This window comes from Scyliorhinus torazame, chromosome 2 (assembly GCF_047496885.1).
Source record: "Scyliorhinus torazame isolate Kashiwa2021f chromosome 2, sScyTor2.1, whole genome shotgun sequence".
NCBI classification, from domain to species: domain Eukaryota; kingdom Metazoa; phylum Chordata; class Chondrichthyes; order Carcharhiniformes; family Scyliorhinidae; genus Scyliorhinus; species Scyliorhinus torazame.
Window position 1 is genome coordinate 382,412,384 of NC_092708.1, and position 70,007 is coordinate 382,482,390.

The 70,007-nt window shown below is 51.8% G+C and overlaps 1 long non-coding RNA gene across 1 annotated transcript; it reads left to right on the forward strand.

Moving 5' to 3' along the window:
• The first annotated feature begins 2,394 nt into the window (after positions 1–2,394).
• LOC140407929 (uncharacterized) lies at positions 2,395–41,134 on the forward strand. Its single transcript, XR_011939900.1, has 3 exons — positions 2,395–2,520; positions 11,906–12,064; positions 40,220–41,134. It is a non-coding gene; the product is annotated as an uncharacterized lncRNA (long non-coding RNA).
• Positions 41,135–70,007: the final 28,873 nt, after the last annotated feature.

Below are 70,007 nucleotides of genomic sequence, written 5' to 3' on the forward strand. Positions count from 1 at the left end.
AAATGGTAGCCTTGGTGATAACACTCTCAACACCAAAATGAGAAGTTCGAGCAACATCACAGGACTACAGCACGTATGCTGGGTTGGCAACTCCCAGTGCTGTGCTGAGAGAGTGCTGTCATCCTCTCGACGACATTTAAACCAGAACTCCATTTCCCTTCTCGGGTGGGTGCAACAGGTTGGGCAGCGCGGTAGCACAGTGGTAAGCACAGTTGCTTCAAAGCTCCATGGTCCCAGGTTCGATTTCCGGCTTGGGTCACTATCTGTGCGGAGTCTGCACGCTCTCCCCGTGTCTGCGTGGGTTTCCTCCGGGGGCTCCGGTTTCCTCCCACAGTCCAAAGATGTGCAGGTTATGTGGATTGGCCGTGCTGAATTGCCCTTAGTGTCCAAAAAAGGTTAGCTGGGGTTACTGGGTTACGGGGATTGGGTGGTGGCGTGGGCTTGAGGAGGTTGCTCTTTCCAAGAGCCCAGGCAGACCCGATGGGCCGAATGGCCTCCTTCTGAACTGTAAATTCTATGATTGTATAATTCCACGCCGCTTTGTAAGAGCAAGAAGGAAATTGTCCCTGTGCCCTGGCCAACATTTATCCATCAATCACAAATACCACCAAAACACATCGATGGCCCATCTGACTGGTGGGACTTTGCTGCACGCAACATAGTCACCACACATCGGTGACTGGGCATCCAAAATTCATCAGCAAATAAGAGCTTTGGGTGTCTTAAGGATGTGAACAACACTACATTGATGCCAATTCTCCCTATACTAGGTGGGAGATGTGTCTTACTGTTGTGTGTATGGTTACACCAGCGAATGGCTTTATTATGGCAGCGCAGAGCGACTCTCCTCTTATGTGGTCTCAAATATGTGGAAACTGCACTGTCAGAGCTGGTGACTGTTACAAATAGACAACAATGACTTGCGTATGTGTATCACCTTTCACATAGCAAAATGTCCCAAGGCAATACATGACACAGACCTAGCAGAAAGGGATATTAAAAGGGGAGATTTGAAGGAATATCTTATGGAAGGTGAGAGTGGTGAAGTGGCGGACGGGTTTAGGGAGGGAATTCCAGAGCTTAGAGCCGAGGCAGTTGAAGGTACAACCACGCCTGGTGTATAGAACTCCCAGAACAACACCACCTGTTGTACAGGCCCAGCAATTACTCTTTCCACATACACAACACACCCAGCTCGTGCAAAGACTTGGATAGGCAGTGGATTGGCAGGTAGCGATTCTGAAAATAAAATTTTTTGAAATAAACGTCGACCTATCCGACTCAATGAACTGAAAGGCCTGGTGAGGTAAACAAACAGTGCCGGTCATACAATACTCAGTACTGGGAGGAAGGGCTGTGACTGTGGAGTACCGCACTTACAGTGGTATTCAGGACTAGGAAGAATGCCAATCCCTGTTCCTTTAGAAACACCCACTCACTGATGGACAGACGGCCAATAAGCATGGGTTTCACCCCGAAGATCAGGACTGATGGTTCGTCAAAAAGTTCCAAGCAACTCACAATTGTGGCGCAAAATTCAGATCGGTAGCATCAGTTGGTTGTCGTTTGAAATGACTTGTGCCAAAAGCCATTTTGGTGAGGGTGCTCGTGTGTGTGTGTGTGTGTGTGTGTGGTAAGCATCTGCCAGAACAGGCAGATCGTGAAGTCAATCAGTGTGTACTGCTGCTTTAACACCAGTGCTGCTGCTTTGGAATTCAGCACTCCAGCTAACACCTTCTCGTAACCTTACACAGATGAACACACATTCAGCAGCGGAAACAATGCCCCGCACCTGCCCTTTCCCACCAGAGGTGTTTAAAGGAATCATCAACTACTTCCAGGTTAGGTCCTGGTTGATTTGTCCTGGCTGTTGCTATGATTTTACAGGTGCCAGGTGCTTTCCGCAGTTACTTCCAAGTTGCAAAGGTCTGCAGGGAATGTTACGGCATGTGCGGAAGGACTGTTTTACTGACTTCAAGACTGGCGCCAGCCAGTTGCTTCCGGCCTTGTGGATTCCGTTTGGGATATCGAAGGCCTACGCAATGAGCAGAGGGCACAAAGAGCAGGATGAGCTGCTGGAAGAGGGAGGAGGAGGAGAGGGAGAGGAGCCCTCAGCAGGAGGGGCCTTAAGTACCCAGAGCATTCAGGGAGCAATTTTCCTCTCTGAACCTCAGTGAGGAAGCAAGGGTGAGATGTCTGCACTTCCATAAGGACCTCATAAGGACAGTAAAAAAATAGCGGCACACCACTTTTGAGAGATAATCAGTGGGCAGCATGAAGCTGCCTACATCATATAGCAGGGGTGGCCAAACCTACTGAACCTGTGAGCTGCGAACAATAATCTTCAGATGTCGCTTGACATTGGTTTTTGCGCCATTTCTTTCTCTGTGCGCAGGTACACAGGGCCTGTCCAGGACTTGAAGAGCGAAAAGTTGCTGAAGCAGGCATATTCCTGATCAGCGGGAAGCCCGAAGACTTGGGGGTGACTTGAAGTTCCCGACCTCTATCCCTCACCAGCAGGTAAGCTTGGATTTTATTAAATTGAGATGTGTTATTTTACCATGCGCTGCATTCATGTTTTAGAGAGCCACATTTGGTCACGTCCATCATATTTAATTGATCAATGATCATGATGCATTGCAACCCCTCTGCCTGCTTTTGGAGGTGACTTAGCTGAATCCCCTTAGGTCTCCATGCAAGATTGCCACTCTGGATGAACTTACCCTCGTTGGAATTCCAAAGCCCCTGGGGGTGATTCTCCGAGCCCTGTGCCGGGCCGGAGAATCACCGCAACGGCGCCACGACGCTGGCGTGCGATTCCCCGAGGTGCGGCGAATTGGCGGCATTTGCGCCGGCGTGTTTGGCACTGCGTCGGCCGCTGGAATCGGCGGGGCCGCCTATTCTCTGGCCCAGATGGGCCGAGCGGCCGCGCGGATCCGACAGAGTCCCGCCGGTGCCATTCACCCATGGTCGCTGCCGGCGGGAACTCTGCTCGAACGGTCGGGGGGGGGGCGGCCTGTGGGGGGCGGCGGCCTGTGAGAAGGGGGAGGGGGGGGCTCCTTCACCGGGGGGGCCTCCGATGGGGTCTGGCCCACGACCGGGGACCACTGATCGACGGGCCGGCCTCTCCCGCCCCGGGCCTACTTTCTGGCGCCGCCGGCTGCTGAACGCCAACATCATGTTGAGTCAGGGCCGGCGCACTAAAGAAGTCCCCCGCGCATGTGCAGGTTGACGCGGCGCCCATTTGGCGTCGGGAAAGGAGGCTGGAGCGGCGTGATCCGCACCAGCGGCGTGCAGGGGCCAGAATCGGTCGTACCCGGGCCCAGTTTACGCCGTCGTGAAACGCGACGGCGTTCATGACGGCACGAACACTTGGGCTTCATATTGGAGAATCGCCCCCCCATGTCTTTCCCAACCTTCTTCACTCTGGCAATGTAAGACAGGAGCAGCCTGTGTGAGGCAGGATCTGGGTGGAGGTGTCCTGTGTGAGGCAGGATCTGGGTGGAGGTGTCCTGTGTGAGGCAGGATCTGGGTGGAGGTGTCCTGTGTGAGGCAGGATCTGGGTGGAGGTGTCCTGTGTGAGGCAGGATCTGGGTGGAGGTGTCCTGTGTGAGGCAGGATCTGGGTGGAGGTGTCCTGTGTGAGGCAGGATCTGGGTGGAGGTGTCCTGTCTGAGGCAGGATCTGGGTGTTTAAATCGTTACTTTGGAGCTAGAAGTGATTTTCTTCCTTCTAACTCTTTCAGAATAACTATCAGGATAAAACTGCCGGAATCATTAGGATAACTCCTAAATGCAATGCTGGGGAACCCAGAAGTTATGGATCATGATTTCCAACAGATTCAATTCCTGATTAAGAATTTGACCGCTGCTGCATTTCTACAAATTGTCCTCCAAGGTTCCGGCTCTTGTGAATTCTTTATTTCCTTCAACCTGGGCAGTCATGTCTTCAGCTCTCCGGGCCCTTCACCTCCTTCAGGTATCATGCCCGAAGAGAGCCTTGGCGACCCTGAACTCCCATTGAATTGGTCGATGATTATGACAAAGGGTGGGTCCCACAACATCCAGCTGGCTGACCCTGCCAGTAACTTTGTTTTAGAAACATTGGGACACCATTTTAAACGCAAGTTCCAGTGCGCAGAAGTTAACTACAGACCCCCTTAAATGAGCATTTGAATATGTTTGGTCCGGTAAAGCCAAATTTTCTCGGCTCTCGGGATTTTGCCGACCCCCCCCTCCCCGCACCCCCCACCGCTGGCGCCACTGAGGTCAGCGGGACCGCTACCAAGTCTCTACCACCAGAGACCAGACGTAATGACTACGGAGGGAACGGGAAGCTCGGACATCATTGAAGTGCCCAGATGGTTAGAGACATGGCCCCCTGGCCCCCAGTACCCTTGACAGTGCCAGGTTGGCACTGCCAGGGGGTGGGGTCTGAAAGGTGGCATGAAGTCTTAAAGACGGTATGAAGGGTGGCATGAAGAGAGGGTAGGGCATCTGGCAACCCCATAGCAGTGTGTCGCTTATCTGGGGGCGGGGTGCTGATAGCAGAAATTGGGGGCCTGATGCCTGCAATAAGTTGGTGGGAGGGGGCTGAAGGGAGACCTGATGTGGGTGCCCTGATGTCACCCATCCTGGGGGGGGGCAGGCGGGGGGGGGGGGGGGGGGGGGTGTGGGGGGTGGAATAGATGGGGTTGATGTCAGCGATGATGGTGGGGGTGGGGGGTGGGCACTGAAGCCCTGGATGCTGGCAATGTTTGGGGGGGAGGCGGGTGCCTTTACTGCCTCGTTTACATCACGCCAGGCTTGTCGGCGTGTTTAGGTCCCGCCCCTTTCGAAGCCGGTGCAAACGTCGCCCTCCTCCAAAAGAATTTCCAAGTGTGGGTGGATTGCAGTCTGAATCACGCCCAACCACCCGGTGAGAATCGCATCTCGTTTCCTCCCGGAGAACACATTTAGAAATATATTGGGAGAATTTCACCCAAACCCACGCAGACACGAAGGCTAGAATTAAATCCGGGTGCTCGGTGCTATGGGGTAGTAGCGCTAACCACTGTGCCACCGTGTCACTCACGGTTTACTCAACAATCCTCACAGCTCTTACATGCTCTGTCCGTGCTTACCAAAGATGCCATCTGTTCCCCAAATGATTGAATTCCCTATAATTACCACATATGCGATTTACATTTAATTTAGTTGTACGCAGCCTTACAATGGGATGGGAATGGCCCCTTTAAACTGTTAGCTCAGTGGGCTAGACAGCTGGTTTGTGATGCAGAACGAGGCCAGCAGCGCGGGTTCAATTCGCGTACCAGCTTACCTGAGCAGGCGCCGGAATGTGGCGACTAAGGGCTTTTCACAGTAACTTCATACTTGTGACAATAAAAGATTATATATTATATTTAGTTAGACTGAGATATAACCATCAGACAAAGATTGAATCAACAAGTTACATCAAAATGTATTGATTATAAGCAAAATAGAAAACAATACATTCATCAATCTAAGACTTATCAATCAGCTGTAAACTATTAAATCAAGTTACTCAATGAACGAAAACTTATCAATTCACTAATAAGGGTAAAGTATACTTATAAACAAAACGACAAATTTCACACTTGAGTACCAGGAATGGAGAGCTAAATGGATGGTGATCAAAAGAAACAAAGAACACATACGCACAGATTAGAAATAAACAGGGAGTCCAAAATATAAGGTAAAAAGGTATCTAAATCAGTCTTTGGCTTGGCTGTGAGGAGAAGTTGGTGAAACGTTGCAGCCGCTAAGTTGGGTGATTCCGGTCGTGCCAACCTTGACAGTTGAGCAGGTATTTTGGAGATTCTATGCTCTGCCGGTAATCTGAAAGGACTTGTCCTGTTTCCATTATGACTGTGGTTTTGTTGACTTGTGTCTTTTGTCCAGCAATCAGAGAGAGAGAGAGGGAGACATTTTACTTGCCAGCGCTAGGATACCTGGTGGATGCTCTTTAGCTGTGACCTTCACAGCACACCCGAGCACAGTAGAATTAGAACACCAGGCTAGCACACAAAGACCAGGGTTGTGTTTGGTTTTTAACCCCTTTTCTTGTGTAGTGCTGCTGGAAAGGGAAAAATGCAGGCGTGTCTTCACCCAGAATTGCTTTCTTTCAACTCACATAATGTCCACAATCTGGGATCCCGTACCAGCCTCCCCGAACAGGCGACGGAATCTGGCGACTAGGGGCTTTTCACAGTAACTTCATTGAAGCCTACTTGTGACAATAAGCGATTATTATTATTGTATCTCTCAGGAGATGGTTTGCGCTGAGGTGGTAATCAGCCATTATTTCTGCAGGAGATGACAATTCAGATTTTGCACTGCATCTCTTCCTATGAATGTCTCTCTCTGAAAAGGTGTGACATTCTGTTCTCTCTGGATTAGTTGGTCAAGTGTAATCTACACAGAAATTTCAGTGAGTGGTTACTTTACAGCCTCAGACAGTTTTTGCTCATATGTCCTAATTTTTTTTTAAAAGTACACATACCTTACTTAAAAGTTCTATACCTCCCTATGCAATTGGGGGGGGGGCATAATATGTTATCATGATACTGGAAATCTTCTTGAAAAGACAATGTTTGAAAAGGCCTTTATATTATTATTATTGGCGCAGAGAGAGATAGAGGGGTGTCAGGGAGGGAGTTCCAGAGAGAATGCTATAGTACCAGTTCACAGCAGGAAATATATCTGCAACAAGCAAACGGTTAAGGCTGTGGGATGCGGTGGCTTGCACAGACGGACTGATGCACGGCTATTGAACAGATGGACAAGGATATTAAATTCAATTATTTTTTTAAAATTTAAAGTACCCAATTCATTTTTTTTCAACTAAGGGGCAATTTAGCATGTTCAATCCACCTACCTTGCACATCTTTGGGTTGTGGGGGCGAAACCCACGCAAACACGGGGAGAATGTGCAAACTCCACACGGACAGTGACCTTTTTTCACGGCCTTTTTTTCCCCGACTTGGACATTTCTCCTCACTGTGCCTTCTTACAAGCTTTTGCAGCATCCGTTGCCCCTGGGACTGGGCGTTAAGACCCGAAAATTCCGTTGCGAACGGGAGCCCTCCAGTGTGCGGCTGCCCCTCCCGCCCGCCGTCACCGGAAGTAGAAGTGCTTGTTTTAATAATAATAATAACCTTTTATTGTCGCAAGTATGAAGTGACCGTGAAAAGCCCCTAGTCGCCACATTCGGGCGCCTGTTTGGGTAAGCTGGTGCAGGAATTGAACCCGTGTTGCGAGCCTTGTTCTGCATCACAAACCAGCTGGCAACAGGAAAATCAGGATCAGGTGGCTGGTGTTCAATATGGATTTTGCGGAAAAGCTTTGCAGAGAATCATGGAGTGAAGAAACATTTCGTGCACGTTTTCAGACCTTGTCATTCATGAATGATTGAATCAGATACTCCAGTTGAACACCGGAATATATATTCTTTAAACTCAGGTTATGGCCGACGTGTCTTTCTCACATAGGTATCGTCTTTCAAAAATGCATTGTCTTCGGGTAATGTGCTTTGCAGGGCACTTTAATCAAATATGTCATGACAATGACGTAATTGGTAACATGATGAATAAAATGTTAGCTGCTGTGAGTAGCACGATTCATCTCTGCATTTGAAGGTTTAGGTTTTGAATTCAAGTCACACTTCAAAGAGTTTTGAACACAAATCTCGGCTGACCCTCGAGTGGAATACTGAAGGAGCGCCGCATTGTCAAAAGTGCTGCTTTGTCGGATGAGGCACGAGGCAGAATTTTAGGGGGAGCGGGCAGGTGGCATGGGTGAAAGTGGAAAGGGGAGTATCATCCACTCCCATAGCCCTGCAGCAATATAGCGTCTTGCCGGTGCTTTGATTGCCCAGTGGTGAGAATGTCGCCCCCTGCTGAATTGAAAGTCCAGCTTCTGAGAGCCAACCAAAGGCCCCTTGAGGTCTTTCGGACCATTGTAGTGGGGGTAGGGGTGGAAGGGTAGATGCCGCCATGGTCATCCATGGCATTTTACAGATCCTCTCACCTACAAAGCTAGCCGGCAGGGGAGTGTAAAACTCTGCTCATGAAAGCAAGGAGCTCCCTCAGCTCGACATAAATGACCCCATGGTACCATTTCAATTTGGAACAGAGGAATTATCCCTCAAAAGAAATCAGAAAAACTGATTATCTGGTCATTAAGATGGGCGGAATCTTATCAAAAATGTACAACTGGCGGGCCCAATGAGAAAAACGGTTTCTTTCCCCCCCCCACCCACCTGAATCACGCCGCGTGCTGCCCTCCTACTGCTTTGCTCGCCCTGGGGAAACTTGCTCACTGAGGAGCTCCAAGTGGCATCATCAGCGAGCCACCTCCCTGGTGGGTACCCCTTGTCCCTGACGAGCCATCCCTCCAGATGCTGCTCTTCCTCAAAGATATCTGCGAGCTGTGAGCGCCCCAAGATGTAACTGTCATGGCGCTCCCTGGAAAATTGGCACATGTCTGCATGATTCACATCGTGTGGCCACAGATGATCTGGACATTGAGGGAGTGGTATCCCTTGCGGTTCATAAATAATGCCTTGGAGACCGCTGGACCATGGGCCTGCACTCTATCACACCCTGCACCCATGCCTGCTAAGTGGGTGAAGCCCATGATCCTGTCAAAATTATGAAGGGAATAGATAGGAGTGATGCGGGCAGATTGTTTCCACTGGCGGGTGAAAGCAGAACAAGGTGCATAGCCTCAAAATAAGAGGAAGTAGATTTAGGACTGAGTTTAGGAGGAACTTCTTCACCCAAAGGGTTGTGAATCTATGGAATTCCTTGCCCAGTGAAGCAGTAGAGGCTCCTTTATTAAATGTTTTTAAGATAAAGATAGATAGCTTTTTGAAGAATAGAGGGATTAAGGGTTATGGTGTTCGGGCCGGAAAGTGGAGCTGAGTCCACAAAAGATCAGCCATGATCTCATTGAATGGTGGAGCAGGCTCGAGGGGACAGACGGCCTACTCCTGCTCCTTATGTTCTTATGTTCTTATTCTGGCTCTCTAGGTCCTGGTCCAAGTTGATATACATGTGGGCCCTCGCATAAAGAGTATCTGTTACCTACCTAATTTGTATGTGGCAGAGCGAGAGATGCAACGCATCACCAGTGCTGCCCTGAAACAAGCCATTCACATAGAGGTTCAGAGCAGCTATCACTTTTTAAAAATAAATTTAGAGTACCCAATTCATTTTTTTCCAATTAAGGGGCAATTTAGTGTGGACAATCCACCTCCCCTGCACATCTTTGAGTTGTGGGGGCGAAACCCACGCAAACACGGGGAGAATGTGCAAACTCCACACGGACAGTGACCCAGAGCCGGGATCGAACCTGGGACCTCGGCGCCGTGAGGCAGCAGGGCTAACCCACTGCGCCACCGTGCTGCCAAGCAGCCATCACTTTAAGGGTCACGGGCAGTGGGTGTCGTACCATTCCATGTGGTGCCAGCTCTTGCAGAAAATGGCAAATGTGGTTCCCCGGGACAGGCACAATCTTCTCCGGCACTGTGGCTCTGGCATCTATAGGTAAGAAGTCCAACGCCGGAAGACTTTTGGCCAGTACTGTCTCAAACGGGGCTGTTCCCTTTGTTGTGTGGCTCCAGGAACAGCTACGGGCCCAATCTCTTCCTCCTCTGCAAGGAATTTGTCCTGGCCACGTGTGCCGGCACGTATCTGTCTCTGCTGCTGCTCTATCATAAGTAGCAGAAACACCAACTCGACACGCTCCATGATTATCCAGAATCATGAACTGAAAAGAGAAGAAAAGCAAAGTGACTGGTGAGGATTCCTGCTAAAGCCCCGCCCCTCTACCCTCCGTTATTCTGGGACCTCCAACCATGCACTTCCCTTAATGGGCAGCACGGTAGCATAGTGGCTAGCACTGTGGCTTCACAGCACCCGGGTCCCCGGCTTGGGTCGCTGTCTGTGTGGAGTCTGCACGTTCTCCCTGTGTCTGCGTGGGTTTCCTCCGAGTGCTCCAATTCCCTCACACAAGTCCCAAAAGACGTGCTTATTAGGTGAATTGGACATTCTGAATTCTCCCTCTGTGTACCCGAACAGGCGCCGGAGTATGGCGACTAGGGGCTTTTCACAGTAACTTCATTGCAGTGTTAATTAAAGCCTACTTGTGACAATAAAGATTATTATTATTAATAATATTAATGAGTGGCTCTCCACTAAACCTCCCCCCCCCCCCCCCCTCTCACACCAGCATATCCACAGAACTCTCCTTCACAGCTCCACCAGGATTACCCGTCTGGGCACTTGAGAGTCTCACTGACACATTTCTCCCCACCTTCCCCCAACACCCACTCCCCCCACCCCCTTATTTCTGTTTGTGGGACATGGTGGGGGGAATTGGCTGCCGGGTTTCATACATTACAACAGTGACGAGAGGGCAGCACGGTGGCGCAGTGGCTAACACTGCAGTCTCCCGGCGCCAGGTCCCAGGTTCGATCCCGGTTCTGGGTCACTGTCCATGAGGAGTTTGCACATTCTCCCCGTGTTTGCGTGGGTTCCGCCCCCAGAACCCAAAGATGTGCAGGGTAGGTGGATTGGCCACGCCAATTCAATTCTACTAAGTCATTCTACCTGCTGAGTCACCAACTAGTTCATACTGATGAGAGACCGTTTCAATGTCCAGACTGTGGGAAGTGCTATAAAAGTTCTGCGGAACTGATGCGCCATCAACCTGTTCACAGAGACTCTCAAGTGTCCAGATGGGAAAAAATTGAATTGGGTACTTTAAATTTATAAAGAAAAAAGTAACAGTGATGACACTTCCTAAAGTACTTGGGACAATAATTGGTGTCTCACAACACATGACTGGGCCAGGATTGCCAGCACGCACTACACCAACAACATTGCTCTGCAATCCTCCCTGTCGAAGCAGCTACTTTCCTCTTTGTTGTGCTGTGTACATTCACCCATTCAATTTCCGTGGTTGCCAATTTTAGCGCTGATTTTGATGTGTTTTGCTGCATCTCTATAGAGTTTTACAGTCATTTTGCAAAGACTGTGTGTGTCTTTTTGGGGGGTTTATTCCTAATTTAGTAATCGTGGTCATAATTGATTCATGTGGTCAGTTCTCCGATTGTTTGGCAGCGGCTCAGGAATTCGCCTTGTTCTTGAGAAAGCCCAGGGTGATCTGTCTTTTAATTTTTCTGTCAGTAATCCTTATTGATAAGTGCTTAATTTCAACCCTCTGCAGACATGAAAGAGAAGCAAATAGTCCACAGCACCAACCAGCCTTTTCAAAATAGTGAATCACTAGCGATAAAAACTGGAGTAAATGCAGACAGTTGACGTGGAAACCAAAATATACCTGAAGGGTGGAAATTGATTGGGGTTGCGCTGTTTTCAGCCGCATAATGGTCCCGATTTTAAAAAAAAATGTTTTATTCGTTCATGGGATGTGGGCGTCGCAGGCTGTGCCAGTATTTATTGCCCTTCCCTAATTGCCCTCGAGGGGGCAATTAAGAGTCAACCACATTGCGGTGGGTCTGGAGTCACATGTAGGCCAGACCAGGTAAGAATGGCAGATTCTCTTCCCTAAAGGACATTAGTGAACCTGATGGGTTTTAACGACTATCGACAATGGTTCCATGGTCATCATCAGACTTTTAGTTCCAGATATTTATTGAATTAAAATTTCACCATCTGCAGTAACAGGATTTGAACCTGGGTCCCCAGAGTATTACTCTGGGCCTCTCGTTTACTGAGACAGTCCCAAAATGTAAATTTGGGGCCCAACACCTGCTAAAATGCCTCTTTGACTAATAAGTCACTGCATGAGAGGGGTTGAGGTCATTTGCCTGCTCTAGCAACTCTCAGGGCAATCAGGTTTTTGTATTTGTTTTTCCAGCCACCTTTCTACACCAGCAGAAGTACCCTTCCGAGATTCATCGACGTTTACAGCACAGGAGGCCATTCGGCCCATCGTGTCAACATCAGTCAACAAAGACCTGACTACACTGATCCCATTTTCATGCGCTTGGCCCGCAGCCCTGGTGGTTACAGCAGCGTAAGTGAATATCTATCGATCCACCACCCTCCGCCCACCCCCACCCTGCCCTTCACTCCTAGTCCCCAACCTCAAAGTCCATCCCAGCGCCACTTCCTGGACTTACCCAGCGGCCATTGTCAGTGCTGGCAATTCACCCCAATGTTGCTGTTAAGGCCCAAGGACAATTTTTTAAAATATAGGTCCTTTGGCTTTTGGTTTCTGGCTTCAGATATGCGGAGCTTACACACACCGAACTTGGCTGCCAACAGCGGGTCCAGCCTCATGACTACTCTAATCCTCAAAGGAGCATATTGTTCGTGTAAGACTGGAGATTGAGGGCCACAGATTGTCCCAAAAGCGAGGTCGGCCTCATCGGTAATTTTATTAGTTTATTAAGTCTGTTCATTAAGAAGGATGAGTTGAAGTAAACTGACAGAAAAAGCATGCAACCCATGATGGGTGACAGTAGATTACCAGTCCCGGGGGATGAAAGGGCCTTAAATTAATGTTCATCTCTGTATCTGGTGTAGACAGCCTTCTGCTCACCAGCTGAGGTGTTGGGAAGCTCTTTCCCTGGTCTTCCTTCCTCTTCCCCGGTTTTCCTTGCTCTTCCCCAGTCTTCCTTGCTCTTCCCCGGTCTTCCCTGCTCTTTCCTGGTCTTCCCTGCTATTCCCACGGTCTTCCTTGGTCTTCCTCGGTCTTCCCTGCTCTTTCCTGGTCTTCCTTGCTCTTCCCACGGTCTTCCTTGCTCTTCACCCAATCTTTCTTGCTCTTTCCCAGTCTGCCTTGCTCTTCCCCAGTCTTTCTTGCTCTTTCCCGGTCTTCCTTGCTCTTCCCCTGGTCTTCCTTGCTCTTCCCAGTTCTTCTTTGCTCTTGCCCGGTCATCCCTGCTCATCCCCGGTCTGCTTTGCTCTTCCCCAGTCTTCCTTGCTCTTCCCCGGCCTTCCCTGCTCTTCCCCAGTCTTCCTTGCTCTTCCCCGGTCTTCCCTGTTCTTTCCTGGTCTTTCTTGCTCTTCCCACGGTCTTCCTTGCTCTTCCACGGTCCTCCCTGCTCTCCCCAGGTCTTCTTTGCTCTTCCCACGGTCTTCCTTGCTCTTTCCCGGTCTTTCTTGCTCTTTCCCGGTCTTCCTTGCTCTTCCCCTGGTCTTCCTTGCTCTTCCCAGTTCTTCTTTGCTCTTGCCCGGTCATCCCTGCTCATCCCCGGTCTGCTTTGCTCTTCCCCAGTCTTCCTTGCTCTTCCCCGGCCTTCCCTGCTCTTCCCCAGTCTTCCTTGCTCTTCCCCGGTCTTCCCTGTTCTTTCCTGGTCTTCCTTGCTCTTCCACGGTCCTCCCTGCTCTTCCCAGGTCTTCTTTGCTCTTCCCACGGTCTTCCTTGCTCTTTCTCGGTCTTTCATCCTCTTTCCCAGTATTCCTTGCTCTTCCGCCAGTCTTCCTTGCTCTTCCCCCCTCTTCCTTGCTCTTCCCCGGTGTTCCTTGTTCGTTCCCGGTCTTCCTTGCTGTTCCCCGGTCTTCCCCCTGTCTTCCTTGATCTTTCCTGGTATTTTTTGCTCTTTCCCGGTCTTCCTTGCTCTTCCCCCGGTCTTACTTGCTCTTCCCAGGTCATCTTTGCTCTTCCCAGTCATCCTTGCTCATCCCCGGTCTGCCTTGTTCTTCCCCAGTCTTCCTTGCTCTTCCCCGACCTTCCCTGCTCTTCCCCAGTCTTCCTTGCTCTTCCCCGGTCTTCCCTGCTCGTTCCTGGTCTTCCTTGCTCTTCCCACGGTCTTCCTTGCTCTTCCACGGTCCTCCCTGCTCTTTCCTGGTCTTCCTTGCTCTTCCCACGGTCTTCCTTGCTCTTCACCCGGGCTTTCTTGCTCATCCCCGGTCTTCCTTGCTCTTTCCCAGTATTCCTTGCACTTCCCCCACTCTTCCTAGCTCTTCCTCCGTCTTCCTTGCTCTTCCCTGGTCTTCCTTGCTCTTCCCCGGTCTTCCTTGCTCTTTCCCGGTCTTTCATGCTCTTCCCCCGATTTAACTTGCCCTTTCTTGGTCTTCCTTGCTCTTCCCCCAATCTTCCTTGCTATTCCCCGGTCTTCCTTGCTCTTCCCCGGTCTTCCTTGCACATCTCCCGGTCTTCCTTGCTCTTCCCCGGTCTTCCTTGCTCTTCCCAGGTCTACTTTGCTCTTGCCTGGTCATCCTTGCTCATCCCCCGGTCTTCCTTGCTCTTTCCCGGTCTTTCATCCTCTTTCCCAGTATTCCTTGCTCTCCCCCCGGTCTTCCTTGCTCTTCCTCGGTCTTCCTTGCTCTTCACCCGGTCTTCCTTTCTCTTCCCCAGTCTTCCTTGCTCTTTCCCGGTCTATCCTTGCTATTCCCCGGTCTTCCCCCTGTCTTCCTTGCTCTTTCCTGGTCTTCCTTGCTCTTTCCCGGTCTTCCTTGCTCTTCCCCCAATCTTCTTTGCAGCTCTCCGGTTTCCTTGCACTTCTCCCGGCCTTCCTTGCTCTCCCCCGGTCTTCCTTGCTCTTTCCTGTTCTTCCTTGCTCTTCTCCCGGTCTTCCTTTCTCTTCTCCGGTCTTCCTTGCTTTTTCCCTGTCTTCCTTGCTCTACCCCCATCTACCTTGCTCTTCCCCAGGTCTTCCTTCCTTTCCCTGGTTTTCCTTGTTCTACTATCCCCCGGTCTTCCTTGCTCTTCCCCACTCTTCTATGCTCTTCCTCCAGTCTGCCTTGTCTTCTCTGGTCTTCCTTGCTCTCCACCCCTGTCTTCCTTGCTCTTCCCCAGTCTTCCATGCTCTTCCTCCAGTCTGCCTTGTCTGCCCTGGTCTTCCTTGCTCTCCCCCCCCCCCCCCCCCGGTCTTCCTTGCTCTTTCCTGGTCTTCCCTGCTCTTCACCAGTCTTCCTTGCTCTTACCTCAATCTTCCTTGCTCTTCCCCGGTCTTCCTTGCTCTTCCCCGGTCTTCCTTGCTCTTCCCCCGGTCTTCCTTGCTCTACCCCCATCTATCTTGCTCTTCCCCCGGTCTTCTTTGTTCTTCCCCTGGTCTTACTTGCTCTTTCCCCGGTCTTCCTTGCTCTTCCCACAATCTTCCTTGCTCTTTCTCGGTCTTCTTTGCTCTTCTCCCGGTCTTCCTTGCTGATCCCCCGGTCTTCCTTGCTCTTCCTCGGTCCTCCTTGATCCTCCCCCGGTCTTCCTTGCTCTTCCCCCAGTCTTCCTCGCTCTTTCATGGTCTTCCTTGCTCTTCTCCCGGTCTTCCTTGCTCTTTCCTTGTCTTCCTTGCTCTTCTCCCTGTCTTTCTTGCTCTTCCCCAGTCTTCCATGCTCTTCCTCCAGTCTGCCTTGCCTGCCCTGGTCTTCCTTGCTCTCCCCCCCCCAACCCGGTCTTCCTTGCTCTCCCCCACCCCCCACCCCGGTCTTCCTTGCTCTTTCCTGGTCTTCCTTGCTCTTCCCCGGTCTTCCTTGCTCTTCCCCCGGTCTTCCTTACTCTACCCCCATCTATCTTTCTCTTCCCCCGGTCTTCCTTGTTCTTCCCCTGGTCTTACTTGCTTTTTCCCTGGTTTTCCTTGCTCTTCCCCAGTCTTCCTTGCTCTTCCCCCAATCTTCCTTGCTCTTCCCCGGTCTTCCTTGCTTTTTCCCTGTCTTCCTTGCTCTTGCCCCGGTCTTCCTTGCTCTTTCCCTGGTCTTCCTTGCTTTCCCTCCGGTCTTCCTTGCTCTTCCCCGGTCTTCCTTGCTCTTCCTCCAGTCTTCCTCATCTTCCCCGGTCTTCCTTGCTCTCCCCCCAGTCTTCCTTGCTGTTCCCCCCCGGTCTTCCTTGCTCTTCCTCGGTCTTCCTTGCTCTTCCTCGGTCTTCCTTGCTCTTCCGCCGGTCTTCCTTGCTCTTCTCCCAGTCTTCCTTGCTCTTTCATGGTCTTCCTTGCTCTGCTCCCTGTCTTCCTTGCTCTTCCCCCGGTCTTCCTTGCTCTATTCTGGTCTTCCTTGCTCTTCTACGGTCTTCCTTGCTCTTCCCCTGGTCTTACTTGCTCTTCCCCCAGTCTTCCTTGCTCTTCCCCAGTCTTCCTTGCTCTTCCACCGGTCTCCCTTGTCTTCCCCGGTCTTCCTTGCTCTCCCCCCACCCCCGGTCTTCCTTGCTCTTCCACTGTCATCCTTGCTCTTCCCCCGGTCTTCCTTGCTCTTCCTCCAGTCTGCCTTGTCTGCCCTGGTCTTTCTTGCTCTCCCCCCCCCCGGTCTTCCTTGCTCTCCCCCCCCCAACCCGGTCTTCCTTGCTCTTTCCTGGTCTTCCTTGCTCTTCCCCCAGTCTTCCTTGCTCTTTCATGGTCTTCCTTGCTCTGCTCCCTGTCTTCCTTGCTCTTCCCCCGGTCTTCCTTGCTCTATTCTGGTCTTCCTTGCTCTTCTACGGTCTTCCTCGCTCTTCCCCTGGTCTTACTTGCTCTTCCCCCGGTCTTCCTTGCTCTTCCCCAGTCTTCCTTGCTCTTCCACCGGTCTCCCTTGTCTTCCCCGGTCTTCCTTGCTCTCCCCCCACCCCCGGTCTTCCTTGCTCTTCCACTGTCATCCTTGCTCTTCCCCCGGTATTCCTTGCTCTTCCTCCAGTCTGCCTTGTCTGCCCTGGTCTTTCTTGCTCTCCCCCCCCCGGTCTTCCTTGCTCTCCCCCCTCCCACCCCCCACCCCGGTCTTCCTTGCTCTTTCCTGGTCTTCCTTGCTCGTCACCAGTCTTCCTTGATCTTCCCCCAATCTTCCTTGCTCTTCCCCGGTCTTCCTTGCTCTTCCCCCGGTCTTCCTTGCTCTACCCCCATCTATCTTGCTCTTCCCCCGGTCTTCCTTGTTCTTCCCCTGGTCTTACTTGCTCTTTCCCCGGTCTTCCTTGCTCTTCCACCATCTTCCTTGCTCTTCCCACAATCTTCCTTGCTCTTCTTCGGTCTTCCTTGCTCTTCTCCCGGTCTTCCTTTCTCTTGCCCCGGTCTTCCTTGCTCTTTCCCTGGTCTTCCTTGCTTTCCCCCCGGTCTTCCTTGCTCTTCCGCGGTCTTCCTTGCTCTTCCTCCAGTCTTCCTTGTCTTCCCCGGTCTTCCTTGCTCTCCCCCCAGTCTTCCTTGCTGTTCCCCCGGTCTTCCTTGCTCTTCCTCGGTCCTCCTTGCTCCTCCCCCGGTCATCCTTGCTCTTCCCTCAGTCTTCCTCGCTCTTTCATGGTTTCCCTTGCTCTTCTCCCAGTCTTCCTTGCTCTTTCCTTGTCTTCCTTGCTCTTCTCCCTGTCTTCCTTGCTCTTCCCCAGTCTTCCATGCTCTTCCTCCAGTCTGCCTTGTCTGCCCTGGTCTTCCTTGCTCTCCCCCCCCCCCCCCCAATCCGGTCTTCCTTGCTCTCCCCCCAACCCCGGTCTTCCTTGCTCTTTCCTGGTCTTCCTTGCTCTTCCCCAGTCTTCCTTGCTCTCCCCCCATCTTCCTTGCTCTTCCCCGGTCTTCCTTGCTCTTCCCCCGGTCTTCCTTGCTCTACCCCCATCTATCTTACTCTTCCCAAGTCTTCCTTGTTCTTCCCCTGGTCTTACTTGCTTTTTCCCCGGTCTTCATTGCTCTTCCCCCATCTTCCTTGCTCTTCCCACAATCTTCCTTGCTCTTCCTCGGTCTTCCTTGCTCTTCTCCCGGTCTTCCTTGTTCTTGCCCCGGTCTTCCTTGCTCTTTCCCTGGTCTTCCTTGCTTTCCCCCCGGTCTTCCTTGCTCTTCCCCGGTCTTCCTTGCTCTTCCTCCAGTCTTCCTTGTCTTGCCCGGTCTTCCTTGCGCTCCCCCCAGTCTTCCTTGCTGTTCCCCCCGGTCTTCCTTGCTCTTCCTCGGTCTTCCTTGCTCTTCCTCGGTCTTCCTTGCTCTTCACCCGGTCTTCCTTTCTCTTCCCCAGTCTTCCTTGCTCTTTCCCGGTCTATCCTTGCTATTCCCCGGTCTTCCCCCTGTCTTCCTTGCTCTTTCCTGGTCTTCCTTGCTCTTTCCCGGTCTTCCTTGCTCTTCCCCCAATCTTCTTTGCAGCTCTCCGGTTTCCTTGCTCTTCTCCCGGCCTTCCTTGCTCTCCCCCGGTCTTCCTTGCTCTTTCCTGTTCTTCCTTGCTCTTCTCCCGGTCTTCCTTTCTCTTCTCCGGTCTTCCTTGCTTTTTCCCTGTCTTCCGTGCTCTACCCCCATCTACCTTGCTCTTCCCCAGGTCTTCCTTCCTTTCCCTGGTCTTCCTTGTTCTACTATCCCCCGGTCTTCTTTGCTCTTCCCCACTCTTCTATGCTCTTCCTCCAGTCTGCCTTGTCTTCCCTGGTCTTCCTTGCTCTCCACCCCTGTTTTCCTTGCTCTTCCCCCCGGTCTTCCTTGCTCTATCCCGGTCTTCCTTGCTCTTCCCCAGTCTTCCTTGCTCTTCCCCCAATCTTCCTTGCTCTTCCCCGGTCTTCCTTGCTTTTTCCCTGTCTTCCTTGCTCTACCCCCATCTTCCTTGCTCTTCTCCCCGTCTTCCTTGCTCTTCCCCAGTCTTCCATGCTCTTCCTCCAGTCTGCCTTGTCTGCCCTGGTCTTCCTTGCTCTCCCTCCCCCCCCCCCGGTCTTCCTTGCTCTTTCCTGGTCTTCCCTGCTCTTCACCAGTCTTCCTTGCTCTTCCCTCAATCTTCCTTGCTCTTCCCCGGTCTTCCTTGCTCTTCCCCGGTCTTCCTTGCTCTTCCCCCGGTCTTCCTTGCTCTACCCCCATCTATCTTGCTCTTCCCCGGTCTTCTTTGTTCTTCCCCTGGTCTTACTTGCTCTTTCCCCGGTCTTCCTTGCTCTTCCCACAATCTTCCTTGCTCTTTCTCGGTCTTCTTTGCTCTTCTCCCGGTCTTCCTTGCTGTTCCCCCGGTCTTCCTTGCTCTTCCTCGGTCCTCCTTGATCCTCCCCCGGTCTTCCTTGCTCTTCCCCCAGTCTTCCTCGCTCTTTCATGGTCTTCCTTGCTCTTCTCCCGGTCTTCCTTGCTCTTTCCTTGTCTTCCTTGCTCTTCTCCCTGTCTTTCTTGCTCTTCCCCAGTCTTCCATGCTCTTCCTCCAGTCTGCCTTGCCTGCCCTGGTCTTCCTTGCTCTCCCCCCCCCAACCCGGTCTTCCTTGCTCTCCCCCACCCCCCACCCCGGTCTTCCTTGCTCTTTCCTGGTCTTCCTTGCTCTTCCCCGGTCTTCCTTGCTCTTCCCCCGGTCTTCCTTGTTCTTCCCCTGGTCTTACTTGCTTTTTCCCTGGTCTTCCTTGCTCTTCCCCAGTCTTCCTTGCTCTTCCCCCAATCTTCCTTGCTCTTCCCCGGTCTTCCTTGCTTTTTCCCTGTCTTCCTTGCTCTTGCCCCGGTCTTCCTTGCTCTTTCCCTGGTCATCCTTGCTTTCCCTCCGGTCTTCCTTGCTCTTCCCCGGTCTTCCTTGCTCTTCCTCCAGTCTTCCTCATCTTCCCCGGTCTTCCTTGCTCTCCCCCCAGTCTTCCTTGCTGTTCCCCCCCGGTCTTCCTTGCTCTTCCTCGGTCTTCCTTGCTCTTCCTCGGTCTTCCTTGCTCTTCCGCCGGTCTTCCTTGCTCTTCCCCCAGTCTTCCTTGCTCTTTCATGGTCTTCCTTGCTCTGCTCCCTGTCTTCCTTGCTCTTCCCCCGGTCTTCCTTGCTCTATTCTGGTCTTCCTTGCTCTTCTACGGTCTTCCTTGCTCTTCCCCTGGTCTTACTTGCTCTTCCCCCGGTCTTCCTTGCTCTTCCCCAGTCTTCCTTGCTCTTCCACCGGTCTCCCTTGTCTTCCCCGGTCTTCCTTGCTCTCCCCCCACCCCCGGTCTTCCTTGCTCTTCCACTGTCATCCTTGCTCTTCCCCCGGTCTTCCTTGCTCTTCCTCCAGTCTGCCTTGTCTGCCCTGGTCTTTCTTGCTCTCCCCCCCCCCCCCGGTCTTCCTTGCTCTCCCCCCCCCCCACCCCGGTCTTCCTTGCTCTTTCCTGGTCTTCCTTGCTCTTCCCCCAGTCTTCCTTGCTCTTTCATGGTCTTCCTTGCTCTGCTCCCTGTCTTCCTTGCTCTTCCCCCGGTCTTCCTTGCTCTATTCTGGTCTTCCTTGCTCTTCTACGGTCTTCCTCGCTCTTCCCCTGGTCTTACTTGCTCTTCCCCCGGTCTTCCTTGCTCTTCCCCAGTCTTCCTTGCTCTTCCACCGGTCTCCCTTGTCTTCCCCGGTCTTCCTTGCTCTCCCCCCACCCCCGGTCTTCCTTGCTCTTCCACTGTCATCCTTGCTCTTCCCCCGGTATTCCTTGCTCTTCCTCCAGTCTGCCTTGTCTGCCCTGGTCTTTCTTGCTCTCCCCCCCCCCCGGTCTTCCTTGCTCTCCCCCCTCCCACCCCCCACCCCGGTCTTCCTTGCTCTTTCCTGGTCTTCCTTGCTCGTCACCAGTCTTCCTTGATCTTCCCCCAATCTTCCTTGCTCTTCCCCGGTCTTCCTTGCTCTTCCCCCGGTCTTCCTTGCTCTACCCCCATCTATCTTGCTCTTCCCCCGGTCTTCCTTGTTCTTCCCCTGGTCTTACTTGCTCTTTCCCCGGTCTTCCTTGCTCTTCCACCATCTTCCTTGCTCTTCCCACAATCTTCTTTGCTCTTCTTCGGTCTTCCTTGCTCTTCTCCCGGTCTTCCTTTCTCTTGCCCCGGTCTTCCTTGCTCTTTCCCTGGTCTTCCTTGCTTTCCCCCCGGTGTTCCTTGCTCTTCCGCGGTCTTCCTTGCTCTTCCTCCAGTCTTCCTTGTTTTCCCCGGTCTTCCTTGCTCTCCCCCCAGTCTTCCTTGCTGTTCCCCCGGTCTTCCTTGCTCTTCCTCGGTCCTCCTTGCTCCTCCCCCGGTCTTCCTTGCTCTTCCCTCAGTCTTCCTCGCTCTTTCATGGTTTCCCTTGCTCTTCTCCCAGTCTTCCTTGCTCTTTCCTTGTCTTCCTTGCTCTTCTCCCTGTCTTCCTTGCTCTTCCCCAGTCTTCCATGCTCTTCCTCCAGTCTGCCTTGTCTGCCCTGGTCTTCCTTGCTCTCCCCCCCCCCCCAATCCGGTCTTCCTTGCTCTCCCCCCAACCCCGGTCTTCCTTGCTCTTTCCTGGTCTTCCTTGCTCTTCCCCAGTCTTCCTTGCTCTCCCCCCATCTTCCTTGCTCTTCCCCGGTCTTCCTTGCTCTTCCCCCGGTCTTCCTTGCTCTACCCCCATCTATCTTACTCTTCCCAAGTCTTCCTTGTTCTTCCCCTGGTCTTACTTGCTTTTTCCCCGGTCTTCATTGCTCTTCCCCCATCTTCCTTGCTCTTCCCACAATCTTCCTTGCTCTTCCTCGGTCTTCCTTGCTCTTCTCCCGGTCTTCCTTGTTCTTGCCCCGGTCTTCCTTGCTCTTTCCCTGGTCTTCCTTGCTTTCCCCCCGGTCTTCCTTGCTCTTCCCCGGTCTTCCTTGCTCTTCCTCCAGTCTTCCTTGTCTTGCCCGGTCTTCCTTGCGCTCCCCCCAGTCTTCCTTGCTGTTCCCCCCGGTCTTCCTTGCTCTTCCTCGGTCTTCCTTGCTCTTCACCCGGTCTTCCTTTCTCTTCCCCAGTCTTCCTTGCTCTTTCCCGGTCTATCCTTGCTATTCCCCGGTCTTCCCCCTGTCTTCCTTGCTCTTTCCTGGTCTTCCTTGCTCTTTCCCGGTCTTCCTTGCTCTTCCCCCAATCTTCTTTGCAGCTCTCCGGTTTCCTTGCTCTTCTCCCGGCCTTCCTTGCTCTCCCCCGGTCTTCCTTGCTCTTTCCTGTTCTTCCTTGCTCTTCTCCCGGTCTTCCTTTCTCTTTTCCGGTCTTCCTTGCTTTTTCCCTGTCTTCCGTGCTCTACCCCCATCTACCTTGCTCTTCCCCAGGTCTTCCTTCCTTTCCCTGGTCTTCCTTGTTCTACTATCCCCCGGTCTTCTTTGCTCTTCCCCACTCTTCTATGCTCTTCCTCCAGTCTGCCTTGTCTTCCCTGGTCTTCCTTGCTCTCCACCCCTGTTTTCCTTGCTCTTCCCCCCGGTCTTCCTTGCTCTATCCCGGTCTTCCTTGCTCTTCCCCAGTCTTCCTTGCTCTTCCCCCAATCTTCCTTGCTCTTCCCCGGTCTTCCTTGTTTTTCCCTGTCTTCCTTGCTCTACCCCCATCTTCCTTGCTCTTCTCCCGGTCTTCCTTGCTCTTCCCCAGTCTTCCATGCTCTTCCTCCAGTCTGCCTTGTCTGCCCTGGTCTTCCCCCCCCCCCCGGGTCTTCCTTGATCTTTCCTCGTCTGCCCTGCTCTTCACCAGTCTTCCTTGCTCTTCCCCCAATCTTCCTTGCTCTTCCACAGTCTTCCTTGCTCTTCCCCCGGTCTTCCTTGCTCTACCCCATCTATCTTGCTCTCCCCCGGTCTTCTTTGTTCTTCCCCTGGTCTTACTTGTTCTTTCCCCGGTCTTCCTTGCTCTTCCCCCATCTTCCTTGCTCTTCCCACAATCTTCCTTGCTCTTTCTCGGTCTTCTTTGCTCTTCTCCCGGTCTTCCTTTCTCTTGCCCCGGTCTTCCTTGCTCTTTCCCTGGTCTTCCTTGGTTTCCCCCGTCTTCCTTGCTCTTCCGCGGTCTTCCTCGCTCTTTCATGGTCTTCCTTGCTCTTTCCCTGTCTTCCTTGCTCTTCCCCAGTCTTCCTTGCTCTTCCCCCAATCTTCCTTGCTCTTCCCCGGTCTTCCTTGCTTTTTCCCTGTCTTCCTTGCTCTACCCCCATCTTCCTTGCTCTTCTCCCGGTCTTCCTTGTCTTCCACGGTCTTCCTTGCTCTCCCCCCAGTCTTCCTTGCTGTTCCCCCGGTCTTCCTTGCTCTTCCTCGGTCCTCCTTGACCCTCCCCCGGTCCTCCTTGCTCTTCCCCCAGTCTTCCTCGCTCTTTCATGGTCTTCCTTGCTCTTTCCCTGTCTTCCTTGCTCTTCCCCAGTCTACCTTGCTCTTCCCCCAATCTTCCTTGCTCTTCCCCGGTCTTCCTTGCTTTTTCCCTGTCTTCCTTGCTCTTGCCCCGGTCTTCCTTGCTCTTTCCCTGGTCTTCCTTGCTTTCCCTCCGGTCTTCCTTGCTCTTCCCCGGTCTTCCTTGCTCTTCCTCCAGTCTTCCTCATCTTCCCCGGTCTTCCTTGCTCTCCCCCCAGTCTTCCTTGCTGTTCCCCCCGGTCTTCCTTGCTCTTCCTCGGTCTTCCTTGCTCTTCCTCGGTCTTCCTTGCTCTTCCGCCGGTCTTCCTTGCTCTTCCCCCAGTCTTCCTTGCTCTTTCATGGTCTTCCTTGCTCTGCTCCCTGTCTTCCTTGCTCTTCCCCCGGTCTTCCTTGCTCTTCCCCAGTCTTCCATGCTCTTCCTCCAGTCTGCCTTGTCTGCCCTGGTCTTCCCCCCCCCCGGGTCTTCCTTGCTCTTTCCTGGTCTTCCCTGCTCTTCACCAGTCTTCCTTGCTCTTCTCCCTGTCTTTCTTGCTCTTCCCCAGTCTTCCATGCTCTTCCTCCAGTCTGTCCTTGCCTGCCCTAGTCTTCCTTGCTCTCCCCCCCCCCCCCCCAACCCGGTCTTCCTTGCTCTCCCCCACCCCGGTCTTCCTTGCTCTTTGCTGGTCTTCCTTGCTCTTCCCCAGTCTTCCTTGCTCTCCCCCTATCTTCCTTGCTCTTCCCCGGTCTTCCTTACTCTACCCCCATCTATCTTGCTCTTCCCCCGGTCTTCCATGTTCTTCCCCTGGTCTTACTTGCTTTTTCCCCGGTCTTCATTGCTCTTCCCCCGTCTTCCTTGCTCTTCCCACAATCTTCCATGCTCTTCCTCGGTCTTCCTTGCTCTTCCCCCGGTCTTCCTTGCTCTACCCCATCTATCTTGCTCTCCCCCGGTCTTCTTTGTTCTTCCCCTGGTCTTACTTGTTCTTTCCCCGGTCTTCCTTGCTCTTCCCCCATCTTCCTTGCTCTTCCCACAATCTTCCTTGCTCTTTCTCGGTCTTCTTTGCTCTTCTCCCGGTCTTCCTTTCTCTTGCCCCGGTCTTCCTTGCTCTTTCCCTGGTCTTCCTTGGTTTCCCCCCTGTCTTCCTTGCTCTTCCGCGGTCTTCCTCGCTCTTTCATGGTCTTCCTTGCTCTTTCCCTGTCTTCCTTGCTCTTCCCCAGTCTTCCTTGCTCTTCCCCCAATCTTCCTTGCTCTTCCCCGGTCTTCCTTGCTTTTTCCCTGTCTTCCTTGCTCTACCCCCATCATCCTTGCTCTTCTCCCGGTCTTCCTTGTCTTCCACGGTCTTCCTTGCTCTCCCCCCAGTCTTCCTTGCTGTTCCCCCGGTCTTCCTTGCTCTTCCTCGGTCCTCCTTGACCCTCCCCCAGTCTTCCTTGCTCTTCCCCCAGTCTTCCTCGCTCTTTCATGGTCTTCCTTGCTCTTTCCCTGTCTTCCTTGCTCTTCCCCAGTCTACCTTGCTCTTCCCCCAATCTTCCTTGCTCTTCCCCGGTCTTCCTTGCTTTTTCCCTGTCTTCCTTGCTCTACCCCCATCTTCCTTGCTCTTCTCCCGGTCTTCCTTGCTCTTCCCCAGTCTTCCATGCTCTTCCTCCAGTCTGCCTTGTCTGCCCTGGTCTTCCCCACCCCCCGGGTCTTCCTTGCTCTTTCCTGGTCTTCCCTGCTCTTCACCAGTCTTCCTTGCTCTTCTCCCTGTCTTTCTTGCTCTTCCCCAGTCTTCCATGCTCTTCCTCCAGTCTGCCTTGCCTGCCCTGGTCTTCCTTGCTCTCCCCCCCCCCCCAACCCGGTCTTCCTTGCTCTCCCCCACCCCGGTCTTCCTTGCTCTTTGCTGGTCTTCCTTGCTCTTCCCCAGTCTTCCTTGCTCTCCCCCTATCTTCCTTGCTCTTCCCCGGTCTTCCTTACTCTACCCCCATCTATCTTGCTCTTCCCCCGGTCTTCCATGTTCTTCCCCTGGTCTTACTTGCTTTTTCCCCGGTCTTCATTGCTCTTCCCCCATCTTCCTTGCTCTTCCCACAATCTTCCTTGCTCTTCCTCGGTCTTCCTTGCTCTTCTCCCGGTCTTCCTTGCTCTTGCCCCGGTCGTCCTTGCTCTTTTGCAGTCTTCCATGCTCTTCCTTATGTCTGCCTTGTCTTCCCTGGTCTTCCTGCTCTCCACCCCACCCCACCCCCAACCCGGCTTCCTTGCTCTCCCCCACCCCGGTCTTCCTTGCTCTTTCCTGGTCTTCCTTGCTCTTCCCCAGTCTTCCTTGCTCTCTCCCCAATCTTCCTTGCTCTTCCCCGGTCTTCCTTGCTCTTCCGCCGGTCTTCCTTGCTCTACCCCCATCTATCTTGCTCTTCCCCCGGTCTTCCTTGTTCTTCCCATGGTCTTACTTGCTTTTTCCCCGGTCTTCATTGCTCTTCCCCCATCTTCCTTGTTCTTCCCACAATCTTCCTTGCTCTTCCTCGGTCTTCCTTGCTCTTCTCCCGCTCTTACATGCTCTTGCCCTGGTTTGCCTTGCTCTTTCCCTGGTCTTCCTTGCTTTCCCCCCGGTCTTCCATGCACTTCCCCGGTCTTCCTTGCTCTTTCTCCAGTCTTCCTTGTCTTCCCCGGTCTTCCTTGCTCTCCCCCAGTCTTCCTTGCTGTTCCCCCCGGTCTTCCTTGCTCTTCCTCGGTCTTCCTTGCTCTTCCGCCGGTGTTCTTTGCTCTTCCCCCAGTCTTCCTTGCTCTTTCATGGTCTTCGTTGCTCTTCTCCCTGTCTTCCTTGCTCTTCCCCCGGTCTTCCTTGCTCTATTCTGGTCTTCCTTGCTCTTCTACGGTCTTCCTTGCTCTTCCCCTGGTCTTACTTGCCCTTCCCCCAGTCTTCCTTGCTCTTCCCCAGTCTTTCTTGCTCTTCCTCCAGTCTTCCTTGTCTTCCCCGGTCTTCCTTGCTCTGCCTCCCCCCCCCGGTCTTCCTTGCTTTTCCACAGTCTTCCTTGCTCTACCCCCATCTATCTTGCTCTTCCCCCAGTCTTCCTTGCTCCTTCCCCGGTCTTCCTTGGTCTTTCCTGGTCTTCTTTGCTCTTCCCCCGGTCTTCCTTGCTCTTCCCCCGGTCTCCTTGGTCTTTCCTGGTCTTCCTTTCTCTTCCTCTAGTCTTCCTTTTTCTTCCATGCTCTTCCTCCAGTCTGCCTTGCCTGCCCTGGTCTTCCTTGCTCTCCCCCCCCCAACCCGGTCTTCCTTGCTCTCCCCCACCCCGGTCTTCCTTGCTCTTTGCTGGTCTTCCTTGCTCTTCCCCAGTCTTCCTTGCTCTCCCCCTATCTTCCTTGCTCTTCCCCGGTCTTCCTTACTCTACCCCCATCTATCTTGCTCTTCCCCCGGTCTTCCATGTTCTTCCCCTGGTCTTACTTGCTTTTTCCCCGGTCTTCATTGCTCTTCCCCCGTCTTCCTTGCTCTTCCCACAATCTTCCATGCTCTTCCTCGGTCTTCCTTGCTCTTCCCCCGGTCTTCCTTGCTCTACCCCATCTATCTTGCTCTCCCCCGGTCTTCTTTGTTCTTCCCCTGGTCTTACTTGTTCTTTCCCCGGTCGTCCTTGCTCTTCCCCCATCTTCCTTGCTCTTCCCACAATCTTCCTTGCTCTTTCTCGGTCTTCTTTGCTCTTCTCCCGGTCTTCCTTTCTCTTGCCCCGGTCTTCCTTGCTCTTTCCCTGGTCTTCCTTGGTTTCCCCCGTCTTCCTTGCTCTTCCGCGGTCTTCCTCGCTCTTTCATGGTCTTCCTTGCTCTTTCCCTGTCTTCCTTGCTCTTCCCCAGTCTTCCTTGCTCTTCCCCCAATCTTCCTTGCTCTTCCCCGGTCTTCCTTGCTTTTTCCCTGTCTTCCTTGCTCTACCCCCATCTTCCTTGCTCTTATCCCGGTCTTCCTTGTCTTCCAAGGTCTTCCTTGCTCTCCCCCCAGTCTTCCTTGCTGTTCCCCCGGTCTTCCTTGCTCTTCCTCGGTCCTCCTTGACCCTCCCCCGGTCCTCCTTGCTCTTCGCCCAGTCTTACTCGCTCTTTCATGGTCTTCCTTGCTGTTTCCCTGTCTTCCTTGCTCTTCCCCAGTCTACTTTGCTCTTCCCCCAATCTTCCTTGCTCTTCCCCGGTCTTCCTTGCTTTTTCCCTGTCTTCCTTGCTCTACCCCCATCTTCCTTGCTCTTCTCCCGGTCTTCCTTGCTCTTCCCCAGTCTTCCATGCTCTTCCTCCAGTCTGCCTTGTCTGCCCTGGTCTTCCCCACCCCCCGGGTCTTCCTTGCTCTTTCCTGGTCTTCCCTGCTCTTCACCAGTCTTCCTTGCTCTTCTCCCTGTCTTTCTTGCTCTTCCCCAGTCTTCCATGCTCTTCCTCCAGTCTGCCTTGCCTGCCCTGGTCTTCCTTGCTCTCCCCCCCCCCCAACCCGGTCTTCCTTGCTCTCCCCCACCCCGGTCTTCCTTGCTCTTTGCTGGTCTTCCTTGCTCTTCCCCAGTCTTCCTTGCTCTCCCCCTATCTTCCTTGCTCTTCCCCGGTCTTCCTTACTCTACCCCCATCTATCTTGCTCTTCCCCCGGTCTTCCATGTTCTTCCCCTGGTCTTACTTGCTTTTTCCCCGGTCTTCATTGCTCTTCCCCCGTCTTCCTTGCTCTTCCCACAATCTTCCATGCTCTTCCTCGGTCTTCCTTGCTCTTCCCCCGGTCTTCCTTGCTCTACCCCATCTATCTTGCTCTCCCCCGGTCTTCTTTGTTCTTCCCCTGGTCTTACTTGTTCTTTCCCCGGTCTTCCTTGCTCTTCCCCCATCTTCCTTGCTCTTCCCACAATCTTCCTTGCTCTTTCTCGGTCTTCTTTGCTCTTCTCCCGGTCTTCCTTTCTCTTGCCCCGGTCTTCCTTGCTCTTTCCCTGGTCTTCCTTGGTTTCCCCCGTCTTCCTTGCTCTTCCGCGGTCTTCCTCGCTCTTTCATGGTCTTCCTTGCTCTTTCCCTGTCTTCCTTGCTCTTCCCCAGTCTTCCTTGCTCTTCCCCCAATCTTCCTTGCTCTTCCCCGGTCTTCCTTGCTTTTTCCCTGTCTTCCTTGCTCTACCCCCATCTTCCTTGCTCTTCTCCCGGTCTTCCTTGTCTTCCACGGTCTTCCTTGCTCTCCCCCCAGTCTTCCTTGCTGTTCCCCCGGTCTTCCTTGCTCTTCCTCGGTCCTCCTTGACCCTCCCCCAGTCTTCCTTGCTCTTCCCCCAGTCTTCCTCGCTCTTTCATGGTCTTCCTTGCTCTTTCCCTGTCTTCCTTGCTCTTCCCCAGTCTACCTTGCTCTTCCCCCAATCTTCCTTGCTCTTCCCCGGTCTTCATTGCTTTTTCCCTGTCTTCCTTGCTCTACCCCCATCTTCCTTGCTCTTCTCCCGGTCTTCCTTGCTCTTCCCCAGTCTTCCATGCTCTTCCTCCAGTCTGCCTTGTCTGCCCTGGTCTTCCCCACCCCCCGGGTCTTCCTTGCTCTTTCCTGGTCTTCCCTGCTCTTCACCAGTCTTCCTTGCTCTTCTCCCTGTCTTTCTTGCTCTTCCCCAGTCTTCCATGCTCTTCCTCCAGTCTGCCTTGCCTGCCCTGGTCTTCCTTGCTCTCCCCCCCCCCCCCAACCCGGCTTTCCTTGCTCTCCCCCACCCCGGTCTTCCTTGCTCTTTGCTGGTCTTCCTTGCTCTTCCCCAGTCTTCCTTGCTCTCCCCCTATCTTCCTTGCTCTTCCCCGGTCTTCCTTACTCTACCCCCATCTATCTTGCTCTTCCCCCGGTCTTCCATGTTCTTCCCCTGGTCTTACTTGCTTTTTCCCCGGTCTTCATTGCTCTTCCCCCGTCTTCCTTGCTCTTCCCACAATCTTCCTTGCTCTTCCTCGGTCTTCCTTGCTCTTCTCCCGGTCTTCCTTGCTCTTGCCCCGGTCGTCCTTGCTCTTTTGCAGTCTTCCATGCTCTTCCTTATGTCTGCCTTGTCTTCCCTGGTCTTCCTGCTCTCCACCCCACCCCACCCCCAACCCGGCTTCCTTGCTCTCCCCCACCCCGGTCTTCCTTGCTCTTTCCTGGTCTTCCTTGCTCTTCCCCAGTCTTCCTTGCTCTCTCCCCAATCTTCTTTGCTCTTCCCCGGTCTTCCTTGCTCTTCCGCCGGTCTTCCTTGCTCTACCCCCATCTATCTTGCTCTTCCCCCGGTCTTCCTTGTTCTTCCCATGGTCTTACTTGCTTTTTCCCCGGTCTTCATTGCTCTTCCCCCATCTTCCTTGTTCTTCCCACAATCTTCCTTGCTCTTCCTCGGTCTTCCTTGCTCTTCTCCCGCTCTTACATGCTCTTGCCCTGGTTTGCCTTGCTCTTTCCCTGGTCTTCCTTGCTTTCCCCCCGGTCTTCCATGCACTTCCCCGGTCTTCCTTGCTCTTTCTCCAGTCTTCCTTGTCTTCCCCGGTCTTCCTTGCTCTCCCCCAGTCTTCCTTGCTGTTCCCCCCGGTCTTCCTTGCTCTTCCTCGGTCTTCCTTGCTCTTCCGCCGGTGTTCTTTGCTCTTCCCCCAGTCTTCCTTGCTCTTTCATGGTCTTCGTTGCTCTTCTCCCTGTCTTCCTTGCTCTTCCCCCGGTCTTCCTTGCTCTATTCTGGTCTTCCTTGCTCTTCTACGGTCTTCCTTGCTCTTCCCCTGGTCTTACTTGCCCTTCCCCCAGTCTTCCTTGCTCTTCCCCAGTCTTTCTTGCTCTTCCTCCAGTCTAACTTGTCTTCCCCGGTCTTCCTTGCTCTGCCCCCCCCCCCCCGGTCTTCCTTGCTTTTCCACAGTCTTCCTTGCTCTACCCCCATCTATCTTGCTCTTCCCCCAGTCTTCCTTGCTCCTTCCCCGGTCTTCCTTGGTCTTTCCTGGTCTTCTTTGCTCTTCCCCCGGTCTTCCTTGCTCTTCCCCCGGTCTCCTTGGTCTTTCCTGGTCTTCCTTTCTCTTCCTCTAGTCTTCCTTTTTCTTCCATGCTCTTCCTCCAGTCTGCCTTGCCTGCCCTGGTCTTCCTTGCTCTCCCCCCCCCAACCCGGTCTTCCTTGCTCTCCCCCACCCCGGTCTTCCTTGCTCTTCACCCGGTGTTCCTTGCTCTTCCACAGTCTTCCTTGCTCTTCCCCTGGTCTTCCTTGCTCTTCCCCGGTCTTCCTTGCTTTTACCCTGTCTTCCTTGCTCTACCCCCATCTATCTTGCTCTTCCCCCGGTCTTCCTTGCTCCTTCCCCGGTCTTCCTTGGTCTTTCCTGGTCTTCTTTGCTCGTCCCCCGGTCTTCCTTGCTCTTCCCCCGGTCTCCTTGGTCTTTCCTGGTCTTCTTTGCTCTTCTCCCGGTCTTCCTTGCTCTTCCCTCGTCTTCCTTGCTCTTCCTTCAGTCTTCCGTGCTTGTCCCCCAATCTTTCTTGCTCTTCCACGGTCTTCCTTGCTCTTCCGATGGTCTTCCTTGCTCTTCCACCGGTCTTCCTTGCTCTTTCCTGGTATTCCTTGTTCTTTTCCAGGTCTTCTTTGCTCTTCTCCGGTCTTCCTTGCTTTTTCCATGTCTTTGTTGCTCTACCTCCATCTACCTTGCTCTTCCCCCGGTCTTCCTTGCTCTGCCCCGGCCTTCCTTGCTCTTCCTTGCTCCTCCTCTAGTCTTCCTTTTTCTTCCCCTGTCTTCCTTGCTCCCTCCACTTGGTCTTCCTTGCTCTTCCCTGGTCTTCCGTGCTCCCCCCTCCGGTCTTCCTTGCTCTTCCACAGTCTTCCTTGCTCTTCCTCCAGTCTTCCTTGCTCTTCCCTGGTCTTCCTTGTCTCCCCCCTCGATCTTCCTTGCTCTTCCCCAGTCTTCCTTGCTCTTCGTCCAGTCTTACTTGCTCTTCCCAGGTCTTCCTCGATCTCCCCTGGTCTTCCTTGCTCTTCTCCCGGTCTTCCTTGCTCTTCCCTGATCTTCCTTGCTCTTCCCCCGGTCTTCCTTGCTCTTCCCCCGGTCTTCCTTGCTCTTTGCTGGTCTTCCTTGCTCTTCTCCCGGTCTTCCTTGCACTTCCCCCGGTCTGCCTTGCTCTTCTCTGGTCTTCCTTGCTTTTACCCTCTCTTCCTTGCTCTACCACCGTCTAGCTTGCTCTGCCCCCGGTCTCCCTTGCTCTTCCCCTGGTCTTCTTTGCTCTTCCCCCGGTCTTCCTAGCTCTTCCTCCAGTCTTCCTTGTCCTCCCCAGTCTTCCTTGCTCTCCCACCCGGTATTCCTTGCTCTTCCCCTCGGTCTTCCTTTCTCTTTCCTGGTCTTCCTTGCTCTTTTCCTGTTCCTCTTTGCTCTTCTCCGGTCTTCCTTGCTTTATCTCTGTCTTCCTTGCTCTACCTCCATCTACCTTGCTATTCCCCCGGTCTTCCTTGCTTTTCCCCCGGCCTTCGTTGCTCTTCCTCGGTCTTCCTTGCTCTTCCCCCAGTCTTCCTTGCTCTTTCCTGGTCTTCCTTGCTCTTTTCCCGGTCTTTCTTGCTCTTTCCCGGTCTTCCTTGCTCTTCCCCCAATCTTCGTTGTTCCTCCCCGGTCTTCCTTGCTCTTCCCCCAGTCTTCCTTTCTCTTCCCCCTGTCTACCTCACTCTTTCCCGGTCTTCCTTACTCTTCCCCCAATCTTCTTTGTTCCTCCCTGGTCTTCTTTGCTCTTCCCCCAGTCTTCGTTGCTCTTCCCACAACCTTTCTTGCTGTTCCACCGGTCTTCCTTGCTCTTCCCCGGGTCTTCCTTGCTCTTCCCCGGGTCTTACTTGCTCTTTCCTGGTCTTCATTGCTCTTCTCCTGGTCTTCCTTGCTGTTCCCCGGTCTTCCTTGCTTTTTCCCTGTCTTCCTTGCTCTACCCCCATCTATCTTGCTCTTCCCCCGGTCTACCTTGCTCTTTCCCCGGTCTTGCTTGCTCTTCCTCCTGTCTTCCTTGCCTTCCCGGTCTTCCTTGCACTGCCCCTCCCCGCTCTTCCTTGCTCTTCTCACCGGTCTTCCTTGCTCTTTCCCAGTCTTCCTTGCTCTTCCCCCGTCTTCCTTGGTCTTTCCTGGTCTTCTTTGCTCTTCTACCGGTCTTCCTTGCTCTTCCCTCGTCTTCCTTGCTCTTCCCCCGGTCATCCTTCCTCTTTCCTTGTCTTCCTTGCTCTTCCCCGGTCTTCCTTGCTCTTCCCCCGGGCTTCCTTGCTCTTCCTTCAGTCTTCCGTGTTCGTCCCCCAATCTTTCTTGCTCTTCCACGGTCTTCCTTGCTCTTCCGATAGTCTTCCATGCTCTTCCCCCGGTCTTCCTTGCTCTTTCCTGGTATTCCTTGCTCTTTTCCAGGTCTTCTTTGCTCATCCCCCGGTCTTCCTTGCTCTGCCCAGACCTTCCTTGCTCTTCCTTGCTCTTCCTCTAGTCTTCCTTGTTCTTCCCCGGTCTTCCTTGCTCTTCCCTGGTCTTCCTTGCTCTTCCCTCGGCCTTCCTTGCTCTTCCCCGGTCTTTCTTTCTCTCTCTCCCCCCCACCCCGGTCTTCCTTGCTCTTCCCCAGTCTTCCTTGCTCTTCCTCCAGTCTTCCTTGCTCTTCCCCCAATCTTCCTTGCTCTTTCCCGGTCTTCCTTGCTCTTCCCCCAGTCTTCCCTGCTCTTCCCTACTCTTTCTTGCTCTTCTCCCGGTCTTCGTTCCTCTTCCCCAGTCTTCCTTGCTCTTCCTCCAGTCTTCCTTGCTCTTCCCCAATCTTCCTTGCTCTTCCCCGGTCTTCCTTGCTCTTCCCCCGGTCTTCCCTGCTCTTCCCTACTCTTTCTTGCTCTTCTCCCGGTCTTCGTTCCTCTTCCCTGGTCTTCCTTGCTCTTCCTCCAGTCTTCCTTGCGCTTCCCCCAATCTTTCTTGCTCTTCCCCGGTCTTCCTTGCTCTTCCCCTGGTCTTCCTTGCTCTTCCCCGGTCTTCCTTGCTCTTCCCCCGGTCTTCCTTGCTCTTCCCCCAATCTTCCTTGCTCTTCCCCGGTCTTCCTTGCTCTTCCCCCAGTCTTCCCTGCTCTTCCCTACTCTTTCTTGCTCTTCTCCCGGTCTTTGTTCCTCTTCCCCAGTCTTCCTTGCTCTTCCTCCAGTCTTCCTTGCTCTTCCCCCAATCTTCCTTGCTCTTCCCCGGTCTTCCTTGCTCTTCCCCCGGTCTTCCCTGCTCTTCCCTACTCTTTCTTGCTCTTCTCCCGGTCTTCGTTCCTCTTCCCTGGTCTTCCTTGCTCTTCCTCCAGTCTTCCTTGCTCTTCCCCCAATCTTTCTTGCTCTTCCCCGGTCTTCCTTGCTCTTCCCCTGGTCTTCCTTGCTCTTCCCCGGTCTTCCTTGCTCTTCCCCCGGTCTTCTTTGCTCTTCCCCCGGTCTTCCTTGCTCTTCTCCGTTCTTCCTTGCTTTTTCCCTGTCTTCCTTGCTCTACACCCATTTACCTTGCTCTTACCCGGTCATCCTAGCTCTTCCTTGCTCTTCCTCCAGTCTTCCTTGCTCTTCCCCCAATCTTTCTTGCTCTTCCCCGGTCTTCCTTGCTCTTCCCTGGTCTTCCTTGCTCTTCCCCGGTCTTCCTTGCTCTTCTCCGTTCTTCCTTGCTTTTTCCCTGTCTTCCTTGCTCTACACCCATTTACCTTGCTCTTCCCCGGTCATCCTAGCTCTTCCTTGCTCTTCCTCCAGTCTTCCTTGCTCTTCCCCCAATCTTTCTTGCTCTTCCCCGGTCTTCCTTGCTCTTCTCCCGGTCTTCCTTGCTCTTCCCTGGTCTTCCTTGCTCTTCCCCCGGTCGTCCTTGCTCTTCCCCGGTCTTCCTTTCTCTTTCCTGGTCTTCCTTGCTCTTCTCCCGGTCTTCCTTGCTCTTGCCCGGTCTTCCTTGCTCTTCCTCTGGTCTGTCTTGCTCTTCTCTGGTCTTCCTTGCTTTTACCCTGCCTTCCTTGCTCTACCCCCATCTAATTTGCTCTGCCCCCGGTCTCCCTTGCTCTTCCCCTGGTCTTCCTTGCTATTCCCCCTGTCTTCCTTGCTCTTCCCCGGTCTTCCTTGATCTTCCTCCAGTCTTCCTTGTCTTCCCCAGTCTTCCTTGCTCTCCCACCCGGTATTCCTTGCTCTTCCCCCCGGTCTTCCTTTCTCTTTCCTGGTCTTCCTTGCTTTTTCCCTGGTCTTCCTTGCTATTCCCCCGGTCTTCCTTGCTTTTCCCCCGGTCTTCCTCGCTTTTCCCCCAGCCTTCCTTGCTCTTCCCCGGTCTTCCTTGCTCTTCCCCCAGTTTTCCGTGCTCTGCCCCGGTCTTCCTCTCACTTCCCCAGTCTTCCTTGCTCTTCCCACAATCTTTCTTGCTCTTCCTCGGACGTCCTTGCTGTTCCACCAGTCTTCCTTGCTCTTCCCCGGGTCTTCCTTGCTCTTTCCTGGTCTTCATTGCTCTTCTTCCCATCTTCCTTGCTGTTCCCTGGTCTTCCTTGCTCTTCCCCAGGTCTTCCTTGCTCTTCCCCCGGTCTGCCTTGCTCTTCTCTGGTCTTCCTTGCTTTTACCCTGTCTTCCTTGCTCTACCCCAATCTAGCTTGCTCTGCCCCCAGTCTCCCTTGCTCTTCCCCTGGTCTTGTTTGCTCTTCCCCCTGTCTTCTTTGCTCTTCCCCGGTCTTCCTTGCTCTTCCTCCAGTCTTCCCCAGTCTTCCTTGCTCTCCCACCCGGTATTCCTTGCTCTTCCCCCCGGTCTTCCTTTCTCTTTCCTGGTCTTCCTTGCTCTTTTCCTGGTCCTCTTTGCTCTTCTCCGGTCTTCCTTGCTTTTTCCCTGTCTTCCTTGCTCTACCTCCATCTACCTTGCTATTCCACCGGTCTTCCTTGCTTTTCCCCCGGCCTTCCTTGCTCTTCCTCGGTCTTCCTTGCTCTTCCCCTGGTCTTCCTTGCTCTTTCCCGGTCTTCCTCTCTCTTCCCCAGTCTTCCTTGCTGTTCCCACAATCTTTCTTGCTCTTCCTCGGTCTTCCTTGCTGTCCCACCGGTCTTCCTTGCTCTTCCCCGGGTCTTCCTTGCTCTTTCCTGGTCTTTATTGCTCTTTTCCCGGTCTTCCTTGCTGTTCCCTGGTCTTCCTTGCTCTTCCCCAGGTCTTCCTTGCTCTTTCCTGGTCTTCCTTGCTCTTCACCCGGTCTTCCTTGCTCTTCCCAGGTCTTCCTTGCTTTTTCCCTGTCTTCCTTGCTCTACACCCATCTATCTTGCTCTTCCCCCGGTCTTCCTTGCTCTTTCCCCGGTCTTCCTTGCTCTTCCTCCTGTCTTCCTTGCCTTCCCGGTCTTCCTTGCACTGCACCCCCCCCCCGGTCTTCTTTGCTCTTCTCTCCGCTCTTCCTTGCTCTTTCCCGGTCTTCCTTGCTCTTCCCCCGGACTTCCTTGCTCTTCCCCCGGTCTTCCTTGGTCTTTCCTGGTCTTCTTTGCTCTTCTCCCGGTCTTCTTTGCTCTTCCCTCATCTTCCTTGCTCTTCCCCCGGTCATCCTTCCTCTTTCCTTGTCTTCCTTGCTCTTCCCCGGTCTTCCTTGCTCTTCCCCCGCTCTTCCTTGCTCTTCCTTCAGTCTTCCGTGCTCGTCCCCCAATCTTTCTTGCTCTTCCACGGTCTTCCTTGCTCTTCCGATGCTCTTCCTTGCTCTTCCCCCGGTCTTCCTTGCTCTTTCCTGGTATTCCTTGATCTTTTCCAGGTCTTCTTTGCTCTTCTCCGGTCTTCCTTGCTTTTTCCCTGTCTTCGTTGCTCTACCTCCATCTACCTTGCTCATCCCCCGGTCTTCCTTGCTCTGCCCCGGCCTTCCTTGCTCTTCCTCTAGTCTTCCTTGTTCTTCCCCGGTCTTCCTTGCTCTCCCCACTTGGTCTTCCGTGCTCCCCCCACCGGTCTTCCTTGCTCTTCCATAGTCTCCCTTGCTCTTCCACCAGTCTTGCTTGCTCTTCCCCGGTCTTCCTTGTCTCCCCCCTCGATCTTCCTTGCTCTTCCCCAGTCTTCCTTGCTCTTCCTCCAGTCTTACTTGCTCTTCCCAGGTCTTCCTTGATCTCCCCGGTCTTCCTTGCTCTTCCCCCGGTCTTCCTTGCTCTTTCCTGGTCTTCCTTACTCTTCTCCCGGTCTTGCTTGCCCTTGCTCGGTCTTCCTTGCTCTTCCCCTGGTCTGCCTTGCTCTTCTCTGGTCTTCCTTGCTTTTACCCTGTCTTCCTTGCTCTACCCCCATCTAGCTTGCTCTGCCCTTGGTCTCCCTTGCTCTTCCCCTGGTCTTCCTTGCTCTTCCCCCTGTCTTCCTTGTTCTTCCTCGCTCTTCCTTGCTCTTCCTCCAGTCTTCCTTGTCTTCCCCAGTCTTCCTTGCTCTCCCACCCGGTATTCCTTGCTCTCCCCCCCGGTCTTCCTTTCTCTTTCCTGGTCTTCCTTGCTCTTTTCCTGGTCTTCTTTGCTCTTCTCCGGTCTTCCTTGCTTATTCCCTGTCTTCCTTGCTCTACCTCCATCTACCTTGCTATTCCCACGGTCTTCCTTGCTTTTCCCCCGGTCTTCCTTGCTCTTCCCCCGGTCTTCCTTGCTCTTACCCCAGTCTTCCTTACTCTTTCACGGTCTTCCTTGCTCATCCCCAGTCTTCCTTGCTCTTCCCCCAATCTTCCGTGTTCTTCCCTGGTTTTTCTTGCTCTTCTCCCGGTCTTCCTTGCTCTTCCCCCAGTCTTCCTTGCTCGTCCCATGGTCTTCCTTGCTCTTCCTATGCTCTTCGTTGCTCTTTCCTGGTTTTCCTTGCTCTTCTCCCGGCCTTCCTTGCTCTTCCCCCTGTCTTCCTTGCTCATCCCCCGTCTTCCTTGCTCTTCCCCCAATCTTTCCTGCTCTTCCCCGGTCTTCCTTGCTCTTCCCCCGGTATTCCTTGCTCTTCCCCTGGTCTTCCTTCCTCTTTCCTGGTCTTGCTTGCTCTTCTCCCGGTCTTCCTTGCTCTTCCCCCAGTCTTCCTTGCTCTTCCTCAGTCTTCCTTGCTTTTCTCCCGGCCTTCCTTGCTCTTCCCCGGTCTTCCTTTCTCTCCTCTCCCGGTCTTCCTTGCTCTTCCCCGGTCTTCCTTGCTCTTCCCCACCCTCTTCCTTGCTCGTCCCCCAATCTTCCTTGCTCTTCCACTGTCTTCCTTGCTCTTCCACCAGTCTTCCGTGCTCTTCCCCCGTCTTCCTTGCTCTCCTCCCCCGGTCATCCTTGCTCTTTCCCAGTCTTCCTTGCTCTTCCTCCAGTCTTACTTGCTCTTCCCCGGTCTTCCTTGCTCTTCCCTGGTTTTTCTTGCTCTTCTCCCGGTCTTCCTTGCTCTTACCCCAGTCTTCCTTACTCTTTCACGGTCTTCCTTGCTCATCCCCAGTCTTCCTTGCTCTTCCCCCAATCTTCCGTGCTCTTCCCCCGGTCTGCCTTGCTCTTCTCTGGTCTTCCTTGCTTTTACCCTGTCTTCCTTGCTCTACCCCCATCTAGCTTGCTCTGCCCTTGGTCTCCCTTGCTCTTCCCCTGGTCTTCCTTGCTCTTCCCCCTGTCTTCCTTGTTCTTCCTCGCTCTTCCTTGCTCTTCCTCCAGTCTTCCTTGTCTTCCCCAGTCTTCCTTGCTCTCCCACCCGGTATTCCTTGCTCTCCCCCCCGGTCTTCCTTTCTCTTTCCTGGTCTTCCTTGCTCTTTTCCTGGTCTTCTTTGCTCTTCTCCGGTCTTCCTTGCTTATTCCCTGTCTTCCTTGCTCTACCTCCATCTACCTTGCTATTCCCACGGTCTTCCTTGCTTTTCCCCCGGTCTTCCTTGCTCTTCCCCCGGTCTTCCTTGCTCTTACCCCAGTCTTCCTTACTCTTTCACGGTCTTCCTTGCTCATCCCCAGTCTTCCTTGCTCTTCCCCCAATCTTCCGTGTTCTTCCCTGGTTTTTCTTGCTCTTCTCCCGGTCTTCCTTGCTCTTCCCCAGTCTTCCTTGCTCGTCCCATGGTCTTCCTTGCTCTTCCCATGCTCTTCGTTGCTCTTTCCTGGTTTTCCTTGCTCTTCTCCCGGCCTTCCTTGCTCTTCCCCCTGTCTTCCTTGCTCATCCCCCGTCTTCCTTGCTCTTCCCCCAATCTTTCCTGCTCTTCCCCGGTCTTCCTTGCTCTTCCCCCGGTATTCCTTGCTCTTCCCCTGGTCTTCCTTCCTCTTTCCTGGTCTTGCTTGCTCTTCTCCCGGTCTTCCTTGCTCTTCCCCCAGTCTTCCTTGCTCTTCCTCAGTCTTCCTTGCTTTTCCCCCGGCCTTCCTTGCTCTTCCCCGGTCTTCCTTTCTCTCCTCTCCCGGTCTTCCTTGCTCTTCCCCGGTCTTCCTTGCTCTTCCCCACCCTCTTCCTTGCTCGTCCCCCAATCTTCCTTGCTCTTCCACTGTCTTCCTTGCTCTTCCACCAGTCTTCCGTGCTCTTCCCCCGTCTTCCTTGCTCTCCTCCCCCGGTCATCCTTGCTCTTTCCCAGTCTTCCTTGCTCTTCCTCCAGTCTTACTTGCTCTTCCCCGGTCTTCCTTGCTCTTCCCTGGTTTTTCTTGCTCTTCTCCCGGTCTTCCTTGCTCTTACCCCAGTCTTCCTTACTCTTTCATGGTCTTCCTTGCTCATCCCCAGTCTTCTTTGCTCTTCCCCCAATCTTCCGTGCTCTTCCCCCGGTCTTCCTTGCTCTTCCCTGGTTTTTCTTGCTCTTCTCCCGGTCTTCCTTGCTCTTCCCCTGGTCTTCCTTGCTCTTCCGCTGGTCTTCCTTGCTCTTCCCATGCTCTTCGTTGCTCTTTCCTGGTTTTCCTTGCTCTTCTCCCAGCCTTCCTTGCTCTTCCCCCTGTCTTCCTTGCTCTTACCCCAGTCTTCCTTACTCTTTCACGACTGCCGCAATGATTTACAGGCACCAGATTTGTAAGTGAAACACAACAACTGTTTTTTTATTACAAAAATAGAGATAAGACATGCATTAACTATAATAGAATGGTCAGCTAATCTACTACTCCCCCACTTTTATTATTCCTCCCTCTGCCCAAACACACACAAGTCAGACACACACAGAGGGAGGGGAAAGGGGTGAGATAATGAGAGGATTAATTTGAAATGGAAGATGAGGGTCCTTGCTTCGGATGTTAAGGTCATTTTTGTAGCAGGCTGTACTCCCAGGATGCTACAGGATTGAAACCACCAGTGTATCCTTAGAGATGATCTCCTGGCAGCTGCATTCAGTCAGTACTCTCCGGCTGTAGTATTCCCTCTGGGGAGTCATTTTAATTTTCTTAAGCTGGGCCTTCACTCAGCAGGCCTGCCCCAGGCCTGTGTAATTCTGATTTGGATGCAACCCCACCAGAATGAACAATAGCCTTTCTGGGATAAGAACAGAGTTCCCCAAACAAAATTTTAAAAAGTGTTTTAAAATAACTGGCCCTGCCTTCAGCTGCCGCTGGACTGGATTCTTCCTGCAGTTCAATCTGGCTGTGCAGAGAGAAAGGTCTTTTCTCTGGATATTTAGACCAAATCCATCAGATGAGAGAGAGGGAAATCAGAGCTGTGACCCTCCAGCTTCTGATCAAAAACGAAACTAAAAACTGGAAACACAGTCTCATTGAGGAAGGAACATTCCAGAATGGTCAGCACCAGTCAGCATAGGTTATTAACTAAACCCCAGGAATCTGAAACAGCTCATTGGCTGCCAGGCAAGTCCATCAAGAGCTGTCATCTCTGATGGGCAGCCCGAACAGCACATCCTACTGGAGGTTCACTTTTTCTCCAACTTAAAGGTGAAGTCTACCTTAAAGGTATAGGCAAAGTTTTGACCGTACGCGGTACAGTGGTGCAGTGGTTAGCACTGCAACCTCACGGCACAGAGGACCCGGGATTGATCCCAGCCCGGGTTACCGTCCGTGCGGAGTTTGCACATTCTCCCCGTGTTTGTGCGTCTTACCCCACAACCCAAAGATGTGCAGGGAAGGTAGATTGGCCACGCTAAATTGCCCCTTAATTCGGAAAAATAAGTAGTTCGGCACTCTAATTTAAAAAAAAGATTTGTCCATGTACAAAAATTGAATGGCAGAATAACAAATTAAAAACGGAAAAACAAGGAGCCGATAGGGATTAACAGGAGGATCCTTACAATAGGCAAAAATGAAATCAAAACTGGATCACAGGATACACTTTCCTCCTAGCGATGCCATGCTTCCATCCCTTAAAGACATATTACAATAATAATCTCTGTTTACCCCTGCATGGCTGCTGAGAACTGTTCTGTTTTGATGCAGAGAGAAAAGAGACAACATTTTGACACACAATCCCAATGCAATGCCTGGTAGTTCCAGAATATTATTAAAGATACCATTTCCTATGGTAGGGGTAGGAGCAGCATCTTGAGCTGGCTCTTTTGATAATACTGACAATAGCATTTTCATTCCCTACATCGATGAAACAAGACATAGCTGTCACATATTCCTCTTTCATAAGTATTCTTCAATCTCACAATAACTAACGTTGGTGTTGTTTTTTTTGTCCTCTTCGACCTTTCTCTTCAGTTTCCGGAGGTCAGAGGGTTGCGACTTCCTGTAACAGCAGGCCGAATCCTGCTGCAGCACTGCAGCACTGTGGTGGTGCTGCGGGATTGGAGTTACTTACGTCAGCACGAGACTTCAAATTGAAGCCATGGACTCAACAGCTCATTGTCCCAGGATGCTATTCAACGATGGGCAGGGGGCTCCCCCGAGGTTGTTGTTGGCCATCATTCCCCTCTCAGTTAGTGCCACCAACAACAAAAAAACAAGGGCTCTAATTGTGGGATCTTGCTGTGCACAGAAGCGAGGCTCGTGTATTTATCCACACAATATCAGTCACCAGCTTGAAAAAGTAAATACTTGTATCTGACGTGCATTCTAACCTTTAAGAGACATGATGCAGTGTGGCGGACATATATATCTTCTCAAAATCTTCACTTTACGACATAATTTAGCCCATTTTCCGTACAATAAAAATTATCTTTATTAGTGTCACAAGTAGGTTTACATTAACATTGTGTCATGTGAGAGTACCTTTAAGAAATGGGTGTTTATAAATGGGTGTGTATATAAATAGCTGTAGTGAGAGTACCTTTAAGAAATGGGTGTTTACTACTGCAGTCATGTCAGAGAGTGGGTGGAGCTGGGCTGTCTGTCAGCTTTTTGCTTTCGTTTTTGAGCAGGCTTCAGGGTGTGTTTTAGTTTTGTTTTCAGTGTTGGAGCTGAAGCCAGACCAAGTAGGTGTACTGCTGTTCTCTCTGCCATCAAAAGACTATCCCTTGATCATTTGGTGAATTCAGAATTATAAATGTCCTCAGTAGTAAATGTAAACCTAATGTGTTTCTGTTAAAAGGTGTTTCTTTTGTCTGGGAAGTTATTAAGAATTACTTAGTGTTGTATTTGAATTGATGGTTGCTAAGATGTTCACTGTATGTTTTAAAAAGGTTAACTTGAATTCATAGAATAAACATTGTTTTGCTTTAAAAAATACTTTTCCATTTCTGCTGTACCACACCTGTAGAGTGGGCCGTGTGCTCCCCATACCACAATCTATTAAAAGTTGTGAGTCAGGTGAACTCCTTGATACACTTTGGGGTTCTCTAAACCCTGGCTCGTATAAATTGCAATTAAGTTACTGTGAAAATCTCCTAGTCGTCACATCAGGCGCCTGTTCGGGTACACAGAGGGAGAATTCAGAATGTCCAAATCACCTGACAAGCACGTCTTTCGGGACATGTGGGAAGAAACTGGAACACCCGGAGGAAACCCATCCAGACACAGGGATAATGTGCAGACTCCGCACTGCCAAGCGGGAATCGAACCTGGGACCCTGGCGTGTGAAGCAACTGTGCTAACCACTGTGTTACTGCGCCACCCACAGATTTCCAAAGGGACCATTCATACTCCATTGTTACGATTTAAAATAATTCAGGGTGAGTGGGAGCCCTCTTGATATGAATTACAGACTCCCCAAGCCTATTGGTACATGAGGTAGACAAATCGTGTGCGCATGTGTATTGCCACAGATAGTTTTCTGCTGGAACAGGTCACCAGTCTGTCACTAGGGGCTAGAGCTTTGAGGACCATCACTCCATAATTACCATGCAGACTAGGAGACTATCCCGCTCTTACCACAGGTCATAGGGCCATCATAAGGATTTACAGCTTGACAGTCAATCTCTTTGTCATGAACACACTTGCTGTGGTGGCCAAGTCCTGGAGCAGGAATCAAACCCAGAGGTTCTAGCCCAGAGGTGGTGACACCTCCAATCAACGTAGTTGATTAGAATGTAAGAAATCGGTCACATCCTTTATTCATAAGAAAGAAAGAACTTGCATTTAAGTAGCTTGCATTTTTGGATAACTGGGGCTCTTTCTGGGGAAGGTGGGACCTCTACAGACAGGATGGTCTACATCTGAACCTGAGGGGCACAAATATCCTGGGGGGGAGATTTGTTAGTGCTCTTTGGGGGGGTTTAAACTAATGCAGCAGGGGCATGGGAACCTGGATTGTAGTTTTAGGGTAAGGGAGAATGAGAGTATAGAGGTCAGGAGCACAGATTTGACGTCGCAGGAGGGGGCCAGCGTTCAGGTAGGTGGTTTGAAGTGTGTCTACTTCAATGCCAGGAGTATACGAAACAAGGTAGGGGAACTGGCAGCGTGGGTTGGTACCTGGGACTTCGATGTTGTGGCCATTTCGGAGACATGGATAGAGCAGGGACAGGAATGGATGTTGCAGGTTCCGGGGTTTAGGTGTTTTAGTAAGCTCAGAGAAGGAGGCAAAAGAGGGGGAGGTGTGGCGCTGCTAGTCAAGAGCAGTATTACGGTGGCGGAGAGGATGCTAGATGGGGACTCTTCTTCCGAGGTAGTATTGGCTGAAGTTAGAAACAGGAAAGGAGAGGTCACCCTGTTGGGAGTTTTTTATAGGCCTCCAAATAGTTCTAGGGATGTAGAGGAAAGGATGGCGAAGATGATTCTGGATATGAGCGAAAGTAACAGGGTAGTTATTATGGGAGACTTTAACTTTCCAAATATTGACTGGAAAAGATATAGTTCGAGTACAATAGATGGGTCGTTTTTTGTACAGTGTGTGCAGGAGGGTTTCCTGAAACAATATGTTGACAGGCCAACAAGAGGCGAGGCCACGTTGGATTTGGTTTTGGGTAACGAACCAGGCCAGGTGTTGGATTTGGAGGTAGGAGAGCACTTTGGGGACAGTGACCACAATTCGGTGACGTTTACGTTAATGATGGAAAGGGATAAGTATACACCGCAGGGCAAGAGTTATAGCTGGGGGAAGGGCAATTATGATGCCATTAGACGTGACTTGGGGGGGATAAGGTGGAGAAGTAGGCTGCAAGTGTTGGGCACACTGGATAAGTGGGGCTTGTTCAAGGATCTGCTACTGCGTGTTCTTGATAAGTATGTACCGGTCAGACAGGGAGGAAGGCGTCGAGCGAGGGAACCGTGGTTTACCAGGGAAGTGGAATCTCTTGTTAAGAGGAAGAAGGAGGCCTATGTGAAGATGAAGTGTGAAGTTTCGGTTGGGGCGATGGATAGTTACAAGGTAGCGAGGAAGGATCTAAAGAGAGAGCTAAGACGAGCAAGGAGGGGACATGAGAAGTATTTGGCAGGAAGGATCAAGGAAAACCCAAAAGCTTTCTATAGGTATGTCAGGAATAAGCGAATGACTAGGGAAAGAGTAGGACCAGTCAAGGACAGGGATGGGAAATTGTGTGTGGAGTCTGAAGAGATAGGCGAGATACTAAATGAATATTTTTCGTCAGTATTCACTCAGGAAAAAGATAATGTTGTGGAGGAGAATGCTGAGTCCCAGGCTAATAGAATAGATGGCATTGAGGTACGTAGGGAAGAGGTGTTGGCAATTCTGGACAGGCTGAAAATAGATAAGTCCCCGGGACCTGATGGGATTTATCCTAGGATTCTATGGGAGGCCAGGGAAGAGATTGCTGGACCTTTGGCTTTGATTTTTATGTCATCATTGGCTACAGGAATAGTGCCAGAGGACTGGAGGACAGCAAATGTGGTCCCTTTGTTCAAAAAGGGGAGCAGAGACAACCCCGGCAACTATAGACCGGTGAGCCTCACGTCTGTAGTGGGTAAAGTCTTGGAGGGGATTATAAGGGACAAGATTTATAATCATCTAGATAGGAATGATATGATCAGGGATAGTCAGCATGGCTTTGTGAAGGGTAGGTCATGCCTCACAAACCTTATTGAGTTCTTTGAGAAGGTGACTGAACAGGTAGACGAGGGTAGAGCAGTTGATGTGGTGTATATGGATTTCAGCAAAGCGTTTGATAAGGTTCCCCACGGTAGGCTATTGCAAAAAATACGGAGGCTGGGGATTGAGGGTGATTTAGAGATGTGGATCAGAAATTGGCTAGCTGAAAGAAGACAGAGGGTGGTGGTTGATGGGAAATGTTCAGAATGGAGTACAGTCACAAGTGGAGTACCACAAGGATCTGTTCTGGGGCCGTTGCTGTTTGTCATTTTTATCAATGACCTAGAGGAAGGCACAGAAGGGTGGGTGAGTAAATTTGCAGATGATACTAAAGTCGGTGGTGTTGTCGATAGTGTGGAAGGATGTAGCAGGTTACAGAGGGATATAGATAAGCTGCAGAGCTGGGCTGAGAGGTGGCAAATGGAGTTTAATGTAGAGAAGTGTGAGGTGATTCACTTTGGAAGGAATAACAGGAATGCGGAATATTTGGCTAATGGTAAAGTTCTTGAAAGTGTGGCTGAGCAGAGGGATCTAGGTGTCCATGTACATAGATCCCTGAAAGTTGCCACCCAGGTTGATAGGGTTGTGAAGAAGGCCTATGGAGTGTTGGCCTTTATTGGTAGAGGGATTGAGTTCCGGAGTCGAGAGGTCATGTTGCAGCTGTACAGAACTCTGGTCCGGCCGCATTTGGAGTATTGCGTACAGTTCTGGTCACCGCATTATAGGAAGGACGTGGAGGCTTTGGAGCGGGTGCAGAGGAGATTTACCAGGATGTTGCCTGGTATGGAGGGAAAATCTTATGAGGAAAGGCTGACGGACTTGAGGTTGTTTTCGTTGGAGAGAAGAAGGCTAAGAGGAGACTTAATAGAGGCATACAAAATGATCAGGGGGTTGGATAGGGTGGACAGTGAGAGCCTTCTCCCGCGGATGGATATGGCTGGCACGAGGGGACATAACTTTAAACTGAGGGGTAATAGATATAGGACAGAGGTCAGAGGTAGGTTCTTTACGCAAAGAGTAGTGAGGCCGTGGAATGCCCTACCTGCTACAGTAGTGAACTCGCCAACATTGAGGGCATTTAAAAGTTTATTGGATAAACATATGGATGATAATGGCATAGTGTAGGTTAGATGGCTTTTGTTTCGGTGCAACATCGTGGGCCGAAGGGCCTGTACTGCGCTGTATTGTTCTATGTTCTATGTTCTATGTAGCTCCTTCCACGCGCTCAGGATGTCCCGAAGCACTTAACAGCCCATTAAGTACTTTTGAAATGAAGTTACTGTTGCAATGTCGGAACTATAAATCTTTAGTTCAAAGGCTCTTTTGTGCACTCCAGAGAACAGCCATTTACAGCAGCAGGAAGTAAGGCAGAACCATGCTATTGATGTCACTGCTGGATTGCAAATGATGGTTCCCACCTGGTGTTTAAAAACCGCACTTACAGTGAAATCAATGCCAGTCAGAGGATCAGTGTGGTCACCTGCACTGATATCAATGGAATTTATCCATTTCACCTTTAATTGATTGAAATGGCTTTTGTTACGATCCGGTTAGCGATTGTTAACATTCTAAAGGAAATCCGGGTGCCTCGTTTTAACCTAATAGAACAACACCACAGCATTTCAACTTAAAAAAAACCCCAAAATATAAGGTCCAGGTTCTCTGTCGGCTTATGCCGGAATCAAGAAACACGATTGGACACTGAAATTGCGGCGGGTGCCGGTTTCAGTACGAATCGCAATTCTCCAGTGCCTCGACAACGGAGCCAATGCATTCCCAAACGCATGTTCAGTCAATGCCGTTGACATATCATTAGCGGGCCTGACCTGGTATTCCTCCGGGGCCTCCACGATTCTCCACCTCCACTGGGGCGAATTCCCAATGGCAAGGTTCACCGGCATCATAGCTGCTGAGGGAGAGGGCGGGGATACGGAAAGTGTCCAGAACATCGTCATAGTTTGCTGACAGTTGTGCCGCTGGCCGAGGGATTTTCCAGGGCACGGGGACTAGCGGGGGGGGGGGGGGGGGGGGGGGCGGGTGGTGTGTGTCCAGAAGGTGGGTTGTGGGGTTGGGGTGGACGTGCACGGGACACCATTGTCGCAGCCGGCAAGGCAGCTGTGCAGCTGCGCACCCCGCTGACTGGCCTCTGTGAATTCAGGGCTACAGATCATATGGGTCCCCCCCCCCGGGCAACCCCCTAGGTGCCCTCTGGCCCCAGCCGACCCATCAAATGTATGGGCACGCTCCAGTGCATCCAGTGCACCTTGTTGGCTGGAATGAGCTTGTGTGGGGAGTGAAGTGTGTATGTGCGGCTGCAGCTTGTCAGCCTCCTGAGTGTCAATCGCGGATCCGGCGAATCCGGCACCGTTTCTCATTGGAATCAATTGTGTTCATATGGTGCCGGTGCCAGCCCCTCCACAGTCGCTGAATCGGTCCAGGTGCTGTGCCCGTTTTGATGTCGTGGAAGTCCACAAATCCTGCCACGGCATCAGCACAGTCTCAGGAACGCAGAATCCCGCCCAGGGTCTACTGTATATAGAACACATTAAACACAGCAGATATGAGTAAGTTAACTCTGAGCTTGTAACTACATATGTCACCCATACAATCTTAAAGTCATTTACTTGTGTAGGTCAACACCAAAGTATGACACAGGATCCTGAATAATTCTCCTCAGCTCTAGCTGTTCTGAGAGCTGAAACTTTAATTTACCACATTGACTTTGGAGGCCTCAGTCTCTTTTTCAGGTTCGCTTTCTAATACTTCCCATAATGTAAAGGGTTAATGTTAAATATGTAACTAGATACCATTGATGTAAAGTCAGATGACAACAGAGCATGCTGAGAGACAGTTCTATGTGAAGCCTCGTGCTGTGACTTGTACTCTACACAGTTGGAAAAAAGTTTAATAAACCTTGCCTCCAGCAGTTTCTGTCAATCTCAACCAAGAACAATCGAAGCCAAGATCCATGACAATGATAACGGACTACAAAGCTAATTCAGCTGGTTACTTTCCTTCACAATAAGCAGTGAGGCCCACTGTAGATTCACTAGCTTCAAACTCGGCAATCCTCAGGTTTCTGTTACTCATGAGATTACCACCTCCCACTCAGCTAATGCTGAAGTTAGTGTTTCATTCTGCTCGCAGCGCAGGACTGTCTCAGTGTCGCTTATTTTTTTTGCTGATGCATCTCAGTGATCTGCAAACCACACAAGGTCTAAGCTGCAATAAAAGACAACTCCCAACAAACACCCTGATAAAGTGGGACCAGAGAGCCTCCCTAAGCTCCACCCATCTCCACGACGATGTAGGCTGCTCTGGGCTATCCTCAGACTGATTAATAAGATAATTAGCCCTCATTTACAATATCTCCAGCTGAGTAAGCCCACCTATTGTTTTATAGCTCAGTCCTTTCCATTCTGACTCAATTGAACAGATATGAGTAACCTGCTGAATTGCCATATCTCTAGGTGTTCTGGCTGTCACTAAGGCCCAGCATTTTAATGACTGTATCTTCACAGCAGTAACCTTCCCATTACTTCTAAAATATAAGCATAAACCATGGAGCTGGATATCCAATGATAAGAGAGAATAACTCTTAATGATCCTTTCAACTGATTGATTCCGCAACCTATTTTCCGACCGTTTTGGAGAGACCAGCAAAGCTAAATGCTAGACGGTGACTGACATTTAATTTCTGCGGCCTGACGCACTCCTATATCTCCTATTTTCTCCAAGCTCAGTTAATCAATGTAAGGTTTATCTTAGTTATCCACTCTCGGGACACTAATGAAATGATCGGATCATGCTGTATTTGAACAGGTTGACTCCAAAGCTAATTTGCTGTCTGCGCGGTACTCTAATAATCATTTGTCCCAATTACAAGCCTTTCACTGCCAGTAGAAGCAGCCACTTGTGAGGAGCCTCAAGCACCAGTCCTGAATCTGGGCTGTTCTAAATTGGACCAGATCCAAAAACATGTTTGCGAATTGGCCTCTCCGTGTAAGCCCAACATGAGCAAGCACGTAAGCGTAACCAAGTCATTGGAACTTCTGGGTTTTGCTGCGGAATTAAAAAAAACAAGTCATTGTTCTACCGGCCTACACGGTGACAGTAACTGCATCTCAAAAGTAATTGAAGCACTATTGAGATATTTGAAATATCAGAAATTCATGAAATAATCGAAAGGTACAAGCAGGGAGGCTATTCAGCACATTGATCCTACACCTGCCCTTTCTGAAGAGCTATCCAGTTGGTCTCACACCACAGCTCTTTCCCCATATCACTTCAATTTTCTTCTCATTCAAACATACACCCTGCTCCCTTTTGAAGGCTGTTGCTGCTGAAGCCGTATTGGGCAGCCTATCAGGAATGACATCTCAAATCCTAATCACTCGTTGCACAAAAACATTCTTCCTCCTGTTGTCACTCATTCTTTTGACAATCACCTTAAGTCTGCGCCCTTTGGTTATAATAATAATCTTTGTTAGTGTCACAAGTAGGCTTACATTAACACTGCAATGAAGTTACTGTGAAAAGCCCCTAGTCGCCACATTCCGGCGCCTGTTCGGGTACACTGAGGGAGAATTCAGAATGTCCAATTAACAAGCACGTCTTTCGGGACTTGTGGTAAGAAACTGGAGCACCCGGAGGAAACCCACGTAGACAAAGTGCAGACTCCGCACAGACAGTGACCCAAGCAGGGAATCGAACCCGGGTCCCTGGGGCTGTGAAGCAACAGTGCTAAACCCTCACTGTGGTGCCATGCTGCCCTCAACCTATCAGCTACTGGAAACAGTTTTCCTTTACCTAAATGTCTTTACCGTTCATAATTTTAAACACACTCACTTTCACACGCCACTCACATTCTCACACACACACATATTCATACACACATTCACACACGCTCACATTCACACATACATTCACACATACCCACATTCACACACACACTTGCATTCTCACACAGTCGCACAAACACTCATGCTCACGACATTCACACACACACACACTCATTCACACGTGCACACTCACACACATATAACACATTCGCACACACACTCACATTCACACACACACACACACTCACACTTCACACATTCACACACACACATTGACATTCATTCGCACACATACACAATCACACACACACAAATGCACACACACTCAGACGCTTATATTCACACACACAGTCACACACACACAATTACGTATTTGTTGACACTTTGAAAGTTTCATTCAATGCTGATTTTTTGGGGGGCGGAAATAGTAGCTCTTCACCATAAAAACACAACACACTCGCTCAGTTTTCCAAATACATTCCTTCCACAGAAATCTGCTAAACAGAATAATGAAACCAAAATTTAATTTAAACCCAGATATCGCTGACCTGCAGGTGATTAATTGCATTTGTCCACTTCCCTCAGTTTATATCAACTGTAATTCTTGAACCTTGGTGATCTGCCGGGGCTCAGGATGGATTTGTAATCACTGCAAAATGTCATCAGAATCAGGCCCTTTAATGTTCTCTAAATTGATGATTTACGTGTGTCAGCTAAGGCAAGTTGCTTTTGGCCACACTTTTGTTTCCTTACACTGTTTCTTTTCAATGCAGCGCAGTAAGAAAGTTGTGTGCAAGCTTGGAGTTTGGTAAGTGAGGGAGTTTAAGGTGCGAATCTTCTTCTTAAATTTTGCTCTTAAGATCGAATCTGGTCTGTAATTAGCAGTAACTGGAATGTACTGCGTAAGCAGGCTAAGTTCTTTCTTTCTAGCAGTCTAAACAGGGTGAACTCACTTTCAGCTATGGGAACTCAGTAGTAAATTAGCTAGTTGGTTTAATCTGGTTACTGCAGTCTCAGTTCAGTTTGCTATGAATCCAGTTCAATATAATACAGTGGTGCAAATGGGGAGCAGTAAGAGGGCTGGGTTTGGGGGTTCAGTGAAGTGGGGGAAGCACGTATCTGTTTCCCTTTGCGTTTTCTCTCATTCTCATCCTTTGGGACTGATTCATGCTCTACTAGAGGGAAAGACGCTAGCTCTTTGGTGAGAACCTTGTGAGTTCTACTCTACCCCTAAGGTTTAAAACTTGGTGGTGGTGAAGTTAACAAAATGTATAATAAGAATCTTTATTAGTGTCACAAGTAGGCTTACATTAACACTGCAATCAAGTTACTGTGAAAATTCCCCAGTCGCCACACTTTGGTGCCTGTTCAGGTACACAGAAAGGGAATTCAGAATATCCAGTCCACCTTGCAAGCGCATCTTTCGGGACTTGTGAGAGGAAACCGGAGCACCCAGAGGAAACCCACACAGACACGGGGAGAATGTGCAGACTCCACACAGACAGTGACCCAAGGCGGGAATCGAACCTGGGACCCTGGCACTGTGAAGCAACAGTGCTAGCTACTGTGCTACTCTGCCGCCCACAAAAGGCACCATGGATAAGTAAGTAATGTAATTAAGTAATTGTTTCAAACACATTAAGATGGCAGGGTAGGTGATGTGTCAAGGGTGCAGCATGGGGGTGTTCATCCAGGGCAAACATGTCTGCAGTAAGTGTTTGTGGCTTGAAGAATTTTGCCTCAGAGTCATTGCGACACATCAGGGAAGGGGAAAGTTACCTGGGTACTTTGTACCAGGAGTTGGTCACACCTGTTGGGACAGGGCCGTCTGGTTTAGTCAGTGGTCAGGGATGGGGGTATGACTGCGAGTGAGGACATTAAGGGGATCCAGAGGGCAGGAGTGCAAGAGTGGCCACCTCTGCAATTGCCCAACAGGTTTGAGGTTCTCTCTGCTTGTTTGGGTGAGAGTGGGGACTGCAGGGTGGATGAGCCGACCGACCATGGCACTGTGGTAGAGGAACCCATTCAAATGGGGGGAGAATGAAGCGGTACTAGGGGACAGCCTTGTGAGGGGAATTGACACTGTTCTCTGCAGCAAGGAGCAAGAGTCCAGCTGGCTGTGTTGCCTGCCTGGTGCCAGGGTTTTGGAATATCTGCTCCGGGCTAGAGAGGAACTTGCAGTGGGAAGGGGAAAATCCAGTGATCGTGGTCCATGTAGGTACCAATGACATGGACAGGATGAGGAAGGAGGTTCTGCATAGTCAGTATGAGAAGCTAGTCACCAAACTGAGAAGCATAACTTCAAGGGTAATAATTGTTGGATTATAACTTGAGCCACGTACAAATTAGCACAGGACAAATAAAATTGGAGAAATTAATGTGTGGCTCAAAAATTTGTTTGGGGAGAATGGCTTCCAGTTCATGGGTCACTGGCACCTGTCCTGGGGAAAGTGGTATCTGTACCATTGGGATGGTCCCCACCTGAACCGCTCTGGAGCTGATGTTCTAGCAAGTCAAGTAACGAAGGACTAACTAGTGAGTGTGTGAGAGAGAGTTTTAAACTGAATAGTGGGGGCAAGGGACCAAATTGGGGAAGATGTAGTATACCAAAGAATAGAAACAAGGCAAGAGAGGAAGGTATTAATATGGGAAACGATAAACAAACCATGGCAGGTAGGGACAGAGTAAATCAGTAAGTGTAGATGCTACAAAAATAATAAAAGGACAAAACTAAAAGCTCTGTATCTAAATGCACATATCACCTGTATCAAAACAGATGAAGACAATACTAAACTTAAAGAAAAAGCATATATTTGTATAAAGATGAGTGGCAGGGAGAAGATTGGAAAGAATTTAAAGAACATCGAAGAATAACAAAAGGACTGATAAGGACAGAAAAATTAAAGTACAAGAGAAACCTGGCTAGTAATATAAAGACGGAAAGTAAGAGTTTCTATCAATATTTAAATAAGACAAGAGCATTGGTCATCTCGAAAGTGCATCCTGGCAATTGATAATGGAAAGTAGAGCAATGGCGGAAGAATTAACCTAGTATTTTGCATCAGTCTTCACTATAGAGGACACAAGTAACATCCCAGAAATAGCTGTAAATCAGGAAATGGAGGGAGGGAGGAACTTAGGAAAATGACAATCATCAGGGAAGTGATGTTGAGCAAATTGTTGGGTCTGCGGGCTGACAAATTCCTGGATCCGGGTGGACTTCACCCTAAGGTCTTGAAAGATGTGGCTAATGAGAGACATGGGGCGTCATTCTCCGACCCCCCCAAGCGGGTTGGTGGTGGTGAAGTTAATAAAATGTATAATAACAATCTTTATTAGTGTCACAAGTCTCCAGTACCGGATATTCAGCGGGGGCGGGAATCGGGCCGCGCCGGTTGGCGGGCCCCCCCCGCTGGAGTCTCCGGCTCGGATGGGCCCAAGTCCCGCCGATAAATTGCCTGTCCCGCCGGCGTAATTTAGAGTACCTATTTACCGGCGGGACAAGGCGGCGTGGGCGGGTTCCGGGGTTCTGGAGGGGGCGCGGGGCGATCTGACCCCAGGGGGTGCCCCCACGGTGGCCTGGCCCGCAATCGGGGCCCACCGATCCGCGGGCAGGCCTGTGCCGTGGGGGCACTCTTTCCCTTCCGCCTCCGCAACGGTCTCCACCATGGCGGGGGCGGAAGAGACTCTCCCCACTGCGCATGCGCGGGAAACTGTCAGCGGCCGTTGACGCTCCCGCGCATGCGCCGCATTTCCGCGCCAGCTGGCGGGGCAACAAACGCCATTTCCGCCAGCTGGCGGGGCGGAAATCCCTCCGGCATCGGCCTAGCCCCTCAATGTTGGGGCTCGGCCCCCAAAGATGCGGAGCATTCCGCACCTTTGGGGCGGCGCGATGCCCATCTGATTGGCGTCGATTTGGGTGCCAGTCGGCGGACATCGCGCCGTTGGGGGAGAATTTCGCTCCAGGTGTTAGTCTGGTAAACCTTCTCTGAACAGCTTCCAACGTATTTGCATCCTTCCTTAAATAAGGAGACGAATACTGTCCACAATACTCCAGATGTGTCCTCACCACTGCCCTGTACAACTGAAGCATAACCTCCCTACTTTTGTATGCACCTGCATATTAACCTTGTGCAATTCATTCACTAGGACACCCAGATCCCTCTGCACCTTCGAGTTCTGCGGTCTCTCACAATTTAGACAATAAGCTTCCTTTTTATTCTTCCTGCCGAAATGGCCAATTTCACATTTTCCCACATTATGCTCCATTTGCCAGTTCTATGCCCACTCACCTAACCTAATCTATGGACATGATCTAACCAAATTAAACAATGCGCCTCAGTGCAGGAAGGGGTCGGGATGCCATTTTTAAATGTCGCCCCGACCTCACCACCCCCCCCCCCCCCAACGCAACCACTGGGCCCCCTCAACACCCCAACTCACCTGTTGTGGGGTCCTCGGGCCCCCTGCACCCCACCACATACGGGCAGGGCACCCTGGGCCTGATCCTGGTGTGGGCACAATGCCAGCTTGGCACTTTGACAGTGCCAGCCTGTCACCCTGGCAGTGCTCCTGCCAGCTTGATAATGCCACCTGAGCACCATGGCAAGTTCCAGACTGGCACCCTGGTAGCACTGCCAGGGTGCCCAGGTGGCACTGTCAGGGTGCCAGGCTGGTAGTGCCAAGGTGCCCAAGTGGCACCAGCAGTGCCAAGGTGCCAGCCTGGCCAGAGGTCAACAACCCAGGGACCTCTAATTGCCTGGAGACGCCCCCCCCTCAGGTACCGTTCTGCCTGGTCCCCGTTTGTGGGGACCAGCACTGAATGGAGCCCGGATGGGGTCTCCTCAATGAGGCTGGTAGATGCCGGGTGGCATCTAACAAAGGCAGAGGTAAGTCAGCATCTAAGCCGACTTCACTCTGCAAGACTGGATCCCACTCTTTGTGGGTAGATCCACATTGCGCCATCCGGTGAGATCTGTTTAGATCTCATGAGGCATAATGGCCATCGGGAATCCTGGGAGGAGGCCTCTCCCGGGATCTATCGGCTGCGTCCCACTCCAATTCCGACAGGACACAGCCGTTAGATCACGTCCTATATCTTTTTGCAGCCTGCTTATGCTCTCTTCACAACTTACTTTCCTATCTTTGCATCATCAGCAAATTTGGCAACCAGCCCTTCAATCCCTTCCTTCATCCAAGTCATTTGTATAAACTGTAAACAGTTGGGGCCCCAGCACTGATCCCTGTGACACACCACTCATTACATCTTGCTAACCAAAAATTTACCCATTAATGACTATTCGCAGGCGAAATTCTCCAGTATCGGCGCGATGTCCGCCGACTGGCGCCCAAAACGGCGCAAATCAGTCGGGCATCGTGCTGCCCCAAAGGTGCGGAATGCTCCGCATCTTGAGGGGGCCGAGCCCCAACCTTAAGGGGCTAGGCCCGCGCCGGACTAATTTCCGCCCCGCCAGCTGGCGGAAAAGGCCTTTGGTGCCCCGCCAGCTGGCACGGAAATGACATCTCTGGGCGGCACATCGCGGGGGGGGTCCCGCCAACCAGCGCGGTGCGATTCCCGCCCCTGCCGAAAATCCGGTGCCGGAGAATTCGGCAACCGGCGGGGGCAGGATTCACGCCAGCCCCCGGCGATTCTCCGACCGGCGGGGGGTGGAAGAATCTCACCCCTGCTTCCTGTCAGCCCGCCAATTTTCTGTCCATACCAATATGTTACCTCCTATCACATGAGCTTCTGAAATAACCTTTGATGTGGCACTTTATCAAATGCCTTCTGTAAATCTAAGTACAGTACATCCACCGGTTCCCCTTTATCCACAGTCTTTTGTTATGCTCTTGACGTAGCATAAGCTGCTTCCTTGATGTGCACTCTGACAAAGGAAGATTCAGACTTGGAGATAGCTTCAACATGTTTATTAAACTATTAACAATTCTCCTACTTGGATTCGACGCTACTGTTAATCCTGCTATAGCTACTCAGACTGACTAACCAGTCTGCTACAATCCACGTGGTGGGAGTGATGTGTTTCAATCAACCCTGTGTCTGTGCTCACTGAGAGTCTCCACTGGAAAGAGACTGAGCATGTGTGATGTGTCCTTTCATATGGGTTGGTGTAATGCCCTCCTGTGGTAGTGTCACCTCTGTGTGTATCGTGACTGCCCACTGGTCGTGTCCTATCTTACTGACCTATTGGTTGACTGTCTGCGTGTCATGTCTCTGGTGTTCCCTCTAGTGTCTAGCTAGGTGTAGTGTATGTACATTAACCCTTTGTGTACTTACAGTGATGTATATCACCACACACAGCACAGTTGATTTCCTCAAAGGACTTTGGTGAGGCCACAGCTGGAGTACTGTGTGCAGTTCTGGTTGTCACATTATAGGAAGGATGTGATTTCACTGGAGCGGGTGCAGAGGCCTTTCACCAGGATGTTGCCTGGCATGGAACATTTTAGTTAGGAAGGGAGGTTGGATAGGCTTGGGTTGTTTTCACTGGAGCAGAGAAGACTGAGGGGTGACCTGACCGAGGGGTACAAGATTAAGAGGGGAATGGACAGCATGGATAAGGAACAGCTGTTCCCATTAGTTGAAGGGTTGGTTATGAGGGATACAGATTCAAGGTGAGGGGTGGGAGGTTCAGGGGGGATTTGTGGAAAAACATTTTTATCCAGAGAGTGGTGATGGTCTATAACGCACTACCTGAGAGGGCGGTAGAGGCGGGTTGCCTCACATCCTTTAAAAAGTATCTGGATGAATCGGCGCGTCAACATTCCAGGCTATGGGTGAAGTGCCGGCAAATGGGATTAGGATTGACAGATCAGGGGCGTCATTCTCCGACCCCCCGCCGGGTCGGAGAATGGCCGTTGGCCGCCGTGAATCCCGCCCCCGCCGAAGTCTCCGGTACCGGAGATTGGGCGGGGGCGGGAATCGGGCCGCGCCGGTTGGCGGGCCCCCCGCTCAATTCTCCGGCCCGGATGGGCCGAAGTCCCGCCCAGAAATTGCCTGTCCCGCCGGCGTAAATTAAACCTGGTATTTACCGGCGGGACGAGGCGGCGTGGGCGGGCTCCGGGGTCCTGGGGGGGGCGCAGGGTGATCTGGCCCCGGGGGGGTGCCCCCACGGTGGCCTGGCCCGCGATCGGGGCCCACCGATCCGCGGGCGGGCCTGTGCCGTGGGGGCACTCTTTCCCTTCCGCCTCCGCCATGGCCTCCACCATGGCGGTGGCGGAAGTGACTCTCCCCACTGCGCATGCGCGGGGAACTGTCAGCGGCCGCTGACGCTCCCGCGCATGCGCCGCATTTCCGCGCCAGCTGGCGGGGCAACAAACGCCATTTCCGCCAGCTGGCGGGGCAGAAATCCCTCCGGCGTCGGCCTAGCCCCTCAATGTTGGGGCTCGGCCCCCAAAGGTGCGGAGCATTCCGCACCTTTGGGGCGGCGCGATGCCCGTCTGATTGGCGCCGATTTGGGCGCCAGTCGGCGGACATCGTGCCGTTGGGGGAGAATTTTGCCCCAGGTGCCTTCCATGCGCCAGTGCAGGCTCGATGGGCTGAATGGCCTTTTCTGCACTGTATTTTTCTGTGATTCTGTGACTGTTTCCCAATGCAGCCTAATCTATGCCAACCATGCTCTACCAAACAGAGCAGGAAGGGTTCCATGGACAACATGAAGGGGCAAATTCACCATCTATCCATTTGCTTCTACTTGCACCATAATGCATCCTTTCAATGGTACAACCTCTTCAGTGCACGTCTTAGGGTCACATTTGATGCTTTCAAAGGCAGTTGTTTCAGCTTTTGATGAGACATTGGGCTGGATTCTTCCACCCCGCCCACCGCAAGAACGCCACAGGTGAGAGGCGGACAATGGAGAACTCCATTGAGCTTGGGCGGGATTCTCCAGTCACCGGGCGAACTCAGCCGGAGAATCTCCCCCACTTTCTTAGGTATTGGCGATACCGCTGCGCCATATCCACTTCATTTTAATATCATGGCCTTCAAGTTTTGAATATCGCGGAAAAAACCATTGTTGATCGCCCTGCATTGACAAAACACATCAGGCGGGATTCTGTGACCCCGGGGCGGGGTCAGAGAATCGCCGGGCTGGACGCGATTCACCCGACGTCGCCCAGATGCTGGTCCGCTGATTCTCCAGTGACCGGAGAATCGCCGTCATTGGCACCGGCACTGTCGGCGTGGTGCCGGAGCGACCCCCCCCCCCCCCAGCAATTCTCCGCACGGGATGGGCCGAGTGGCCGCCAAGATAGCCCGAGTCCTGCCGGCACCGTCCACATGTGGTCTTACCCGGCGGGACCTCGGCGTCATCCTGCGGGGGGTGGGGGGTGGGTGGGGGTGGGGGGGAGCGAGGATCCAACCCCGGGGGAGGCCTCCACCATGGCCTTGCCCGCGATCGGAGCCTACCGATCGGTAGGCCAGTCTCTCCTGGTGGGGGCCTCTTTTACTCCGTGCTGGCCCATATAGCTCTCCAACATGTTGCGTCGGGGCAGTCGCGGAGAAGGAAGCTACCGCACATGCGCACCGGCCGCAGCGCGCATGCGTAGACCTGCGGCGCTCATTTGACACCGATATTGGCAGCTGGAGCTGCATGAGTCGCTCCAGTGCCATGCTGTCCTCCTGTAGAGCTCAGGATCACTGCTCCTGGGGGCCTGTTGACGTCGTCGTAAAACGCGACGACGTCAACACTTAGCCTCAGGATCAGAGAATCCCGCCCATCGTTTTGTCACTTGCAGTAGTTTGGTTGCTTTGTGTTTTGAGTGATCTTGAGCTTCATCCACTAATTGGTAAACACAGCTTGATTGTTTATCTGTGTTTTTCTTCTTGCGCCTTCTTGGTGGAGACATTTTCCGAGCCCAACATGCCTTGGCAATGCAACCCTTCTTACCACAGTTCCTGCATGGATTCGTTCTACTCCAGCATTCCCCCGCTGAGTGTCGAATCTGTGTACAACGGTGACGTGGCTGCACCTTTGCAGCCTTGTTCCTTGCGGCATCCATTTTGTGGATCTTTGCTCCAGCTCCTATCTGTGAAGCTTCTCTTGTTGCAAGGTCCATAGATGTGGCAACTTCCCAGCAGCCTTTAGAGCAGCATCACTGTGGAGTCCACGAACCAGCCTCTCACGAAGAGTATCATCAAGTGTTGCGCCAAATTCGCAATAGTTAGCTAACCTTCTTAAAGATGCGATAACTTTCACCTTCTTCCTGACTGGTGATGGAATCGGAACCGATCTGCAATCAGTCACAGTTTAGGAGAGAAAGGTCTCTCGAAGATTTTCATGGACTCACTGAAGGACTTGTCTTTTGGTTTTCCTGGGTGAACAAGATTCTGCAGCAGCAAAAATGTTTTACGGCCAACTGAGCGGAGAAATGTTGCGACCTTTAGGTCCTCTGATGTCTGATTTGCTGTAAGAAATAATTGGAATCAGCCAGGAAAGGCTTGCTTCCAATCTCCTCTCAAATGAACCCATGTCTGAAAATCCTCATCAAATGCATCTGTTTTTCCTGCCATTTTTGGAACCTGGCTCCAAGAGTTCATCCCTTCCGATTTTTAATGGAAAATTTGGTACAGACAATCCCTTTGCAAGAAACTAGGAATTCTCTCCTGTTTTGCCTGACTGTAATTCAACTTTTTCCCCCGAGAGGTGGCCCGTGCTGGGTCAGCAGCCTCAAGATCTCCATTCCCCCTCGACCTTTTAGCTTCACCATGTGTGTAGTCCCTGCAGCCCAGATCCCGGTCACTTCAAGCTGTCGGCCTTCTTGCTCACAGTTGCGATTGAAAAACATTTTTTAACCTTCAGTGTCGGCAGCAGCGCTTCGCTCGAGATCTGTGTGCATGCGAGTCCGGCCTCAAGAATCCACTGTTGATCGACAAAATCTTCTTTGTCAGTGATTTTTCCTGTCTCAACCCTCATCGCCAGTTCTCTCTGGGCCGAATCCCCGTCGCCAGTTCTCTCTGGGTCGAATCCTCATCGCCAGTTCTCTCTGGGCCGAATCCTCATCACCAGTTCTCTCTGGGCCGAATCCCTGTCGCCAGTTCTCTCTCCTGTAATATTATCTCTGTTGCCGCAATGAGAAAAGGCTTGGAGATGCCCATACTCTGGATTCTTGTAAAACATGATGAGAGGTTTAGTGGAGATGTTGCTCATACAATCAAAGGTGGTGATCTGCCCAAAGCCCACACAAACACTCTGCTACCATCATTACACATCATATGACATGTATCCAGCATGAATGTATTCCCAGAGACATAACACGAACACTCCCCCCATTCCCGCATTAATTGGGCACTTAAGAGTCTTAAAGTCCCAAGGGTGGGCGGGCCTTCCTAAGGCCTCCGTTGCCTCTGTACAATTGGGGGGAGGCAGGTGGGCAATGGGAAGAACACCCATTGGATTTTATGTGGCTCCCCCCAACACGTTCACTGCTGACAGTGGAGTGTAAAATCCACCCCTCATTCAGTCCTAAATGGTGACCCCCTCGAAGATACTCCAGCCAGGCGGAATATTTTCCCAGGCTCTACCCTATCAAGCCCTTCGTGAATTTTATACATTTCAATCAGATCACCTCTCGTACTTCTAAAACCTCTGGAATTGTTGGGGTTTGACCAAGCTCTGGGCTCAAGTTGAGGGAGAAGCTTCAGGTAACCTTTTTTGAACAGGCGGCTGAGGGCCATCGATCAGATCATAGCTGGCAGGGTAACAAGTTTCGCCTTTTGCTGTATTCAAGTGGGAATGAAAAAACAGGAACGGAATGGTAAGGGTCTTCCGACTCACACATCATCCATTTTGCACTAAAACGCAAAATCAAGGCCTACCCTCGGGTTGGGGGGAGTTGTGGGGGAGCTGAACCCTTCAGTGGTGAGACAACTATACCTTTCATCAGGCTAATTGAGTGGTGTATTTGGAATTACAGTGCTAGGCGAACACAGCAACGGACATTCACGGAAGCTGAGAAAATGTTAAATTTATATCGCATTGGTATACTTGCCACTCTACCGGCTTAGGGAACTTATAGAGATCTGTAAAATAATGAGGGGCACAGATAAGGTAGATAGTCAACATCTTTCCCCAATGGTAGGGGAGTCTAGAACTAGAGGGCACAGACTTCAGGTGAGAGGGGAGAGATACAGAGGGGCAATTGTTTCACATAGAGAGTGGTGAGTGTCTGGAACGAGCTGCCAGAGGCACTGGTAGAGGTGGTACAATTTAATCTTTTAAAAAGCATTCAAACAATTATATGGGTAAGATGGGTATAGAGGGATATGGGCCAAATGCGAGGTATTGGGACTAGCTTAGTGATAAAAACTGGGAGGCATGGGCAGGTTGGGCCGAAGGGCCTGTTTCCATGCTGTAAGCCTCTACGACTCTATGCTGGACTATTTTCTACAGTGTATGGAGACATTGGGGTATGCCAAACCGTCAATGATGCAGATAGGTAAAGAAGAATCCTTACAATAGTGCCATCTAGTGCCATTTACTCCCCAATAACCTGCTCACGAACGCTCAGTTTGACCACCACCACAACTTGCCACAGCCTTGATCTGATCCAGAAATAAAGGCAGCCACTGAATGCTACAGGCCTGGTAAGAGAGGTTTCCCTCAACATCGAGACTGAGTCTGACTCCAAACAGCCCCAGGGAACAAAAAAACAAGATCAAGGGGAGAACCCTCGATGGCTGCGGTCATACCTGCTCTGTCTTATTCCGCTTTGGTTGTGTCGGTCGGTATCAGGAGCGCGATTCTCCGACCCCCCACAGGGTCGGAGAATCGCCGGGGGTTGGCGTGAATCCCGCCCCCACTGTGTCCCGAATTCTCCGCCACCAGAGATTCGGCGGCGGCCGGAATCGCGCTGCGCCGGTCGGCGGGGGTGGGATCGCGCCGCACCGGTCGGCGGGCCCACCCCCGGCGATTCTTCAGCACGCGATGGGCTGATGTCCCACCGCTGACAACCCTCTCCCTCCAGCGTGGATTAAATCACCTTTTGAACGGCGGGACAAGGCGGCGCGGGTAGGCTCCGGGGTCCTGGGGGGGGTGCGGGGCAATCTGGCCCCGGGGGGTGCCCCCACGGTGGCCTGGCCCACGATCAGGGCCCACCGATCCGCGGGCGGGCCTGTGCCGTGGGGGCACTCTTTTTCTTCTGCCTTCGCCATGGTCTTCACTATGGCAGAGACGGAAGAGACCCCCTCCCCTGCGCATGCGCAGGGATAACGTCAGCAGCCGCTGACGCTCCCGCGCATGCGTCGCCCGGCGAAGATCTTTCGCGCCGGCTGGCGTGGCGCCAAAGGCCTATCCCACCAGCCGGCGGAGCGGAAACCACTCCGGCGTGGGCCTAGCCACCTTTGGGGCGGCCCGACGCCGGAGTGGTTCCCGTCATTCCATTACGCTGGAACCCCCCGCCCCGCCGGGTAGGGGAGAATCCCGCCCATGGTCTGTATTCCGCCAGCATCTCTGTGGTTAGGGCCAGCAGAACCAGACATGACGTATTCATATGGCAGTCATGATGCCGCAAAAAAAAGAATGCAGGCATACAGGAATTCCTGATGCAAAGGAACATGGGCTGGAACAGGAAATCCCTGCCCAAAATCAACGGACCTGCGGCTGGCCAATCGAATTTTCTGCCCTCACCTCAAACAAAATAAAGCTCAACCACCTCCCCCTCACTTTCCAGTACATCACCAGCCCAGGGAATATAATTCCTACAGTGCAGTAGAAGGCCATTCGGCCCACTGGGTCTGCACGGATCATCTGAAAGTGCGCCCTGCCTAGGCCCAATCCCCCATCCTATCCCCGCAACCACCTAACCTGCACACCTTTGGACACCACGGGGCAATTTAGCATGATGGATAGGGCATTGGTGAGGCCACACCTGGAGTATTGTGAGCAGTTTTAGTGTCCTTATCTGGGGAAGGATGTTCTTGCTCTGGAGGGAGTGCAGCGAAGGTTTACTGGGCTGATTCCTGGGATGGCGGGTCTGTCATAAGAGGGATTGGATTGGATTTTGTTTGTTGTCACGTGTAACAAGATGCAGTGAAAAGTATTTTTCTGCGAGCAGCTCAACAGATCATTGATTTGGGGAGATCAGGGGAGACTAAATCCGAACTTGCTGATCAACCATGATCATAATGAATGGCGGAGCAGGCTTGAAGGGCCAAATGACCTCCTCCTGCTTCTATTCTCTATGTTTCTATGGAAACTAGAGCACGGGAGGAAACCCATGCAGGCAGGGGGAGAAAATGCAAACATCGACACGGACAGCCACCTTAGGCCGGAATTGAACCCGGGTCGTGCCGCCCCCAGAGTCAACCCTCACAATCCCCATGCCCCCCCCCCCCCACCATCAATATCTTGGGTGAAAGGAGGTCCAGAACCTTTATGGACCAGCCAGAGTGGCGCCATGTTTAGACGAGTTGACTAGACACGAGCTGCTCTCCATGTATGAAGTATTCCCACAATTCTCGTTCTTTGTAGCGGTTTGCTACATGTGACTGTCTTTCTCGGCCAGATCGTAGGAAACTACGCTGATATGGAATTGGCGTTGCAAGTAGGTTAGATGGCAGATTCACTTCCTTTGCAAGACATTAATGAAGCCTCTCCTGGCGCCGGTTCTGTGTCTGGACTTTGTTTAACTGACTTCAAAGTCCAGGAATGCTCTGAGAACATAGATACATAGATGCATAGAAGATAGGAGCAGGAGGAGGCCTTTTGGCCCTTCGAGCCTGCTCCGCCATTCATCACGATCTTGGCTGATCATCCAACTCAATAGCCTAATCCTGCTGTCTCCCCGTAGCCTTTGATCCCATTCTCCCCAAGTGCTATATCTAGCCGCCTCTTTAATATGATTGCCGCCTCTTGAATATAAGGACCCTGAACCCGCTGGCTTATTCAGACTAAAGCTGTGGATTACAAATCCAGCTACGCTACTGGACCTCGTTTTCACACGGAACTAGGGATATGGAACAAATGCGGCCTGGCTAAATGTGGCCCAAATTCCAAGAACAAACCTTTAAAGAAAAAACAATCAAAAGCTGTGGTATTCTCCAGGTACGATCGAAACGCTGGTTCACTGAGCAAGTTACAGACAACTGAACAGAAACAAGCATCACACCCCCTGCATATGCATTGCTGCTTCCAGTCCCACCTTGGACCCATTTTTCTGCTCGACAAAAATCAGGCAATATGGAAATTTAATAGCCCTTTCCTAAATCAGAGGGTTTCTGCGTGTTTTAGATTTCTCACACCTCCTTTCGCTCAGAGCCGCAGTGCAGTTCAATCAGAAACCAGGGACCTGCTGTGCTAACAGCATCTTACAACCCATAGTATTAAAGTAATTGGCAAATGAATCAGAGGCGACATGAGGAAATGCTTTTTTTTAACCCGCTAACTCATTATGATCTGTAGAGCGCTGCCTCAGAGGTCGGTGGAAGCAAATTGAATAGTAACTTTCAAAAGGGAATTGGATGGATACTTGAAGGGGGAAAGATTTGCACAGCTGTGTGGAAAGAGCTGGAGAGCAGGGCTAATTGGACAACTCTTCTAGAGATTCGCCACAGGCCACCGGTGGACGTCGTGGCCTCCTCCTGTGTTGTATAATTTTTCCATGATTTCACAAATAAAAAATTTGGCAAAAGAATCAGAGGCAGCATGGGGGGGGGGGGAAGCTTTTTTTTTTACGAAGTTGTTCCTTGCGTTCCAGGGAACATTGACTGAGGGGGTGGTGAGGAGAACTTTCTGTCACTGGGCGCGATCCAACGGCCACGCTGCGCCGGAAAAGCAGCTGGCCGTGGCGCAGCGTGGCCGTGGAAAGCCAGGAGGCCCCTGCTCCCGGGATCTACCCGGCTCGCAGCGCCCCGCGAGACTCAGCGCGATCTCGCCCGACGTTGAGATGCGGAATCCCGCCCGCGTTGGCCAGGATGATTTTTTTTGCCGCAAGTCTGCCTATTAGAGCGAGGCAGCAAGCCGAGCAGAAATAAACACAGGAAATGCTGGGAATATGCAGCATCAGGTGGGAGGTAAACGGAGTTCACAACTGTCTGTTTCCGGCCAGCCTTCCCGCCGGGGGAGGGGGTGGGGTTTCCAGCGGCGGAGGAGGCTCGCCATTGCCTGCTGACGGGATCCCCCGGTCCCGGTGAAGACAAAGGCCATTTGCAATGCTCGCCGGCCGTGCCACTGGGAAATCTGCTGGTGGGAAGAGCCGGAAAGTCTGGCCATGCTTGGAGGAAAATATGACTTTTCTTCGGGGTTCTGAAGAAGAATCTCAGTCGATTTAAAATATTACGAATGAGGTGAAAGTTTATGGATACAACCATTTTGAGTTATTTTGCAGATACACCACACAAATCTCTGTGTACTCGAACAGGCGCCGGAATGCGGCGACTAGGGGCTTTTCACAGTAACTTCATTGCAGTGTTAACGTAAGCCTACTTGTGACAATAAAGATTATTAATTATTAATTATAGGTAACATATGTGATAGAAAATGACATGGTAGCTGCCATGATATCATGGTTGTGTTGTAATTCACCGACTGACCACTAGGAGTCGCATTATTATATAAGTGAATGTTAGACTCAGGTGACCTCAGACTGCCGAGGGAGCTGGGAGAGAAAGGTTGCTTGTGCATGATCATACTGTTATTCATCTGTTGTTTTGTATATATTTGACCCACAGTTAATAAATCATTTATAGCTTTAGCTACAAGTGTTCTTGTGATATAAATCAGGCCATCCAAAAAGAACATAAAAGTAGCCACTAAAAAGGATAAACACCAAAGAGCAGCTTGGCGCATTTGACCATAGATCTCTGAAGGCAGAAGGACAGGTTAAAAGGGTGATAAAAAAGGCATATGTGACACTAGCCTTTATGAATCGAGGCATAGATTACAAAAGCAGGGAAGTCATGTTGGAGTTGTTTAGAACTTTTGTGAGGCCACAGCTAGAGTACTGGGAGCAATTCTGGTCGCTCTGTTATAGGAAGGATGTGATTGCACTGGAGGGGGTGCAGAGGCAATTTGCCAGGATAGTGCCTGGGATGAAGCATTTAAGCTATTAAGAGAGATTGGATAGGCTTGGGTTGTATTCATTGGAGCAGATTTAATTAATTAATTACGTGCAAAGACTTGCATTCAAAGTATCATTTTGCGTCACTGACTTTATCTGTATATGAATTTGTGGAGCCCACCTCTTTCCTCACCTGATGAAGGAGCTGCGCTCCGAAAGTTAGTGACTCCAAACAAACCTGTTGGACTTTAACTTGGTGTTGTAAGACCTCTTATTGTGCCCACCCCAGTCCAACGCCGGCATCTCCACATTATGATTATGAGGGGCATGGACAGGGTGGATGAGGAGCAGCTGTTCCCCTTGGGTGAAGGGTTAGTTACGAGGGGACACAAGTTCAAGGTGATGGGCAGGAGGTACAGGATGAGATTAGAGGAAAAACGTTTTTACCCAGCGGGTGGTAACGGTCTGGCATGCACTTCGTGGGAGGGTGGTAGAGGCGGGTTGCCTCACATCTTTTCTAAAGTACCTGGATGAGCCTTCGGCACGTCAAGGCTATGGGCCAAGTCCTGGAAAATGGGATCAGGTAGGCAGGTCAGGTGTCGTTCATGCGTCAGTGCTCACTAAGGGGCCTGGAAGCTTATGTGGATGAACATAAATTATTTATTTTTAACGTGCAACAACTATATACCTATCTCCAAGTTACAGCTCTTTATAGGTGCTATCGTCATGCTGTCTTCTCTTAGACTCCTCTCGACGTAGTCTACTATCATCTGACTCCTTACATCACAATGTGGGCATTGCTGTTTTCCAGTCCCACGTTAACTCTTGCTATGATGAACACCCTTCTACTACAATAATGCCTCCAGCGCTTCACCCTGGAATCCAATCTGTCTGTCTGTCTGCCCCGGTTGTTCCATCTTGCTTGTTTTACGTGGCAGCAATTGTTTTCAGTGCAGCTTCCCTTTAAGAGGGACAGGGTGCCTTTAAGGAGAGTGGGCTGGCAGCCCCACTTGCTGGGAGCACAGTGCCGTTCGAGGTCCCACTGAATGCGGGGGTTGTCGGCAGGCGGGAGAGCGAGCCAGCAGCGAGGACAGACACTCGGCACCACGTTCCCATCACAGTCGTGAGGGCGGGAACACCAAATGTGCATGCTCCCCGGCTCCAACGGAACCAGTGTTGGCAAGCCACAAATTGCAACCCCCGCCCTGAAAACCAGTGTAAGTCTGTTCTTAGCCCAACACACCTAATTTTGAAACAAAGGATTTAATAATAATAATCCTTATTATTGTCACAAGTAGGCTTACATTAACGCTGCAATGAAGTTACTGTGAAAATCCCCTAGTCGCCACATTCCGGCGCCTGTTCGGGTACACTGAGGGAGAATTCAGAATGTCCAACTCACCTAACAGCACGTCTTTCGGGACTTGTGGGAGGAAACCGGAGCACCCGGAGGAAACCCTCGCAGACACGGGGAGAACGTGCAGATTCCGCACAGATAGTGACCCAAGCGGGAATTGAACCTGGGACCCTGGCGCTGTGAAGCAGCAGTGCTAACCACTGTGCTGCCATGCCATCCATTTCAACGTTTCCTAAAGAATTCCGCACAAGACGAATTGGTTGACCACTATGAATCTTGTAGCCCATCCGTAATCTGTATTCAGCAGCTAACCCTGCTCAGTTGTCTATCCAGTAACTGTCAGAGAGCCGGCTACTGAAGTGCCTTGTGTCTGCAAAACAACCAAAATATCTCCCAGTGCAGAAGGTTACACACAGCAGGGGACATGGCCCATTGTGTCTGCACCAGCACTTTGTCAGATTATATCTAGAACCAGGATAATCCATCAATCTGGTTACAATGTGTACATCTTGCTAGCTAGGTCTTTCTACTTTCCGATCTCACAATACTGCTTGAAGAAGCACAAGCAGTTCTCCCAATATCCATTCCTCAACCAACACTTAAAGCCAGGCAATCCGATCATGATCACGGTGCTGTGTGTTGGGGCTTGCTCTGTGCCAATTGGCTGCCATATTTTCCACGTCACAAAAATACTGAAATGCCTTTTGGGCGTCCTCAGGCTGTGAAAGATGTGGACCGGGATTCTCCGGAATCCCAGCCAAGTGGGGGGCTAGCACAGCGACGGAGTGCTGCGCGCTGCTCCGGCACCGAAAGGCGGCCCTGCACGGCTGGCGCAGGCCCGCGCATGCACGCCACAGCCGACGCGGGTCCACGCATGCATGCGATGGCCGTCTCCGCGCCGGTGCATGCGTGTGGTTGCCGTCTCCGCGCCGGCGCGGTGCAACATGTCGGGGACCTAACAGCGGGCGCGTGCAGCAGGAGGCAGACCCCCTCCAGGTCGCAGCCGCCCGCCGATCGGAACCCCGCGATCACGGGCTTGGACTTCGTGGAGGCCTCCACCTCCGAGTCAGATCCCCCCCCCCCCCCCGCCCCCCCCCCCACCCCCCCCCGCCAGGATGCCGTGGGTCCGAGCTCCCGCCGAGTGGTACCAGGTTTGAACCACGTCGGTGGAACTCGGCGGGGCCTATTTCAGCGGCCCCCCACCGGCACCGCAGCAACCGCACGGGCGCGATTGCCGCCGATTCTCCGGTTGCTGGCGGAGCAGCGTGGCAGGAATTTCCCGTGCCCCCGCCCATTCTCCGACCCGTCGCGGGCTCGGAGAAGCCCGGCCGTTATCTGTGGGCGAGTGTTCCTTTTTTAAAAAAAATATATAGATGCTCACCAGTACAGAGTTAAACATGCGAACCTTGCAGACTTTGCCATTATTTTATTCATTGTTGGTTCAAGGTGCAGAGCGAGGCAAGCAGCGAGGGTTCAATTCCCATACCGAGTGAGGTTATTCATGTTGGCCCTGACGTCTCAACCTTCCCCTTGCCTGAGGTGTGGTGATCCTCAGGTTAAATTACCGCCAGTCAGCTCCCCCCCTCAAACGGGAAAGAAGCCTATGGTTATCTGGGACTATACCTTGCCTTACCTTTATTCCTCAGCTGCAGTTTCGGTGAGAAATAGGGTCAACCCAGTGAAGTTATGCCAAGTTATCTTGAGCTTGTGGAAGCCACCAATGTAGATTTTGACTTGAGGTATGAAACCTTCAGTTATTTCTCACGTTGAATTCTGTTTTGCTGGTGTATGGGAACATGGGAACATAAACATGGGTCCGGATTCTCCATTCCTGAAACTAAGCAGGATTAATGGAGTTCTATGACAGCAAAACTGGCACTGCACCTGGACCAATTCACCGACCGTTAAGGGGCTAGCACTGGCGCCGTGTGGAACATGATTGATTCCAATGAAAAAAGGTGTCGGATATGCCAGGGTAGGGATTGGCACTTGAGAGGCTGCAGCCACATATGAGCACTCCACTACCCACACACACACATCCCAACCAACAAGATGGCACTGTTGCGCTGGAATGCACCCATCCCATTGGTGGGTCAGCTGGGGCCAGATTGTACCCAGGGGGGTGGCTGGTGGGACACCCATACGACCCTAAGTTCACAGTGGTCAGTCAGCGGCATGCACAGCTGCATGGCTGCCTTGCCGGCTGCGGTAATGGTGTTCCGCGCCCATCCACCCCAACCCCACAACCCACCTCCTGGCCACTCTCCGCTACTCCCCACGGCGCTGGCAGATGCCCCCCACCCCCGGCCAGCAGTACAACTGCATGCACACTATGGCGATGTTGGACACCTTCCGTTCCCCCTCATCAGCCGCGCCTGTTTCATGATATTTGAAAGCACAAGTGAATCAGAGGCAGAGAATTGCGGAGGCCCCGGAGAATACCGTCAGGCCCCCTAATGATATCCCAATGGCGTTTACTGTACATGGGGAGTGGAACGCATTGACGCCGCTGTCGAGGCAGAGGGCAGTAGAGCTGTGCTGCTGATTGGCTGTTGTGGGGGAAATTTACATATGTCCGTTGTGGTCACCCTAACTTGATGGTGTACCTGTGTAAGAGACACTAGCTGGTCAAGTGAAGACAAGCATCCAGCAGAGGGCAGTAGAGCAGAGCTGCTGATTGGCTGTTGCGGGGAAAATTTGCATACGTCCGTTGTGGTCACCCTAACTTGAAGGTGTACCTGTGCAAGATGTCTCGGATCGTGTTTTCGCGATCCTTAAGGGGAATGGGGAGCAGCCCCAAGTCGTGGTCCACATAGGAACCAATGACATAGGTTGGAAAAAGGATAGGGATGTAAGGCAGGAATTCAGGCAGCTAGGGTGGAAACGTAGATCTATGACAAACAGAGCTATTATCTCCGGGTTGTTACCCGTGCCACGTGTTAGCGAAACGAGGAATAGGGAGAGAGAGGAGCTGAACACGTGGCGACAGGGATGGTGCAGGAGGGAGGGTTTCAGATTTCTGGATAATTGGGGCTCATTCTGGGGTCGGTGGGACCTCTACAAGCGGGATGGTCTGCACCTGGACCAGAGGGGTACCAATATTCTGGGGGGTTGGGGAAATTTGCTAATGCTCTTCGGGAGGGTTTAAACTAGTTCAACAGGGGCTTGGGAACCTGAATTGTAGCTCCAGTATACAGGAGGTTGAGAGTAGTGAGGTCATGAGTAAGGTTTCAAAGTTGCAGGAGTGTACCGACAGGCAGCAAGGTGGTTTAAAGTGTGTCTTCTTCAATGCCAGGAGCATCCGGAATAAGGTGGGTGAACTTGCGGCATGGGTTGGTACCTGGGACTTCGATGTTGTGGCCATTTCAGAGCCATGGATAGAGCAGGGACAGGAATGGTTGTTGCAGGTTCCGGCGTTTAGATATTTCAGTCAGTGCAGGGAAGGTGGTAAAAGAGGGGAAGGGGTGGCATTATTAGTCAAGGACAGTGTTATGGTGGCAGAAAGGACGTTTGATGAGGACTCGTCTACTGAGGTAGTATGGGCTGAGGTTAGAAACAGGAAAGGAGAGGTCACCCTGTTAGGGGTTTTCTATAGGCCTCTGAAAAGTTTCAGAGATGTAGAGGAAAGGATTGCAAAGATGATTCTAGTTAGGAGCAAAAGCAACAGGGTAGTTGTTATGGGGGACTTTAACTTTCCAAATATTGACTGGAAACGTGATAGGTCCGTTTAGATGGGTCCGTTTTTGTCCAATGTGTGCAGGAGGGTTTCCTGACACAGTATGTAGATAGGCCAACGAGAGGCAAGGCCATATTGGATTTGGTCCTGGGTAATGAACCAGGACAGGTGTTAGA